The sequence below is a fragment of the Mizuhopecten yessoensis genome, unplaced genomic scaffold, assembly GCF_002113885.1.
Source record: "Mizuhopecten yessoensis strain PY_sf001 unplaced genomic scaffold, ASM211388v2 scaffold11085, whole genome shotgun sequence".
Classification (NCBI taxonomy): Eukaryota; Metazoa; Mollusca; class Bivalvia; order Pectinida; family Pectinidae; genus Mizuhopecten; species Mizuhopecten yessoensis.
This window is the reverse complement of record NW_018408872.1, coordinates 373,683-443,612: the sequence shown is the minus strand read 5'-3', so window position 1 is coordinate 443,612 and position 69,930 is coordinate 373,683. Positions and strand designations below refer to the sequence as shown.

General features: G+C 36.3%; 2 protein-coding genes across 4 annotated transcripts; both read left to right on the top strand.

Moving 5' to 3' along the window:
- Window positions 1-25,095: 25,095 nt before the first annotated feature.
- LOC110465524 (prefoldin subunit 5-like) lies at window positions 25,096-33,203 on the top strand. Its single transcript, XM_021521416.1, has 5 exons — window positions 25,096-25,226; window positions 26,941-27,075; window positions 30,464-30,538; window positions 32,486-32,591; window positions 33,005-33,203. Exons 1-5 carry the CDS (start codon window positions 25,146-25,148, stop codon window positions 33,076-33,078), a joined length of 471 nt encoding a protein of 156 aa, XP_021377091.1. The 5' UTR covers window positions 25,096-25,145; the 3' UTR covers window positions 33,079-33,203.
- Window positions 33,204-40,380: 7,177 nt separating this feature from the next.
- LOC110465511 lies at window positions 40,381-53,941 on the top strand. 3 transcript variants are annotated; one of them, XM_021521397.1, is made up of 3 exons: window positions 40,381-40,479; window positions 43,668-43,747; window positions 50,020-53,941. In XM_021521397.1, exon 3 carries the CDS (start codon window positions 50,038-50,040, stop codon window positions 53,542-53,544), a length of 3,507 nt encoding a protein of 1,168 aa, XP_021377072.1. In that variant the 5' UTR covers window positions 40,381-40,479; window positions 43,668-43,747; window positions 50,020-50,037; the 3' UTR covers window positions 53,545-53,941. The 3 variants fall into 3 exon arrangements, with proteins under 3 accessions (XP_021377072.1, XP_021377071.1, XP_021377073.1); XM_021521396.1 differs by having other exon boundaries at window positions 43,668-43,773; XM_021521398.1 differs by lacking the exon at window positions 43,668-43,747.
- Window positions 53,942-69,930: the final 15,989 nt, after the last annotated feature.

Sequence of the window (69,930 nt, the reverse complement as noted above, 5' to 3'; positions counted from 1 at the left end):
TACCTCAAAATGAATACTCTGCAGATCAAGTTACAATCTAATTAAAATTATATCTTCACATCGCTCCCGTTTACTGATATGTCGCGTTGAAGCGACGTATCAGTAAACGGGAGCGATGTGAAGATATAATTTTAATTAGATTGATTAAGTTACTTCTTTTCATTCTGCTGATCCTGCCTAAAAACAAAAGCTTTTTGATATTGATATGTTCTTTTTTCGAAACCTTGGATTGACTTAACAATAAAATGTTAGGCTCTCTCTAACATCAATAACTCAGTATTTGAAAGTACCCAGAGTTCACAACCGTAAAGCGCAGACGGGTAGACTTTAAATTTTACAATTTTAGCAACAGTTAATGGGTTTAGTGCGCATTGATGTGCCCCAGAACGTATAAGGCCATAGTACCACTTTTTAATTTTTTACACGCTTGTTTTGTTCTTTCAATGGAATTGTGCTTATCATTCAATAAGATACCTACATGAGTAATTTGTGAAACGACAGGCAATATATTATCATAAAGACATACAGTACAGTTAATGTTTATGATTCTTTTATTTGAAAATACGACAACTTTACATTTTGACGCAGAACACAAAAATCGCCATTTCCGACTGCATGATTCACAAATAGTTAATATTTTATTTAGACTTGTATTATTTGTACTAACCAAACATATATCGTCTGCTTGAGTTGGAAAATTTACAGTTTTATCGATTATCATTGCGCCCCTACCGCAGTTTTCAACTTAGTACATTTTGGCTGAGAGAGCCCCGCCTTGTAAGATACCTCGCTCCATCTTTACTGGTGCGGAGGTTAAACCATTAAAAATTATAGAACTGTGTATATCCGTGTACATATAATTTAAATTATTCCACACTTTACCAGTAAGGCCAATATCATACAATTTTACTAGTAGAGCGTCGTGCCAAACGGTATCAAACGCCTTAGCGCTATCTAAAAACGGCACATATATACATCTGAACCATTTTCCATATTATAATATACACATTCCTGCAAATTAAACGCAGTACAAATACTACATAGATTCTTCTGATATGCTGACTGCTGCTTGTTTGGGAAGACATCAGACTCTATTATATTGTTAATTCTCTTTGCAATAGCCATTTCAAACATTTAAAAAAATACTGGCAAGAGGGTTTTTCCCTATAACTATTAGGATCATCTTTCGGCTTTCCGTGACCTTTATATAGAGTTACTATAATTCCCTGCTTCCGGTTTCTATGAATTGATTCTTGTTTAACAACAAGATTGAATAAACTCTGTATATGGTAGATTACAGAGTTTCCTGCATATATACCAGACCTTCATGTCCGCCTGCTTTATTTGACTTCAGGGTTTTGCAAATTAAATTGATTTCACTAGAAGTAAAAATATCATATAAAAACAAGTCTTCATCAGAATGAATACTAGATTTTAATATTTTGATTCTGTTTTCAATCTCGTCGCGAAAATGACAGTCGTCGTGCTTTTTAAATATATTTCTAAAGTGTAGAGATCAACCTTTTATAATATCATGGGGATCTCTGAAAAGTTTCCCTTCTTATTTCAGCTCAGTTTGTTTCATCTTCGAGGCTGATTTGTTCCTTTTGAAAAGCTGCCAGAAAAGGTTCTGGTCAAGTTCGCCCGATCTATCAATTTTGGCAAATTGGCTTTTCATATAGGATTCAAGTGATTTCCTGAGTTGACGTCGAAATTCTTTTTTACAGTTTTTATATTTAGAAAATGTTCGACGATATCGCCTACGCTTTCCGGATCGTATCAACACATATCTCTTCCGTAACATTTCATTATGAAGCATTGTTAGACTTTCATCCCAGTAAGGTTTTTGATAATTTCTATATACATTTTTGGGTATACACTTATCTGCTGCTTCAAGCAAGGCCGAACATATGTCGCTATAGTAACAATCTATATCTTGGAAGGATGGATTTTCATTAGGTACTGTGATACAATCCAGTAAACGTTTTACATAACATTTATAATTACATATTGAACCGTCATTCAACGCTTTTCCCCACTTATATCTGCTGATTTGGGTATACGTACTGAACAAACAATAGGACAATGTTCTGAAACATTTGCATTGTCGTCTAAAACTTTACAGTACAAGGCAAGATCTGTGGACTTTAACTCATTCAGTACATGATCAATTGCAGTTGAGTTATCCGTTGCGGGGTAAAATGTACATACATGACCTATGTATTCGGACTGAACATTTAATGAAATCATGTTAGTTCTAACTAGAAATTATTGGAATGACCGAGAATGATTGTTTTCTGTAAACTGATAGCGGTTGCCTCGGATTTTTACGTTAAGGTCACCTTTTATAAACACTTAACCTTTCTCCGAGTACACATCATATACAGATTCTAAAAGGTCAATATGTCCTTGAAAGACCTCAATAGGCCGTGAAGAAGCAGGCATATATACTGAAAACCAATATGTATATTCTCCACTAGGTGACTGTAATTCAAGCCCGACAATTCTAGGACTGTCTATAATGATTTCTTGTACATTAAGATGCGACTTATATAACAAACACACACCACCTCTTATACTACATTTGTAGCGGTATGGGTCTACTTCATGAACAGGTTTTACAATACATTTATAACCAGAATGATTAAACTATTGAAAAACGACAATTGGTATTCTCTCACCCAATGTTCTGACAATCCACATATATCTATATCGTAAGTGTTGAGACAGTTAAGGAGATAAGGCATCCCGGCCATTATCCCTTCACAATTCCAGCACATGGCATTGACTATGTCACTTTTGGTCATTATGCTCATTCCAAAACACCTGTCGTGGCGTCCATGGCCTCGAGTATGTACCCGGAGGCCAAAAGTCAGGATTGTCAAGAACGGACGAATCAGCGTCTAGAACATTCAACTGTGCGGATGCCGTGTTCTTGTACATGTACCGTTTCTCTAAGTAACGAAGGAATGTTATTTTAACACCGTTGTCTTCTAAGAAGTTTCTCATAGAGCTTTCCGATGATGTGTATTTATTTATTCCATGTATATAGTACCTTTTTACACGTTTTTATTTTACAGGCTTAAAACCGACAAATCTGTCGCTCAGTTTTTGTTCCGACTTCTGAGTAGGGTGATACACTGACAGTAAACCTTGATTTGGCGAGGATTGGGGTTTAGACTTTCACTTCCAGTTTTATCCGACGTATGGTTAACCTCGCTTATGCAACATCAGTTGGAACTGCGATCAGATTCCGACTGAGTTGGTGAGCGGGTTGAGCGACTTTTGTTACATCCGTAGCCCGTTGACTTAATTCTGTATAACGAGATACAGGCCGCTGAAATGTAATGATTGTAAATAGCAGTGTAAACCATATATTATGTATTCGGCAATCCTCGAAACGTCATGGGGTTGCCCACATTTACCAAATATCGAATCCTTTCATTATTTTATACGATAAAAAAGTACGGCGCCAAATTAAAGTCATGTACATTTTCTATAATGTCGCATTTTTAGAGAAATAGAGCTTTCCACGACGATTTACCGTTGCTTATCTAACAATATAACGAGATGTAGAACCTCCTTTTTTCACATTTTTATGTTAAATGATATTTCGGTATGCTCGACTTTGTTGTTTTATAAACGACGAGTCAGACCGCGTAGTATTTGTAAATGTGATAAAGTTGATTGATATAATATTGATATACAAAAACAAACACTTTTTGGAATTGGAGGGTAAATGTTTCCGTGTGAATTCTGTACGGAGGATGGTCAAGGCGATGAGATTTATTTAAAGAGCTCGGCAAGGAGCAGTCCAGCGACTCGCCCAGACTGATTAACTGACCGCCATTTGTAAAGATGTTATCTTGAAGGCAACCGTCAGCACACAATACCTTAAATGTGGACTTTGCAAACACAGGACAGGGTTGATTCGACTGACGCATTGGAAAATTCAACGTCAGTGCCGATCATCACATCACATCTGTTTATATCTTAAGATTTCCTGCATATAGCGGAAAATGTTACATTTAAAATCAGACAAATCGGTTGTTCCGCGTAAAAGAGCAGGCCCCTGAAGAACGCCAAAGAATAATGTTATACCAGGTTAAAACGTATTTAGTGAAAACTTGTTGTAATACAAATTTAATGGTAAACAGTTGAACATCGGATGCAATTCATTCTTCACGAGATTTGAAAACAGCAGTGGTATAGGTATCGAGTGTTCCATCGGCAAACACCTACAATGATAGCTGGAAGTCATTGTATGTTGGAAAATACGCTAAGAAGTGGAGGATGTAGAGAGCTGATTGCAACGCAACGACATAAGAGGTTCTGTGTTATATGTACAGCCAAGGCCAGGAACACCAAAATGCGTACAGTGAGGAACAGCAGACAATACAAAAAGAGGAATAAAATCAAGGCGGGAAAGATGAGAAGAAAGAAGTAGAGGGAGCTCAGACAGCGCTACGACACGAAAAGCGTAAATTTCAATGTCACGATGTAGGGTCAAGGTGAATGTCAATTTAACGATGAACGATCAAGGTAAATGTCAATGTAACGACGTACGATCAAGGTAAATGTCAATGTATCGACATACAGTCAAGGTAAATGTCAATGTAACGACGTACAGTGAAGGTGAATGTCAATGTAACGATGTACGATCAAGGTAAATGTCAATGTAACGACGTACAGTGAAGGTAAATGTCAATGTTACGACGTACAGTGAAGGTGAATGTCAATGTAACGACGTACAGTGAAGGTAAATGTCAATGTTACGACGTACAGTGAAGGCGAATGTCAATGTAACGATGTACGATCAAGGTAAATGTCAATGTTACGATGTACGATCAGGGTAATTGACAATGTAACGATGTATGATCCAGGTAATTGTCAATGCAAGGACGGCCACGGAAAATGTCAATGTAACGATGTACGGTCAAGGTGAATTTCAATGTCATGATGTAGGGTCAAGGTGAATGCCAATTTAACGATGTACGATCAAAGTAAATGTCAATGTAACGACGTACGGTTAAGGTAAATGTCAATGTCACGACGTACAGTCGATGTTTATGTCAATGTTACGACATACAGTCACGGTAAATGTCAATGTAACGATGTATGGTCAATGTTTATGTCAATATAACGATGTACAGTCAAGGTAAATGTTAATGTAACGATGTATGATCAAGGTAACTGTCAATGCAACAGCGTACAGTCAAGGTGAATGTCAATGCAACGACGTACAGTCAAGGTGAATGTCAATGTAACGATGTAATTTTCAGATAAATGTCAATAAGACGACGTACAGTCAAGGTAAATGTCAATATAACAACATGCAGTCAAAGTGAATGTCAATGTTACGATGAACGGTCAAGGTTAATGTCAAGGTAACGACGTACAGTGAACGTGAATGGAAATGTAACGATGTATGATCAGGGATGGTCAGGGTAAATGTCAATGTAACGATGTATGATCCAGGTAAATGTCAATGCAAGGACGTACGGCCACGGAAAATGTCAATGGAACGACGTACAGTCAAGGTAAATGTCAATGTAACGACGTACGTACAAGGTAAATGTCAATTTTACGACATACAGTCAAGGTAAATGTCAATTTAACGATGAACGATCAAGGTAAATGTCAATGTAACGACGCACGGTCGAGGTAAATGTCAATGTAACGACATACGGTCAAGGTGAATGTCAATGATACGATGTAGGGTCAAGGTGAATGTCAATTTAACGATGTACGATCAGGGTAAATGTCAATGTAACGACGTACAGTCAAGGTAAATGTCAATGTAACGACGAACGGTCAAAGTAAATGTCAATGTAACGACATACAGTCAAGGTGAATGTCAATGTCACGATGTACGGGCAAGGTAAATGTCAATGTAACAACATACAGTCAAGGTGAATGACAATGTAACGATTTACGGTCAAGGTAAATGTCAATGTAACGACGTACAGTCTAGATAGATGTCAATGTAACGAAGTTAGGTCAAGATAAATGTCAATGTAACGACATACAGTCAAGGTAAATGTCAATGTAACGACATAAAGTCAAGGTAAATTTCAAATGTACCGACGTACAGTCTATATCAATGTCAATGTTACGAAGTACGGTCAAGATAAATGTCAATGTTATGATTTATGATCAAGTTAAATGTCAATGCAAGGACGTATGGCCACGGAAAATGTCAATGTAACGATGTACGGTCAATGTGAATTTCAATGTCACGATGTAGGGTCAAGGTGAATGTCAATTTAACAATGTACGATCAAGGTAAATGTCAATGTAACGACGTACAGTCAAGGTAAATGTCAATGTAACGACGTACGGTCAAGGTAAATGTCAATGTAACAAAATACAGTCAAGGTGAATGTCAATGTAACGATTTACAGTCAAGGTAAATGTCAATGTAACGACGTACAGTCTAGATAAATGTCAATGTAACGAAGTACGGTCAAGATAAATGTCAATGTAACGACGTACAGTCGATGTTTATGTCAATGTAACGACATACAGTCAAGGTAAATTACAATGTTACGATGTACGGTCAATGTTTATGTCAATGGCACTATGTTCAGTCATGGTAAATGCGAATGTCACGATGTACGGACAAGGTAAATGTCAACATAACGATGTACAGTCAAGGTAAATGTTAATGTAACGATGTATGATCAAGGTAACTGTCAATGCAACAACGTACAGTCAAGGTGAATGTCAATGCAACGACGTACAGTCAAGGTAAATGTCAATGTATCGACGTACGGTCAAGGTAAATGTCAATGTATCGACATACAGTCAAGGTAAATGTCAATGTAACGACGTACAGTCTAGATAAATGTCAATGTAACGACGTACGGTCAAGGTAAATGTCAATGTAACAAAATACCGTCAAGGTGAATGTCAATGTAACGATTTACAGTCAAGGTAAATGTCAATGTAACGATGTATTGTAGGGTCAAGGTGAATGTCAATTTAACGATGTACGATCAAGGTAAATGTCTATGTAACGACGTACAGTCAAGGTAAATGTCAATGTATCGACGTACGGTCAAGGTAAATGTCAATGTAACAAAATGCCGTCAAGGTGAATGTCAATGTAACGATTTACAGTCAAGGTAAATGTCAATGTAACGACGTACAGTGAAGGTAAATGTCAATATAACAACATACAGTCAAGGTGAATGTCAATGAACCGATGAACGGTCAAGGTTAATGTCAAGGTAACGACGTACAGTGAATGTCAATGTAACGATGTATGATCAGGGTAAATGTCAATAAGACGATGTATGATGCAGGTAAATGTCAATGCAAGGACGTACGGCCAAGGAAAATGTCAATGTAACGATGTACGGTCAATGTGAATTTCAATGTCACGATGTAGGGTCAAGGTGAATGTCAATTTAACTATGTACGATCAAGGTAAATGTCAATGTTACGACGTACGGTCAAGGTAAATGTCAATGTAACAAAATACAGTCAAGGTGAATGTCAATGTAACGATGTATGATCCAGGTAAATGCCAATGCAACGACGTACGGTCAAGGTGAATGTCAATGTAACGATGTATGATCCAGGTAAATGTCGATGCAACGACGTACGGTCAAGGTGAATGTCAATGTAACGATGTATGGCCAAGGTAAATGTCAATGTAACGACGTACAGTCAAGGTGAATGTCAATGAGACGAAGTATGATCAAGGTAAATGTCAATGTTACGATGTACAGTCAAAGTGAATGTCAATGCAACGACGTACAGTCAAGGTAAATGTCAATGTAACGTTGTATGATCCAGGTAAATGTCAATGCAACGACGTACGGTCAAGGTGAATGTCAATGTAACGATGTATGATCCAGGTAAATGTCGATGCAACGACGTACGGTCAAGGTGAATGTCAATGTAACGATGTATGGCCAAGGTAAATGTCAATGTAACGACGTACAGTCAAGGTAAATGTCAATGTGACGATGTACGGTCAAGGTAAATGTCAATGTAACGATGTATGGTCCAGGTAAATGTCAATGCAACGACGTACGGTCAAGGTGAATGTCAATGTAACGATGTATGGTCAAGGTAAATGTCAATGTAACGACGTACAGTCAAGGTGAATGTCAATGATACGAAGTATGATCAAGGTAAATGTCAATGTTACGACGTACAGTCAAATTGAATGTCAATGCAACGACGTACAGTCAAGGTAAATGTCAATGTAACGATGTAATATCCAGGTAAATGTCAATAAGACGATGTACAGTCAAGGTAAATGTCAATATAACAACATACAGTCAAGGTGAATGTCAATGAACCGATGTACGGTCAAGGTTAATGTCAAGGTAACGACGTACAGTGAATGTCAATGTAACGATGTGTGATCAGGGGAAATGTCAATGTAACGATGTATGATCCAGGTAAATGTCAATGCAAGGACGTACGGCCACGGAAAATGTCAATGTAACGAGGAACGGTCAAGGTGAATTTCAATGTCACGATGTAGGGTCAAGGTAAATGTCAATTTAACGATGTATGATCAAGGTAAATGTCAATGTTACGACGTACAGAGAAGGTGAATGTCAATGTTACGACGTACAGGCAAGGTAAATGTCAATGTAACGATGTACGGTCAATGTGAATTTCAATGTCACGATGTAGGGTCAAGGTGAATGTCAATTTAACGATGTTGTCACGATGTAGGGTCAAGGTAAATGTGAATTTAACGATGTATGATCAAGGTAAATGTCAATGTTACGACGTACGGTCAAGGTAAATGTCAATGTAACGATGTATGATCCAGGTAAATGTCAATGCAACGACGTACGGTCAAGGTGAATGTCAATGTAACGATGAATGATCCAGGTAAATGTCAATGCAACGACGTACAGTAAAGGTAAATGTCAATGTAATGATGTATGATCCAGGTAAATGTCAATGTTACGACGTACAGTCAAGATGAATGTCAACGTAACGACGTACGGTCAAGGTAAAATGTCAATGTAACGAACTACCGTCAAGATAAATGTCAATGTAACGATGTACGATCAAGGTAAATGTCAATGTAACGACGTACAGTCAAGGTAAATGTTAATGTAACGACGTATGATCCAGGTAAATGTCAATGCAAGGACGTACGGCCACGGAAAATGCCAATGTAACGATGTACGGTCAAAATGAATTTCAATGTCACGATGTAGGGTCAAGGTGAATGTCAATTTAACGATGTACGATCAAGGTAAATGTCAATGTTACGACGTACAGTGAAGGTAAATGTCAATGTAACGACGTACAGTCAAGGTAAAATGTCAATGTAACGATGTATGATCCAGGTAAATTTTAATGTGACGACGTACAGTCAAGGTAAATGTCAATGGAACGATGTATGATCCAGGTAAATGTCAATGCGACGACGTATGGTCCAGGTAAATGTCAATGTAACGATGTACAATGAAGGTAAATGTTAATGTAACGATGTTTGATCAAGGTAAATGTCAATGCAACAACGTACAGTCAAGGTAAATGTCAATGTAACGATGTACGGTCAAGGTAAATGTCAATATAACGATGTACAGTCACGGTAAATGTTAATGTAACGATGTATGATCAAGGTAAATGTCAATGCAACAACGTACAGTCAAGGTAAATGTCAATGTAACGACGTACGGTCAATGCGACGACGTATGGTCCAGGTAAATGGCAATGTAACGATGTACAATGAAGGTAAATGTTAATGGAACGATGTTTGATCAAGGTAAATGTCAATGCAACAACGTACAGTCAAGGTAAATGTCAATGTAACGACATACAGTCAAGGTGAATGTCAATGTAACGATGTATGATCCAGGTAAATGTCAATGTAACGACGTACAGTCAAGGTAAAATGTCAATGTAAAGATGTATGATCCAGGTAAATTTAAATGTTACGACGTACAGTCAAGGTAAATGTCAATGTAACGATGTATGATCCAGGTAAATGTCAATGCGACGACGTATGGTCCAGGTAAATGTCAATGTAACGACGTACAGTGAAGGTAAATGTTAATGTAACGATGTATGATCAAGGTAAATGTCAATGTAACGATGTACGGTCAAGGTAAATGTCAATGATAAGATGTATGATCCAGGTAAATGTCAATGCAACGAAGTACAGTCAAGGTAAATGTTAATGTAACGATATAGGGTCAAGGTGAATGTCAATTTAACGATGTACGATCAGGGTAAATGTCAATGTAACGACGTAAAGTCCAGGTAAATATCAATGTAACGACGTACGGTCAAGGTAAATGTCAATGTAACGAAGTACGGTCAAGGTCAATGTCAATGTTATGATTTATGATCAAGGTAAATGTCAATGCAAGGACGTACGGCCAAGGAAAATGTCAATGTAACGACGTACAGTCAAGGTAAATGTCAATGTAACGACTTACGGTCAAGGTAAATGTCAATGTAACGATGTACGGTCAAGCGAAATGTCAATGATACGATGTATGATCCAGGTAAATGTCAATGCAACGAAGTACAGTCAAGGTAAATATTAATGTAACGATATAGGGTCAAGGTGAATGTCAATTTAACGATGTACGATCAGGGTAAATGTCAATGTAACGACGTACAGTCAAGGTAAATATCAATGTAACGACGTACGGTCAAGGTAAATGTCAATGTAACGAAGTACGGTCAAGGTCAATGTCAATGTTATGATTGATGATCAAGGTAAATGTCAATGCAAGGACGTACGGCCAAGGAAAATGTCAATGTAACGATGTACGGTCAATGTGAATTTCAATGTCACGATGTAGGGTCAAGGTGAATGTCAATTTAACTATGTACGATCAAGGTAAATGTCAATGTTACGACGTACGGTCAAGGTAAATGTCAATGTAACAAAATACAGTCAAGGTGAATGTCAAGGTAACGATTTACGGTCAAGGTAAATGTCAATGTAACAAAATACAGTCAGGGTGAATGTCAATGTAACGATTTACGGTCAAGGTAAATGTCAATGTAACGACGTACAGTTTAGATTAATGTCAATGTAACGAAGTACGGTCAAGATAAATGTCAATGTTACGACGTACAGTCAAGGTAAATGTCAATATAACAACATGCAGTCAAAGTGAATGTCAATGTAACGATGAACGGTCAAGATAAATGTCAATGTAACGACGTACAGTCGATGTTTATATCAATGTAACGACATACAGTCAAGGTAAATGTCAATGTTACGATGTACGGTAAATGTTTATGTCAATGACACTGTTCAGTCAAGGTAAATGCGAATGTAACGATGTACGGTCAAGGTAAATGTCAATATAACGATGTACAGTCACGGTAAATGTTAATGTAACGATGTATGATCAAGGTAAATGTCAATGTAACGATGTATGATCCAGGTAAATTTTAATGTTACGACGTACAGTCAAGGTAAATGTCAATGTAACGATGTAATTTTCAGATAAATGTCAATAAGACGACGTACAGTCAAGGTAAATGTCAATATAACAACATGCAGTCAAAGTGAATGTCAATGTAACGATGAACGATAATGGTAATGTAACGATGTATGATCAGGGTAAATGTCAATGTAACGATGTATGATCCAGGTAAATGTCAATGCAAGGACGTACGGCCACCCAAAATGTCAATGTTACGACTTACGGTCAAGGTAAATGTCAATGTAACGACATACAGTCAAGGTAAATGTCAATATAACGACATAAAGTCAAGGTGAATGTTAATGTAACGATGTACGGTCAAGGTCAATGTCAATGTTATGATTAATGATCAAGGTAAATGTCAATGCAAGGACGTACGGCCACGGAAAATGTCAATGTAACGATGTATGATCCAGGTAAATGGCAATGCAAGGACGTACGGCCACCCAAAATGTCAATGTTACGACTTACGGTCAAGGTAAATGTCAATGTAACGACGTACAGTCTAGATAAATGTCAATGTAATGAAGTACGGTCAAGATAAATGTCAATGTAACGACATACAGTCAAGGTAAATGTCAATATAACGACATAAAGTCAAGGTGAATGTTAATGTAACGATGTACGGTCAAGGTCAATGTCAATGTTATGATTAATGATCAAGGTAAATGTCAATGCAAGGACGTACGGCCACGGAAAATGTCAATGTAACGATGTACGGTCAATGTGAATTTCAATGTCACGATGTAGGGTCAAGGTGAATGTCAATTTAACGATGAACGATCAAGGTAAATGTAAATGTTACGACGTACAGTCAAGGTAAATGTCAATGTAACGACGTACGGTCAAGGTAAATGTCAATGTAACAAAATACAGTCAAGGTGAATGTCAATGTAACGATTTACGGTCAAGGTAAATATTAATGTAACGACGTAAAGTCTAGATAAATGTCAATGTAACGAAGTACGGTCAAGATAAATGTCAATATTACGACGTACAGTCAAGGTAAATGTCAATGTAACGATGTATGATCCAGGTAAATGTCAATGTAACTGATCAAGGTAAATTTCAAATGTAACGACGTACAGTCTATGTCAATGTCGATGTTACGAAGTACGGTCAAGATAAATGTCAATGGAACGACGTACAGTCGATGTTTATGTCAATGTAACGACATACAGTCAAGGTAAATGTCAATGTTACGATGTACGGTCAATGTTTATGTCAATGACACTATGTTCAGTCAAGTTAATGCGAATGTAACGATGTACGGTCAAGGTAAATGTGAATATAACGATGTACAGTCCCGGTAAATGTTAATGTAACGATGTATGATCAAGGTAAATGTCAATGCAAGGACGTACGGCCACGGAAAATGTCAATGTAACGATGTACGGTCAATGTGAATTTCAATGTCACGATGTAGGGTCAAGGTGAATGTCAATTTAACGATGTACGATCAAGGTAAATGTCAATGTAACGACGTACAGTCAAGGTAAATGTCAATGTAACGACGTACGGTCAAGGTAAATGTCAATGTAACAAAATACAGTCAAGGTGAATGTCAATGTAACGATTTACGGTCAAGGTAAATATTAATGTAACGACGTAAAGTCTAGATAAATGTCAATGTAACGAAGTACGGTCAAGATAAATGTCAATATTACGACGTACAGTCAAGGTAAATGTCAATGTAACGATGTATGATCAAGGTAAATTTCAAATGTAACGACGTACAGTCTATGTCAATGTCGATGTTACGAAGTACGGTCAAGATAAATGTCAATGGAACGACGTACAGTCGATGTTTATGTCAATGTAACGACATAGAGTCAAGGTAAATGTCAATGTTACGATGTACGGTCAATGTTTATGTCAATGACACTATGTTCAGTCATGGTAAATGCGAATGAAACGATGTACGGTCAAGGTAAATGTCAATATTACGATGTACAGTCACGGTAAATGTTAATGTAACGATGTATGATCAAGGTAAATGTCAATGCAACAACGTACAGTCAAGGTGAATGTCAATGCAACGACGTACAGTCAAAGTGAATGTCAATGCAACGACGTACAGTCAAGGTAAATGTCAATGTTATGACGTACAGTCAAGGTAAATGTCAATGTTACGACGTACAGTCAAGGTAAATGTCAATGCAACAACGTACAGTCAAGGTAAATGTCAATGTTACGACGTACAGTCAAAGTGAATGTCAATGCAACGACATACAGTCAAGGTGAAGGTCAATGTAACGGTTTACGATCAAGGTAAATGTCAATATAACGATGTACAATGAAGGGAAATGTTAATGTAACGAGGTACGGTCAAGGTGAATTTCAATGTAACGGTTTACGAGCAAGGTAAATGTCAATGCAAGGACGTACGGCCACGGAAAATGTTAATGTAACGATGTTAGATCAAGGTAAATGTCAATATAACGATGTATGATCAGGGAAAATGTCAATGAAACGATGTATGATCCAGGTAAATGATAATGTTACGACGTACAGTCAAAGCAAATGTCAATGTAACGAAGTACGGTCAAGATAAATGTCAATGTAACGGTTTACGATCAAGGTAAATGTCAATGTTACGACGTACAGTGAAGGTGAATGTTAATGTTACGACTGACGGTCAAGATAAATGTCAATGTAACGACGTACAGTCAAGGTAAAATGTCAATGTAACGATGTATGATCCAGGTAAATGTTAATGTTACGACGTACAGTCAAGGTAAATGTCAATGCAACGATGTATGATCCAGGTAAATGTCAATGCAACGACGTACAGTAAAGGTAAATGTCAATGTAACGATGTATGATCCAAGTAAATGTCAATGTTACGACATACAGTCAAGATTAATGTCAATGTAACGACGTACGGTCAAGGTAAATGTCAATGTAACGACGTACAGTCAAGGTAAAATGTCAATGTAACTATGTATGATCCAGGTAAATGTCAATGTAACGATGTATGATCCAGGTAAATGTCAAGGCGACGACGTAGGGTCAAGGTAAATGTCAATGTAACGATGTATGATCCAGGTAAATGTCAATGTAACGATGTATGATCCAGGTAAATGTCAATGTAACGACGTACAGTCAAGGTAAAATGTCAATGTAACGATGTATGATCCAGGTAAATGTCAATGTAACGACGTACAGTCAAGGTAAATGTCAATGTTACGATGTATGATCCAGGTAAATGTCAATATAACGATGTATTGTCAAGTTAAATGTCGATGTAACGATGGATGATCCAGGTAAATGCCAAAGCGACGACGAACGGTCAAGGTAAATGTCCATATAACAACATACGGTCAATGTAAATGTCAATGTAACGACGTAGAGTCAAGGTAAAATGTCAATGTAACGATGCATGATCCAGGTAAATGTCAATGTTACGATGTACGATGAAGGTAAATTTCAATGTAACGATGTATTGTCAAGGTAAATGTCAATGTAACGATATATGATCCAGGTAAATGTCAGTGTAACGATGTATTGTCAAGGTAAAATGTCAATGTAACGATGTATGATCCAGGTAAATGTCAATGTAACGACGTACAATCAAAGTAAAATGTCAATGTAACGATTTATGGTCCAGGTAAATGTCAATGCGACGACGTACAGTCAAGGTAAATGTCAATGTAACGATGTATGATCCAGGTAAATGTCAATGTAACGATGTACGATGAAGGTAAATGCCAATGTGACGATGTATGATCCAGGTAAATGTCAATGTAACGATGTATTGTCAAGTTAAATGTCAATGTAACGATGGATGATCCAGGTAAATGCCAATGCAACGACGTACGGTCAACGTAAATGTCCATCCAACAACATATGGTCAATGAAAATGTCAATGTTACGACGTACAGTGAAGGTGAATGTCAATGTAACGACATACAGTCAAGGTGAATGTCAATTTAGGTAAATGTCAATGTAACTATGTATGATCCAGGTAACTTTCCGTGCAACGACGTACGGCCGCGGTAAATGACAATGTAACGATGTATGATCAAGGTAAATTTCAAATGTAACGACGTACAGTCGATGTTTATATCAATGTAACGACATACAGTCAAAATGTTACGACGTACGGTCAAGGTAAATATCCATTTAACGACGTACAGTGAAGACGACGTACGGTCAAGGTAAACGTCCATATTACAACATACGGTCAAGGTAAATGCCAATGTGACGATGTATGATCCAGGTTAATTTCAATGCAACGACGTACGGCCGCGGTAAATGACAATGTAACGATGAATGATCCAGGTAAATTTAAATGCAACGACGTACGGCCGCGGTAGATGTCAATGTAACGACGTATGAGCAAGGTAAATGTCAATGCAAGGACGTACGGCCAAGGAAAATGTCAATGCAACAACGTACAGTCAAGGTGAATGTCAATTTAGGTAAATGTCAATGTTACAACATACAGTCTAGATAAATGTCAATGTAACGTGTATGATCCAGGTAAAATTCCATGCAACGACGAACGGCCGCGGTAAATGTCAATGTAACAAAATACAGTCAAGGTGAATGTCAATTTAGGTAAATGTCAATGTAACAAAATACAGTCAAGGTGAATGTCAATGATACGAAGTATGATCCAGGTAAATGGCAATGTAACGATGTATTGTCAAGTTAAATGTCAATGTAACGCCGTACAGCCTAGGCTAATGTCAATGTAACGATTTACGGTCAAGATAAATGTTAATGTTACGAAGTACGGTCAAGGTTAATGTCAATGACCTATCAAGGTAAATGTAAAGGTAACAAAGTATGGTCAAGGTAAATGTCAATGCAAGCCCGTACTATCAAGGTAAATGTAAAGGTAACAAAGTATGGTCAAGGTAAATGTTAGGGTCACGATGTAGTGTCAAGGTGAATGTCAATGATACGAAGTATGATCCAGGTAAATGTAAATGTAACGATGTATTGTCAAGGTAAAATGTCAATGTAAAGATGTATGATCCAGGTAACTTTCCGTGCAACGACGTACGGCCGCGGTAAATGACAATGTAACGATGTATGGATGCATGATCCAGGTAAATGTCAGTGTAACGATGTATTGTCAAGGTAAATGTCAATGTTACAACGTACGGTCAAGGTAAATCAAGGTAATGTCAATGTAACGATGAAAGTCAAGGTAAATGTCAATTTAACGATGTACGATCAGGGTAAATGTCAATGTAAAAACATACAGTGTATTGTCAATGTAAAATGTCAATGTAAAGATGTATGATCCAGGTAAATTTCCATGCAACGACGTACGGCCGCGGTAACTGTCAATGTAACGATATATGATCCAGGTAAATGTCAGTGTAACGATGTATTGTCAAGTTACATGTCAATGTAACGTCGTACAGTCTAGGTAAATGTCTATGTAACGAAGTACGGTCAAGATAATTGTCAATGTAACGACGTACTGTCAAGGTAAATGTCAATGAAACGATGTATGATCCAGGTAAATGTTAATGTTACGACGTACAGTCAAGGCAAATGTCAATGCAACAACGTACAGGCAAGGGGAATGTCAATGCAACGACGTACGGCCGCGGTAGATGTCAATGTAACGATGAAAGTCAAGGTAAATGTCAATGCAACAACGTACAGGCAAGGGGAATGTCAATGCAACGACGTACGGCCGCGGTAACTGTCAATGTAACGATATATGATCCAGGTAAATGTAAATGTAACGATGTATTGTCAAGGTAAATGTCAATGCAACAACGTACAGGCAAGGGGAATGTCAATGCAACGACGTACGGCCGCGGTAGATGTCAATGTAACGATGCGTGATCCAGGTAAATGTCATGTCAATGTTACGGCGTGCAGTCAAGGTAAATGTCAATTTAACGATTTACGATGAAGGTAAAAGTCAATGTAACGATGGATGATCCAGGTAAATGCCAGTATGGTCAAGGTAAATATCAATGTGATAAATGTCAATGTTACGAAGTACGGTCAAGGTCAATGTCAATGTAACGTACAGTCAAGGTAAATGTCAATGTAACGATGGATGATCCAGGTAAATGCCAATAGGACGACGTACGGTCAAGGTAAATGTCCATATTACAACATACGGTCAAGGTAAATGTTAATGTAACGACGTACAGTGAAGGTGAATGTCAATGTAACGATGTACGATCAAGGTAGATGTCAATGTAACGACGTATGATCAAGGTAAATGTCAATGCAAGGACGTACTATCAAGGTAAATGTAAAGGTAACAAAGTATGGTCAAGGTAAATGTTAGGGTCACGATGTAGGGTCAAGGTGAATGTCAATTTAACGATGTACGATCAAGGTAAATGTCAATGTAACGACGTACAGTCTAGGCTAATGTCAATGTAACGACGTACGGTCAAGGTAAATGTCAATGTAAAAACATACAGTCTAGATAAATGTCAATGTAACGAACTACAGTCAAGATAAATGTCAATGTAACGATGTAAGATCAAGGTAAATGTCAATGTAACGACATACAGTCAAGGTGAATGTCAATGTAACGATGTACGGTCAAAGTTAAATATTAATTTAACGACGTATGGTCATAGTAAATGTTAAGGTAGCGACGTACAGTCAAGGTAAATGTCAATATAACAACATACAGTCAAGGTGAATGTCAATGTAACGATGTATGGTCAAGGTAAATGTCAATGTTACGACGTACAGTCAAGGTAAATGTCAATGTAACGACGTACAGTCTATGTCAATGTCAATGTTACGAAGTACGGTCAAGGTAAATGCCAATGTAACGATGTACGATCAAGGTTTATGTCGATGACACTACATTCAGTCAAGGTAAAAGTGAATGTAACGATGTACGGTCAAGGTAAATGTCAATGTAACGATGAATGATCCAGGTAAATTTCAATGTAACGACGTACAGTCAAGGCAAATGTCAATGTAACGACGTACAGTCTAGGTGAATGTCAATGTAACGATGTATGATCCAGGTAACGATGTATGATCCAGGTAAATTTCAATGCAACGACGTACGGCCGCGGTAAATGTCACTGTAACGATGTATGATCCAGGTAACGATGTATGATCCAGGTAAATGTCAATGTAACGATGAATGATCCAGGTAAATTTCAATGTAACGACGTACAGTCTAGGTGAATGTCAATGTAACGATGTACGATCAAGGTAATGTCAATGTAACGATGTATGATCCAGGTAAATTTCAATGCAATGACGTACGACCGCGGAAAATGTCAATGTAATGATGTACGGTCAAGGTGAATTTCGATGTCAAGATGTACGGTCAAGGTGAATGTCAATTTAACGATGTACGATCAAGGTAAATGTCAATGTAACGACGTACAGTCAAAGCAAATGTCAATGTAACGACGTACAGTCAAGGCAAATGTCAATGTAACGACGTACGGTCAAGGTAAATGTCAATGTAACGACATACAGTCAAGGTAAATGTCAATGTAACGACGTACAGTCAAAGAAAATGTCAATGTAACGACGTACAGTCAAGGCAAATGTCAATGTTACGACGTACGGTCAAGGTAAATGTCAATGCGACGACGTACAGTCAAGGTAAATGCCAATGTAACGATGTATGATTCAGGTTCATTTCAACGTAACGACGTACAGTCTAGGTAAATGTCAATGTAACGACGTACAGTCAAAGTTTATGTCAATGTAACGACATACAGTCAGGGTAAATGTCAATGTAACGATGTTCGGTCAAGGTTTATGTCAATGACACTACGTTTAGTCATGGTAAATGTGAATGTATGGATGTTCGGTCAAAGTTAAATGTTAATTTAACGACGTATGGTCAAGGTAAATGTTAAGGTAACGACATACAGTCAAGGTTTATGTCAATGTAACGACATAAAGTCAAGGTAAATGCCAATGTAACAATGTACGGTCAAGGTAAATGTTCAGGTAACGACGTACGGTCAATGTTAATCTCAATGTAACGATGTATGGTCAAGGTAAATATCAATGTTACAATGTATTGTCAAGGTAAATGTCTATTTTACGACGAATTGTCAAGGTTAATGTCAATGACACGACGTATGGTCAAGGTAAATGTTAAGGTTACGACGTACAGTCAAGGTAACTTTTCAGGTAACGACGATCGGTCAATGTAAATCTCAATGTAACTATGTATGGTCAAGGTATATCTCAATGTAGCGATGAATGGTCAAGGTAAATGTCAATGTTACGAAGTACGGTCACGGTAAATGTCAATATAACGATGGACGGTCAAGGTAAATGTCAATGACACGACGTATGTTCAAAGTAAATGGCAATGTTACGATGTATGGTCAAGGTACATGTTAAGGTAACAAAGTATGGTCAAGATAAATGTTAAGGTAACGACGTACAGGTAGATATTAAGATAACAATGCATGATCAAGGTAAATGTCAATGTAACGATGTAAGGTCAAGGTAGAATAGAATAGAATATTTTATTAACCTCGAGTCAACTGACTCATGGGTATAATACATATATTACAAGATAAGTACAACATGTTATGCAATACAATACAGAATAACATATGGACATATGTTAAGAGGAGAGTGACTCTTTACAAACATTTGTTGCCAAATGTAAATATTTTCCAAGATTAAAAAGTTCCTTTACATTATTGGTACTTAATAGTTGAGTTAGCTTAAACACACTCGGACTTTAACGATAATATTTTTTTATGTACTTTAACCTTAGATTTTCATAAAATGGACATTTGAGAATAAAATGAAACTCATCTTCAATGTCGCCTAAATTGCATCTAGTACACAGTCGATTATGACGGATTATATTATTCCGCCTCCCGACCTCAATATTTAAACTGTGAGAGGACAGTCTATAGCGAGTAATTTGACGCTTGAATTTTGATTGGATTGGCTTATACAATTACGCAAATAAAACTGTAAGTCGACATTGTCTATCAGGTGTTGATATAATTACCCCTTTGAAGAATTTGAAATATTTGTTAACATACTTTGTCGTGAAACATCGAGCAATCTTTGTTCTATAATCTTTGCCGCAATATTAATAGGTAAGTTTTCCTCAAAGATATACTCCAAACCCATACTAGCTAATTCTTGCCTAATATTAATTAACCAGTCATCATTACCACTTATACGCTCGTCATAGCAAGCTTTTAATATACAGTTATCGCTACATTTCACTTTTAACCAGTATTTAAAAATCCTCAGTTTCCTTTGGACTATATGGGGGAATCTACCAAGTTCACAATAAACCAGATCATTATTAGTGCATTGTCTGACTCCTAGAATTTTTTTACAAAAATTTAAATGAACTTTATTTACATCAGGTGCTTTGTGAAATCCCCAGATTTCTGAGGCATAGCACAAAATACTGTTTACATAAGAGTCAAAAATAGTACACTGAGTTTCAATATTAAAACAATAATTGCGTAACGAAGATGCTAAGGCGAACAGTGCCTTTCTTCCTTGATCAGCCACATGCTTCTGTGTTTTAAGAAATTTTCCATTATAATGAAAAAGCATACCTAGATATTTGAATTCATCCACGATATCAATGTTTGTATCTTTATAAGACCACGTTTCATTATTTCGTAAGTTACCACCATTTCTAAAAACAACTATTTTGGTTTTAGATATGTTGACTTCCAGATCCCATGTGTTACAATAATCCTGTAGGGAGTCCAGCATAGATTGGAGACCTTCTGGTGTTTCTGATAGCAGCACCATGTCATCTGCATACATTATCAAAAATAGGTTTATAAGTTGCAGTTCTACACTTGGACAATTGTCTTTTATGAAATTGATCTCAAAATCATTAACATATAAGGAAAATAAAACTGGTGACAGTACTTCGCCCTGTAAAAGTCCAATCTTGTTGCAAAAACTATCACTTAGGACTCCATTATACTTTACACATGATTTAACATTATTATATAGGTCAATCAAAATTTGAAGGAATTTACCTCTGATACCACAATTGATCATTTTACACCATAACTTGCTTCTATTAACAAAATCAAAAGCTTTTTTAAAGTCTACAAAACAGCAGTACAAACGCTTTTTCTTTTTTAGGGACTTATTTATAAGGGTTGTTAAAACAAAAATGGCGTCAGTGGTTGACATTCCAGGTCTGAAACCAAACTGTGCGTCAGTTAGAATACCATACTTTTTTTCCCAATTTAATATTCTGGTATTTAAAACGCCCGTAAAAACTTTTCCAAAACAACTAACTAACGAAATGCCACGATAATTATTGGTGTCATTTAAGTTGCCCTTTTTGTGAATTGGAACAATACAAGCTTTGCACCATGCTTCTGGGAAATGCCCAGACTTAAAAATCACATTGAACAATTTTTCCATACAAGGCAACAAAATATCTTTTCCTTTAATAAAAATTTCATTGATTATTAAGTCCTCACTGCAACTTTTGTTGTTTTTTAGATTGTTTATGACTTTTAATATTTCATCTTTATCAATATCTTTGTCTAATTCATCGTAGATGGCCTCGTCGATATTAGGTTCGCTGTCATCTTCATCACTATTATTACTCATTGTTAGATTTTTAAAATAAGTATAAAAATCTTCGTTTGATAAACTTGAATTTGCCCATTGGCTTGATTTGCTTTTAAATAGTTTGTGGAACTTCTTGGGGTTCGATTTTTTTAAAATTTCCAGCATGTCACCTTCGTGTCGTTTGTATTGACGTTTCAGCTTTAACTCCATTTTCTTGTAAGAACGTTTCGAAGTGATCAATATGTGATGGTTATCATCAGATTTACAATGATTAAATTCCGACAATGACCGCTTATATTTATTATACAATGTTTTACAATTTTCTGTAATCCATGGTTTATCGGTTTGGTGATTTACATTTTTACGGCTATTTACATTAATAGATGCGTTTACCCTCACATCACAAAATGGCAAAGAACAATCATTTATAATCTTGCATATATCATTTACACAATTGTTAACATCCTCGTGACTAGCAAAAGTCACGTCTAGTTTATCGTTGATCAGTTCAATATTGTCTTGGAGACTCTCTAAGACCAAAGCAGTATTTGTATTATTCCATTTGACAGTTTTACATGGTGTCTTTTCATTATCAAAATCAAGGGATGTTTTGTTACTCGGATTAATACATTTTAAATGCAAGTGAAAAGAGACCGGGGAATGGTCAGAAAAGTATTGAACTGACCAGAGATAAATTTATGTACGCTAGACATATCATATTTATACACATCAACAAGCAAATAATCAATTAGGCTTCTGCCGTTTGAGTTATAAAATGTGAAACTTCCGTGCTCATCATTAGGGTGGCGTCCATTTAGGATACGAAGACCCGATGATTTGCATAAATCGATAAGGTAAATGTCAATGTTACGACGTATGGTCATGGCAAATGCCGATATAACGATATACGATCAAGGTAAATGCCAAAGAAACGACATATGGTCAGGGTAAATGTCAATGTAACGAGGTATGGTCAGGGTAAATGTTAGGGTAACGACGAAGAGTCAAGGTCAATGTCAATGTAACGTCGTACGGTCAAGGTTAATGTTAAGCTAACGACGTACTATCAAGGTAAATGTAAAGGTAACAAAGTATGGTCAAGGTAAATGTTAGGGTTACGAGGTACGGTCAAGGTTAATGTTAAGGTAACGACGTAAGGTTAATCTTAATGTTAGGTTATAACGATGTATGGTCAAGGTAAAGGTAGGATAACGGCGTACGGTCAAGGTATAAATGTTAAGGTTACGACGTAATTACGGTCAAGGTTAACTCACCGTTGTCGACATCATGTCATTAGTCTACGACTGCTATTGGCGCATCCTTTGATGTTACTGATACACACTAAAAGGTTAATGTTAGGTAACGACTTATGGTCTAGGTTCATTTCAGGTAACGGCGTGCAGTCAAGGTTAATGTTAGGTAACGACGCATGGTCAAGGTAAATTTTAAGGCAACGACGTGTGGTCAGGGTAAATACCAATGACACGACATATGGTCAAGTTAAATATCAATGTTATGGCGTACGGTCAAAGTAAATGTTAAGATAACTACGTCTGGTTAAGGTAAATGTTAATGTAACGACGTCTGGTCAAGGTTAATGTTAGGTAACGACCTACGGTAACACTGTAATTGTCGATGTAACAATGTAACTATTGTGTTAACACGGTCGCTGTCAATGTAACACTGTAATTGTCAATGTAACATGGTAACTGTCAACGGAGCACGGTCGCTGTCAATGTAACACTGTAATTGTCAATGAAACATGGTAAATGTCAACGGAGCACGGTCGCTGTCAATGTAACACTGTAATTGTCAATGCAACATGATAACTGTCAACGGAGCACGGTAGCTGTCAAGGCAACACTGTAATTTTCAATGTTACATGGTAACTGTCAACGGAGCACAGTAGATGTCAAGGTTACACTGTAATTTTCAATGTTACATGGTAACTGTTAACTTATAATTAGCACGGTAACTGTAAACGTAACATTGCCATTCTGTTCTGTTCTGTCGTTGGTAGATTCCTCCGATTGGTTTGCGGAGCACCCAGGGATTACACTAATCACTGGTATAAAAGTTGAAGGCACTTCCGAATCAAAGTCACGTGTTCAATATTACACTCGGTAGTTCTACAATGTCAGGTGACACATAGCTTGTGCTAAAACGTTATACAGAAAGAAAAAAATAGTTTAGAAAAACAGTGTATTCACAGGTTGCTGTTTGCCAACTCTCTACTCCTTGTACAGTGTATCTTCCAGATGAACTGTCTGGATATCAACTCAATCTTCTCTATGTCATCATGAGAAAAATATTGAGTTCCGAACCGGATAGCTGAACAGTCAAGTATAATCTGGGTAAAAGTTCCTTGATCACTTAATAGCTCATCACTGGAGTTGTTAGTATATCTTGCGATAATGTTGCTCAGTTATGACTTATATATGTCTCTCTGAGGTTTTGTATGGATGCAATTAATGATAAAATGTTCCCTGGTCTCTGGTTCTGCCTTACATATTTTACAGGTTGGATCAACAGTGTGTTGGTTGGTAACAGCTCTATCCGACTGCAGCGTGTATATATGTTCCAGTGAGCAATTTAGCTTTTATCTCAGCGTGCTGTACATCAATGTTATTAATACAAAATGCGTTATGTGGTTCTAAGTAGAATTCATTAACACCCTTTTTATGAGTAAAATTGGTCAAGTGTTATTTGCCATTAACATATATGGGACATGACAATCAAAATAAATCGTAATACATTGAGGTGAGTACTAATCACAAGGATTGTAACATTTCTAACTGGTTTGTTATGTCATATTTTAATCAGCAAATCGCGTGTTAGTCCCCTTCCCTCACATCATTTACAAATGTCCATTTGCGACCAATCAAAAAAAAAATGCCGTTTGAGTTTCCCTTCCATTTTGAGTACTAACCAGACATCGCCATCACAACCAGGTTGTCCACAAATGTTGAAATTTTATTAACCAAAAGATAATAAAACCTTATAAAAGTTACCTCGTTTTGAATGTCCAACCTTTAACTGTTAATTAACGTATCGCAAAAATAAATAAATAAAAGATAATCAAACAAATAAACTAACAATAATAGAAATCCGGACAAAACGGTCCCTTTCCGTCATCTGGTGGAATATTACACTCTTCCGGAAGTTATCTCCCTTTTCACAAGTTTCAACCGGACGATAAGCATGGCAGGCAAGCAACAACAAATCGACGTTTCCCAGTTACCAGCGCCTCAGCTGAATCAGTTGACACAACAGTTAGATCAGGTACGAACTATTTCTTATGCTGTCATTCATTTGTCCGTCTAACTTTTGAGCTGAGTGGTATTCGCGATTTAGAACTCGCGACCACAGGTCCGGGGACCCTGTCAACATGAGTCAAGATACTGACAAAATCATACAACTACAAGCAGATAGTTTATCTTAGTTTATCTGTTTATAGTAATAGTTGTACCATGCGTCATATTCCCTTCCTATATACTTATATATCACAAGTTATCAAACACGAGAATGATCTTTTCCCAATAAATGAAGCCCTTGGTTACGACAAGAGTACGAATAATTGGCTATAGAAATATTGAAATGAATGGCTCTTAATATTAACAAGAACCCGCTTCTTTTTATCAAATTACAATCGACACTTATGTAAAGGGTCCTTTGTGGTTGATAATATGACAATGCTGTATATCTTGCTAATTAAAATCAAGGAGTAATTAACTACTGAAATATATCTCCTATCCTCTGTCTCTTCTTCCAATGATCCCTTGATACTGGTCACGTTCCATCTGACTGGAGGACAGCATATATTGCTGCTGTATATAAGAAAGGCCCAAAATTCAATCCAGATAATTACCATCCAATATCCCTTGCAGGTATCTGTTGCAAACTATTAGAGCACATCATTGTCAGTAACATCATGAACCATGCACATGCAAATACACATCAGATCCTATGTTATAGGGGGCGAAGTTAACACCTGGATCATAAGCTTCCTAAGTAACAGGACTCAATCGGTAATTGTTGAAGCGGAAAAATCCAACACTGCCCCAGTAGGATCAGGGGTCCCCCCAATATTAGGTTCAGTCCTGGGGCCGAACCTTTTTCTTTACTGGGGGCATTTCATCGTACATTAGGCTCTCTGCAGATGATACCATTATGTATCTCGCAGTAACATCAGATAGAGATGTACAATCCCTGCAAAGAGACCTTGACAGACTTGGTCATTGGGAGAGGAGTGGAAGATGGCGTTACATCCTGACAAATGTCTGGTCCTTTCTATCTCTAGAAAACGAAACCCCATTGTCCACTCGTATACACTTCATGAACACGAACTCCAACATGTGTCAGAATCCAAATACCTGGGTGTCGCCATCAGATCAGATATGAATTGGGTGTCCCACACCAGTAATATAACTAGAATCTAAAGCCAATAATATATATATACTACCATGATCAAGCTTCCTCAGGCGAAATCTAAAGATATCATCTTCTGACATCAGAGAAAAGGCATATAAATCCTTACATGGCTGATTAGCTATTGGTTGGATTTTTGATTTTCTTAATAAGTTTACATAGATAAGACCAGGACTTAAACAATATACTACATGTGGTAGGTATCCAATTCACAAGTTACCATGATAATTTATATTATGATGTCAAAATGGGACTGATTTTCTTTTACAAATGGGCATACAAATGTCACCACAACTTGGAACAATGCCTTACAGTACAAAGAGACATACCTTGATGATAAGGATTTACTGATCATCCCTTTTAAATACATATAAACATATAATATTAAACTGTTTAAATTTTAATATATTTAATAAATATAATATTTGATAAATGGAATGACAACCTGCAATTTAGCCTGTAATGAAAATGTGACATATCAATTTTTACCCCCTTCTCTTTTGCAGCTTTTTCTATTTAATACTTTAAAGATGATTTGTTACAAATAACTTGTTGATTTTGTTTACAGGAGATAGAGTTCTTTTCAAACTCTATGAATCAGCTGAAATTGGCTCAAGGAAAGTTTGTCGAGTCCCAGGAGTGTTTGAACAAAGTCAGCCCTGACAATCTAAGTAAAGACATCTTAGTGCCTCTCACCAGCTCGGTATCCTTTATTGACTCTCAATTGTTATGCTTTTACACTAGAAAGTAACATGTTGTTAATATTTATTTTCAGTTGAAAAAGTTAATACAATGAAAGTACACCAGGTACTTGAAATTGCATTTGATAACCATTGTCTTGCTGGATATTTTTCTTGTTACATACTGAAAGTAAAGTTCATTCATTAACAAACCAGTGTTAAGCTTGAGTTTAATAGAAACTTTCATGACACTTAAAGTTCAGGACACTATATGTACCGTTTTAGGTTATCTTAATATGACAATTGGATAAACTACTAACAGATTTTTTAGTCAATAAGACATCTGACTCTATCAGTTGGCAAATTACTGGAGACAAGAGCAAGTTTCAGAAGAATCTTCCTATCAGCTAGTGTATACCGGTACATCTTACTCATTTAGGCTAGTGTATACCGGTACATCTTACTCATTTAGATTAAACAAACACTTTCAGATTTCAGCAATATTATGAACATCCTTACCAAGCTCCAATTTTCTATTGGACCAAAAAACATTATGTGTGTTTTAATCATCCTCATGAGCTACCCGAGATTTTCAAGTCAGCCCTAGAACATTTGATCACCTATTTGTATCCAAGATTAATTTGTTACAATTATCCAGGTAAAACCCACAGTCACTGATTTAAGTGAACTTTCTTACTGTTTCATTTTGTGAGCCTGACCCCATTCTCGACAGCTTAATAGCCACCTTCATGTGTAGAAATGCTTTGTAAAATTTGATACAAAGCATAATATTGATCTATGAAAAAGATAAAATAAAGTAATTTGCCTATCAGTTACAACAAACATACATAATTTAGTTTTTCTTAAATTTTCATCAATGTTTTACAAACTTAATGTTTGCACAAGTCCCCTTCCAATGATATGGATTACCTTAAGTCATTATAATCAAATGCCAGCTTGCAATGTTTAGTATCTATTTTCTGCAAATGCTTCTAATAGAAGCTTGTAGACCTAGAGCCTTCTTGATTTTGACAACCATTTTGCACCAATGTGTGCAAATTTCATCTCCTTTTCCAACCTACAATGTGTGTTAGAGTCCACACGTATTTGCTCTAGGCTAAAAGTGCAGTTTCAGATATCTGCTGTAGTGTGGCACATCTAGATTGTATCAAATGAAATCTTGCACTGACCATAGATATTATCAGAAATCAACAAACACAATGTAATTGTATATGGCCTTATATGATCATCATTAAAAGGCAGTAGTAAACTTGACAAAGATTGTTCTAAAGAATGTCTTTTATTACCAGTATGTTAAAAGATAAAAACATACGATTTAAAAAAAGAGAAGGAAAGTTTATTTTTTATTTTTCTTTATACTGACTTTTTGTATTATCGAGATTAAAGATAAATACAGGTGATTAAAAAAAAGGAAAAAATGTCTGTTCTTCATCCTAACTGAACTAAGAATGCAAACAATTAAGTTGATAATATATGGATACTCATTTAGAAATATACCAAATTATTAATTTTCCCTTTCAATATCAAATTGTGTATTTAGTAAGAAAAAATGCATATGTGTACTTTTAAAAACTGACTCATAACATGGTATGAATTGGTTGTGACCTCTGGACCAGTTACTAGTCAATCTTTGACAGATAAAAAAATATAGGGTTGATGATTAGACCCCTTATTTATTTAACATTTAAGGATTAGACTAGATGATTAATTTATTGGTATTTTACTGATGTATAGACTGAAATGGTGAAGTGGTATATGTAAAAATGCACTTTGGTTTTTGGTCTATGCAGCAATAGAACAATTTCTTATCCTGTCCAATCCTCATAGTATAACTCTAAAATCAGAATGCATTTTTTTTGTACAAAATGTATGTCATTTTCATTCATATAATTTGCATGCTATGATGTGCCAATCAAGTGAAGTCAGATCTAGAGCTTTCAACAGGCTTATTTTCATGTCCTGTCTGAAAATAAATATGCTAATAAGGCCATGCATAGATCCATGTCATCTATTCTAACATCTAGTATAATGCTCAAATTTCCAATATCAAAAATATCAAAAGATGTGTTTGCAGAAAATTAGTAAAGTGCAACAAAATAAGAAGCTCTTCGTGTATGATGTCATCAAAATATGTTCTTTTATTTTTCGGCCTATCACTTGATAGACTGTAAACACAATCCAATAAAAGGTGTGTTACAAACCTATTCAGTGATTTTGTGATTGCCAACAATAAAAATATATGATCTGTTACAGAGTTAATCTTCTAGCTAGAACATAATTACCATAACACTTGTATAATTAGAACACTTAATCAGCATCTATGTAAATTATGCAAAACAAGTGTTAGGTTGAAGAAAGTATATTTTGTTAAATTTTGTCATCATTCAAGGGTTTCCAGAGGACCCTGAAAATTTGAAATTATGTTGTAATTGTTTGTAAAAGCAACATTGTATCAGTACAATATACAAAAACCAAAGTCTTTCTGGTTTCTTTATCGCTGATTAAAAAATCTATTATGGTAAAATAGAAAAAAGAAAAAATACAGAACCTCTCAGATTTTGACCATCTTTTTATTGATGGGATTTGATCTCATTTGGAATCTTTGTATAGGTGCAGAAATGTTTGTGTTGGCAACTCTTTTGATGTATCAAAATGTTTCTACATACATACTATTGGACTGATCCATCAGTGTTAAGGTAAAGGTACCAAAATGTTATATTATTACCATTGTTTATACTGTGAAGTTCTTGTTTATGGTTTTCAAAAGAAGTATTTCATGAAAAATCATGTTACGCTGCATTTTATAAAATGAAAGTGGTGATAAAATATGAACTGTTAAACTAAATATTAGTTTTTAAAAAAAAGAATGAAAAACAGCAGAGGTTGAACTCGGGACATTTGCACTGCCAAGTCTAAGTTTACCAATGTTGCTATCGGGGAATTATAAATGCAGTGTCAAAATAAGATTCCAATTTATGGGCTAAAGGCCTGTGGAAAAAAAAGATACCTACCTTGACAGGGGAAGTAACTCTGTAACTCTAAAAAGTTCTTTTGGTTATTTCATCTTATACATGTATACATGTATATAAAAGGGAGAACACTCCAAATAAAAAAATACTCCTGAGTGGAGCTCTTCTTTGTTATGACTGATGCAGTGGTACCCTTTACCTTAATACAAAATAAATCAGATATATAGGATGTATTATCTTGTATATATTGTAACACAAATGAAAACGAAAATAAAAAAAAATGTTTTTATTTTTCATTTGATGTTGGTATTTATTGAATGACAATTTAACCAAATAAGATTTTGACACTAGTCTTATTTCTTCTCTTTTGGAGGATTATATAAGGTTTTGAAAAAAGTTATGTCCTTGACAAAATCAACAGATGTATGTTCCTGGGCAGTTGAGTGATGTTCAAAATGTGTTGGTGGACATTGGAACTGGGTACTATGTAGAAATGGTAAGTAAATTATGCATATTCAATGTATGGATGGTTACATGAGTTGGTGGAACTTTGTGTATGGACAATAATATGATAAGATAGAGTTAAGTACTAGGTAGAGAGTTGATCAACAGCATACATTTGATTTTTGCAATAACATCTTGATTAAAAGTAGATTCATAACCTGAGTTTCAGACTACTCTTTTCATAGAAATAATGAATAAACAGTTAAGTTCTACAAGTAGATCTATATTTCATCATTTCAAACTAAGAATTTTATTAATTCATTAATCAGACACTGATGCTTGGCTTACTTTATTAGCTCTCCTTCCTGAAGGGCAAGTGAGCTTATGCCGTGGCGCAGCGTCCGTTGTTGTCATCCATCGTCAACTTTTTCTTTAAAACCTATCTCCTCCTAAACGCCGAAGAGGATTTCAACCAAATTTAGTCTGAAGCATCACTAGGGGAGGGCAATCATTTCTTAAATAAATGTGGTTGGTTCAACCCTAAGGCCAGGGGGGCGGGGCCCTGAAGGGGAACTTAGCTAAATTTGCTTTAAAACGCATCTCCTCCTAAACTCCAGAGAGGATTTCAACCAAATTTAGTCTGAAGCATCACTAGGGGAGGGCAATCATTTCTTAAATAAATGAGGTTGGTTTGACCTCTGAGGCCGGGGGGGGGGGGGCTGAAGGTGAACTTAGCTATATTTGCTTTAAAAACACATCTCCTCCTGAACGCCAGAGAAGATTTTAACCAAAGTTGCTCTGAAACTTCATTGGGGGAGGGCAATCATTTCCTTAATAAATGAGACGGGTTCGACCCCTGGGGCTAGGAAGACCGGGCCCCAAAGAGGAAAATTATCTAAAATTTTGCCTTAAGACGCTTATATCCCCTAATTGCCTGCAAACATTTCTCAATTGAATGAGGTTGATTTGAACCCTAGGCCTGCGGTCCTAAGAAATGGTACAGCTAGATTATCATATTCTATGGTGTAGTTTTTATAAATTGTTAAAAATTGGTTTCTAGGTTTTTAAAAGCTGATAGTTGAATGAAAATTAAAGTATTGTCTAATTACCCCCTGTAATATGACATATAACTTATTTCAAAATCTGTTAACATGGCAACTCAATGGAGGCCCCTGATTAGTTGAAAGTCAGATATTGTGGTCCCAGTTGGGTTAGAACATGGATCTTGTCTGGATTTGAGAAAATTTCATATAAAGATGTACTAATGCATTCAGTTGTAATGACTTAAATATAAAATCAGGTGAGCGATAAAGGTCCAGTGGACCTCTTGTTATTATATATTCAGTCTTAATTGTGGTCATTAGCTCAGAGTTTACAGAATCAACTGTCTTATTTGAAACTTTTTTAATGGAAAATACATGTTATGATAAGGCATGGTAGCATATCCCTGAATGTGCCTTTTATAGCTTACAAGGTATCAGTGCTGATGTTGACTCAACTATTATGCTGTGATATTACGGGTTTAAATGGTAACATGTGGCAGGGTTAAAATCTTCAGTGTGTATAGTAAGTTTTAATTCTAAGGGTTGTATTATTTTAAGCATCACTTAATATCATCATCATAAGCATCATCATCAGCACATCACCTGCCACAAACATAAAAAGTATGAGATGTTATTAATCATAGAATAATTTATTACAGCTTCCAATACGATGGTCCATCATTTTATATAAAAGTTTCAACATTGAACACAAGCCACTATCCTAGCTTTATGCTCCGTCATGTAAGATAGTTATGTATGAGTCATGGTAAATTGTTTACATATGATAATAACAATATGTGGAATTGACAACTAAGTTTCAAAATATTACAATTAGTAAACAACCTTCGACACCAATCTGTATATTTTGATGAAATGTATGAATGATGTTTTTTCATTACTTATGGCTGAGGTTGTATACAGTTACTGGTGCAGTATAGAACTTGTGTGTATTGTAGGAAGTGAGCAAAGGAAAGCAATACTTTAAAAGAAAAGTAGAGTACATTACAAAACAGATGGAAAAGATCCAGCCTGTTTTACAAGAGAAATACAGGATGAAACAAGGTAGATATTTAATAAATATTTTATCCTTTGAGAATATAATATGTTGCTGTATTAGGCTTAAGGAATTTATTTATCATTTGATTTGGTTTACTTACTAGAATGTATTTGTTTCTCATTGAAAGGGAATGAAGAAATTCCCATTATATTTAGATTTCATGAAACTTGCTTCATAACTTGTTTGAGATCCTTTATATCTTGCTGAGTTACAATGTATTTTTTTTGTCAGATTTTCTTTTAGATTTCTTATAAGGAATAAATGTATATGTACCCGCACATGCTTAAAAGATGAAAAAATAGCTAAAAGCTGCTTAAAAGTATTGTTGAACAGAAAAACAATTGCTGCAGGATTTATCATAAGGATTTTTTTGCTAACAAACACAATATCTGTTTGAACCTGTTTCTCTTTCTTACAGCCACTGTGGAGATTCTTCAGAGCAAAATCCAGGCGATGAGTCTACAACAGCAAGGTGCAGCTGCAAAAGCCTGAGACTAGTGACATCCCATCCTTATGTGTCATTCTGTCTGTTGTCTGTCCTCCCTGTCCATTTGCTTTGTGACTCATTTTGTATATAACGAAACTTTATATAAAATATGCCATGTTGTATGCTCAAATGGAGTTCAAGTTTTCATTCTCATAGGATATTCATTTGCTTGGCTGTCATCTTTACAGTCAGTGATGGTAAGGCATATGGTCGATGAAAACAAATAAAGGGCTATGCTTTGAGAGGCTGGTAGGGAATAATTTAAACTGTTTGCCAATGCCATCAGAATTCTGAAAAAATTCGGCTGATGAAAAGACACCATGCTTTCTTGGTAATTTTGTATTGTCTAGGCTTTTAGGAGTCATGAATGTTCAAATTTGACAAGTCTCAGCCATGTACTGGATGTATGTGTACCTTATAGATAAAAGTGTTCAGATGAAGACATTTCTAGCTCACCAGCAATTTACCAGAATGTTGCTGACCTCTTGCATCACCTTTTCAATAGTTCAACTCATAGAAATCTGTCCACTTCAGTATTCTGTGAGTGGAGATACGATTTGTACTTCAGTTCACTTCAGGCTCTGCTGAGGTTACTTACATATACAGTATACATCTGATTAGTCTGTTGTCTCAATTGTGTGACCTTGAAACATTAGGGTGTGTACAAAATATACAAGTGACTATCAGTTTCTTTTCATAGTACCAGTAAAATCAAGTTTAAATGATAAATACACAATAATCAAATACAGTTTTGCACATGGTATGGGCCTTGGTAAGAAAACTGTTGTAAATGTCACATGTAGTCTAATGTCACTTGTAAACCTACATCATGTGTTTAATTAACAAACAAAAAAAGACAAGTTTTATTCACTTGTGTTAATAAACTCAAAATATTTAAAGTCGAATCGTCTTATGTCTTTCTACCATACAAGTCTGATGGCCATGATGCAGTTTACAAGAGAGACGGAAGTTTTGATCGAATCAAAACGGAATTGCATTATTTGGTATACGATATTATTTCGCATTTTACTTGAACATTGTAAGTATAACAGCAGGAAAATCATGGTAATACTAGTACTGCTTTAAAGACTATAGAAAGGGGACTTGTCCGTAGATCATTACCTCGTCAGCCTCTGGTAATGTATAACATGATATTTAGAGTATATCAGATTTAGGTGCTGTAAACATCCGAGTTTGTCAACTTCTAGATGACCGATAAAAGCCAATAAAAAAACCCACCTATTATTGTGCTTATTTACAATGTAGTGTCATACATTGGAGACTTTATACATTATGTAACTTATAATATGGAGAGAGAAAAGAAAACAACAACCATAAACAGATTCCGGATTTTTAGATAATGTAGACATACATGTATCGCAACCAAACGTTTACCAGGTAACTATAGTATTGTTAAAAAAGTAAGGGAAGATATGTTAAGGCTTATCGATAATATCCCAAAAAATATTTGACCGCTAACCCGGGTACATTTATATATAGCTTAACGCGTTTTAGGTACATAGTTCCAGTATTCATGTTACGACAGCTTTGCGAGGACGTATAACCCATATAAAGAAACCAATCAAACAAAAGTACAAAAACGTGGACACGCAGGTGAGCAAACCAGTATGAAATAATTATTGTTTATCAAGTGACGCAAGATAATGTCGTTGGAAGGATAGTAGTTTAATATAAACATTTCAACAACTCATTTCAATAAACTAGTTACAGTCCCTGGCACAGAATCATGATGCTCGTTTATACGCATTGTGGAGCGAAACATGACGGATTAATTTTTAACGGAGGATATACAACATACTTCGATAAAAAAAAACAACCTTTAAAAATTGGTCCGTGCATGCTAGACATTAGTTATTCAAGTTTTGTCAGCACTTCCTTTGTATAATGTATTTTTTCTATCTATCTTTTTGCAAAAGGTTGGTTCATTCAATAAACAAACAAAAAATTGACTCTTATTTCATATACATTGTACATCTGCATGCTACAGTGAAATCCGTTGATGATATTTCATACCTTATTCCTGAGGTTTATTTCACACGAAGAAACACGTGCATTGACTTATGACTGACAGCTTGCCTTCGATCATAAATGGACATGTTTGAGGACGGGTACTTCTAGGGAGACATCGCCGGAAATGGAAAGTAGATAAGAAAGAAAGAAGTCGGGAAAGATAGTAAACAAAGAAGATCATTTGTGTCTCTTCTATGTCCTCTTTAAATGTGTATGGTAGCATAAAACCTTACCCGTAACACTAATCACAGGTATGCTTAAGTTAGCATATATCTTTTAACATAAAGTATTGGTATGATAAGTAAATTCGCATACTTAACTCTTACATATCACAGGTAAAATGTTTAAGCTTTTAATCTTGATAAGTTTAAATATGTTCGTGGCTCAAAAAAATGTGACTAATTTTAGCGTTAGCGTTTACAAAACAACAAAAAACAACGACTCCAATGTTCCATTGTAAATCGTTAACCTTGGAGCGAGCTTGGCCATTTAATTTCAATCAGGGGGGTAGCTGTGCGCAGATATTCATATGAAGCTACATTTACCTGAACAAGTAGAACAAGGATGTAACTGGTGTCCTTATTTTAATTTCTCATGAAATCTCTTGTAAGTGCCATTTATTTTGGTTCTTTTTATAACTTCCGTTCACTATGTCACAAACTGCAAAGAGTGTCATACTTTTTCTAAGCAATTGTAGATATTTTCGTCACTGTTGAACAAACTGATTTAAGACAAATATATCTCAAAACAGAAAACAGGTACAACCGGCAATAATGTTGAGAGTGTCATGTTTAATACACCTGAATGTACACTACTCTAAAGGTTGCCACAGGTTTACGTTGTTCGATCGATACTAATGCCCGAATTTTATGGAAAATAGTTTATGAGCTCAGCTCTGCATTTGCTCGGTATACTTAAACAGGTATTTAATCAATTTTAGTATTAAATGGTCTCGAGAGATAAGCACTGGGTGATAATACCTGTCTCGGAACACAGGGTCTCGAGAAATATTACCGGTCTCTAGAGACAATCTCTCGGGTCATATCATCTGTTTGATAGACAAGCCACCGGGTGATATTGCCTGTCTGGGAAAGACAAGCCATCAGGTGCTATTACCTGTCTGGAAAAGACAAGCCCTCATGTGATATTACCTGTCTGGGAAAGACGAGCCTTCAGGTGATATTACCTGTCTGAGAAAGACAAGCCCTCAGGTGATATTACCTGTCTCGGATAGACAAGCCATCGGGGGATATTACATGTCTGGGAAAGACAAGTCTTCAGGTGATATTACCTGTCTTGGAAAGACAATCCCTCAGATGATATTACCTGTCTCGGATAGACAAGCCATCGGGGGATATTACCTGTAGACAAAACATCATTTAACAACAATATGGGGTTAATAATTACATAATGTCTCTTGTTAAAAGACGAAATATATGGTATATGCCATCGTTTCAGTTTTTTGTTTTTTCTGATTATGCTTTCTGAAACTTAGATAATCAAATATAAGTCCTGCTGTAACAAAGTAGTATATCTGACAAGAATATTAAATAAATACAAAAAAATCTGAAACGTGTTTTCTACTCATTACTCAAGAGTCGATAAAGGTAAGAAAGACGTACACTGTACGTGTCCTGGCATAATTTCATGGGGTCCAGGTGGGCGGTGTCTACCTGGACACGTCTGCATATGATCATTATTGTTGCAAGGACGGTAAAGCCTGACAACAGGAAAATAAAAATTTAAGGTAATAAAATATGAAGTAATAGTTGCGAAACCCAAGAAATGTTCATCCTTGTGTGTCAAAAATTACGTCGGTGAAGTGAAATTTTAGATAATACGCATTATATCAAGCGTATCAAATGTCAACATACAGGAGAAGATCTCAAGGTGATATTTAGATCGACAGGGATTTTTGAGTAAATCAGAGTAAGGGGTAACATCAGGATGACAAGTCAACAGGCCTTGGGGTTGAATTCGGGATGAAAGGTCAGCGGGATCTGCGGAGTCAATTGTAAAATCAGGATGAAAGGTCAACAGGAAACTCGGAATCGGTGGTTTCAACACGATGAAAGGTCAATAGGCCATGGGGTTGACTTCGGGAAGAAATGTCAACAGGAACTTCGGAGTCAATTGTGACATAAGAACTAAAGGTCAACATGCCATGATGTTGACATCGGGATGCAAGGTCAACAGGCCATGATGTTGACCTCGGGATGAAAGATTAACAGAACCTTTTGAGTTAATAGTATCATCAGGATGAAACGTCAACAGGCCATGGTATTGACAAAACAATAAATGAAGAGACACTAGGATTAGATGACAAAAAGACAAAGGAAGAGACACCAAAACTGGAGGACAAAATATCAAAGGAGGAGACACCAGAACTGGAGGACAACATGCTAAAGGAAGCGACACCAGGACTGAAGAACAACATGTCAAAGGATGAGACACCAGGACTGGAGGGCAGAATGTCAAAGGATGAGACACCAGGACTGGAGGACAGAATGTCAAAGGATGAGACACCATGACTGGAGGACAACATGTCAAAGGAAGACACACCATGACTTGAGGACAACATGTCAAAGGCGGAGACACCAGGACCTGAGGACAACATGTCAAAGGAGGAGACACCAGGACCTGAGGACAACATGCTAAGGAGGAGACACCAGGACCTGAGGACAGAAGGTCAAAGGAGGAGACACCAGGACTGGAGGACAGAAGGTCAAAGGAGGAGACACCAGGACTAGGGGACCACATGCTAAAAGAGGAGACACCTGGACTAGGGGACAAAATGTCAAAGAAGGATAAAAAAAGGACAAGAGGAAATGATGAAAAAGGAGACACCAGGACTTGAGGAGAACATGCTAAGGATCAGACACCAGGGCTTGAGGGCAACATGCTAAAAGAGGAGAAACCAGGACTGGAGAACAACATGCTGAAGGAGGCGTCACTAGGACTAGAGGAGAACATATCAAAGGAGGAGACACCATGATTGGAGGACAAAATGGCAAAGAAGGATACACCATGACTGGAGGACAATATGCTGAAGGAGGAGACATCAGGACTGGAGGACACCATGTGGAAGGAGAAGACACCTGTACCAGGGGACAATATGCCAAAGAAGGATTAAAAGGACAAGAGGAAATGATGAAAAGGGAGACACCAGGACTTGAGGGCAACATGATAAAGGAGGGTCACCAGGACTGGAAGACAAAATGTCAAATGAGGAGACACCAGGACAGCAGGACAACTAGATAAAGGAGTAGACACCAGGACGGAAAAGCAACATGATAAAGGAGGAGACACCAGGACTGGAGGACAAAATGTGAAAGGAAGAGAAACCAGTACTGGAGGACAACATATCAAAGAAGGATAAAAAGGGACTAGATGAAATGATAAAAAATAGAGACACAAAGACTAGAGGACAAAATGTCAATTAATGAGACACCAGGACTAGAGGACAGAATGTCAAAGGAGGAGACATTAGACAAAATAAACCACCACAAACACTAGAATACAATATGTACTACAGCGAAGACACCATGATTAATAGACAACCAGAAGACAAAGTGACAAAAGGGGACATGGAGCACCATAGTAACGACATGTTAGAATAAGTTTGATCACGGTGAAGATATATGGTTAACTTATAGGGACAGGATGCTCAAAAACACAAGATACCTGGAGATAGCACAAAAAGATGACACAATACACCATTCATTGACATTAGGATAAAAGCATGAGCTTCAGTAAAAACAAGAAATATCAGAGATAACCCATTGGGAAGGCATTTGGACAAGAAGACACGACACATCATAGCGGAGACGTTGACATGCTGTACGGAGAGGACATGAGTGAAGTTACACCGCAACATCTTGAACACCTTGGACAGTGCATGTTTTAACATTTAATCGAAAACAACGACCCATTTGGACGTGAATACCACTATCATATATGAAATGGTATGTATTCTAAAGTTGTTATCCTCGAATCATAAAGAACATTCCTTTTATGCTTGCTTCTCCGTTGTTTATGTACAAAACATACTGGACATCAATAAGCGCAAACTGCATCTGTGATAATGTGATATTGACCCGATGGCGGAGACAAAGGCGGAAATATGTGTTGGTTTGTCCTCGATAAATGACGCGAATATTATGAAATGCCTTAGTAAATAAAGTTTTTGGGAAAATATCTCAACCAGGGCTACATGCGTGTCTGGGTCTATCAGACGCTTGGTCTAACTTCCAAAGTCCATCGCGATATATTTTTGTGAAATTTTATGAAATATGAAAAAATAATGTGACCCCGTATTTGTCGATAGTAAATACCTATATGATACAATCATTGCTCTATGAGCTCGGGCTGCGATCACATGAAATTGAAATGTTGCAATAATAAAAATGAATAGATTAGCTCTGAACCCAAGAGCACGAATCTGATGTGTGCTTCGTGACGTCATTACAATTTTAGCTGCATGGTGGTGGCGTTCGAGATCGCTGGATGAGGCTGGCTGATCTGATGGCGGTTTCACTTTTTTAAAATCGACCTCAAATTTATAGAACAACCACAAAAATCAGCATTTATAATAACACAAATGAGAAATATACAAATATTAACTTTATGCTTATTGCTATTGCCCTATCACTAGGATTGCAGGCAACAAATCATAACGCGCAACGTTGTGTTATTCGTTGCCACTGCTATCCTGTTTAGAATAGTGTAAGCATTATATCTGAATATATTGTAGTTTATTCTAGAAACACATAATTGTTGACATTAAACTGAAAATGAAACAATCCGCTTGTTCGAATTCCGCCATATCATGCAGGCTTTTCCTTCATACAACATTACGTTGTCGCAGTTTCGATTTGTACCATATTTTCATGTTTATTGAGCCTTCTGGCTTTTTCAGCTACACAAAATGCTACTTTTGGCACATATATTCATAAACCTTACGCAGATACATTACCAAGATTGGCAAAGAGTAAAACTGCTAACAGTTTACCAATACGAGACTGTTGAGTAAACACCAGCAGGGATTACTTTGAATGAGTAAACAGTCCTACGGAATATATAGCCAGAAGAGTTCGTCTGTTTCCTGGTCAGTTTAAACAAGGCTTATTGTTTTCTAGATATTAAAAACAACGTATTTTTCTATCGTTGTTAATAGAAAATTCAATTTTGCAACCGTACCTATGTTTTCAATTTATTTAATATACCAATAAACTACGTATAACGTTGAGTAGAGTATTCTTACGCCAAACCGGAAGTTCAATTTCATATCCGCCATATCATGATGAACACAAGTGACAGAACATTATGCGACGGATCAAATGAGATGTTTAATGCATTCTTGAAGAAGACATAAGGTACGTTGTTATCTGTTTGACTCGTATTTATTATTTGACTAGCACTGCTAGTCATTTGAGCCAATGTGGCATTACACACCTTCTCACTGTTTAGTCAACTTTGACTGGTGTCTACTGTCGAGTACATATTCGTTGAACAAAGTAATAATACTGTGCTTTCTTAATTTTATTCTACATCGGTTTATTTAAACACATTGAATTCTTTAATTATCTAAATTCTTCACCCAAATCGTACAGTGTTTCTACTCTTGCACGCTAGTTTTACTAAAGCAGAGGTTGTTGACATGTGAATGTGTATTGGGTCGCGAACACGGTTCAGTGGGTAAGGACATGTGCTTTGGTGTCCGTAACTTTATCATGCCTTGTCGTGTTGCTTAATACTGTTTTGATGTAGTTACTTTTAAAATAAAATATCAAGCAGAATCTTGATGCTTTCAGTAATACAGCAGTCTACGGAGTATGATATAGCGCTACATTATTGTGTTGTTTACCTCAAAATTATCGTAGCCATTACGAGGCTGTGCTGTAGTATAAAATAAAACCCGGATAACGGACACCACACTCCGGACTTAAAGCGGATCGTGTAGCGTTTATTTATCATTATATTGACTTTTTGTGTCCCTACAAAGGAAAATAGATTTATGTTGGCAATGTTATACGTTTTAACAATTTTATGTAGAGTAATGCTATGGGGCTGGGATTATATATAAGATTATGTTTTCGCAAAACCTTGTGTAACATTTTTTAAAGCATTTTTTGATCGTTGATTTTTTTTAGCTTAAACATTATTTTATTTCATCACTTGCACACTACATTACAATACAGTACAGATACAACGAGGGTCGGAAAACAAGTTATGAATTATTTGTATGCAGTAATATTGAATTAAAGCAAAGTCACATATGAAGGACATTCCTTTTTATTTGTCCCGTAAAATAGGCTGAGCGACAGAACGATTTATCACGTTTCATAATAATCTTTGTCCTCGGTCTCATTTTTATCTCGGCATCATATGCATGGTCCCCATATTGTCGATGGGCGTTCAATTTGTTTGCATTTCAACAACATTAAAACTGTAATAAAGGCCATACATATTTTAAGTAGTGAAAATTAACCGTTAATTCTGATCCACAGGTTTACATATATATAGGGAAATTAAGGTTTCATTATATATAATAATAAAGTTTAATGTTTAATACTATTGGAACTGATCCATTTTACAAATTAGCAGTTTTGCACCATTGGTTGGATTAATATCTTAAATTCATGTATAGAAATATAATATATATATATATGTATTGATACTTATAATACAGTCAAAGAGACATATTCATAAGAGCCGAGGGTCACTCCAAATTTCAGTACTTCCCAAGGCCGTTTCTTGGGTACAGATGTTGAAAACAGGTAAATAAACCCCAATCATTTTCCCTTGACGCACATTTTATTGAATTGAGCGTTCATACCATACGTATACTTAGTTGTAATGTTTACGTTAAATGTACCAATGTGAGTGTTCCTGTATTTTACTTAAAACATATAACAGTAGGTCCATATTGTTTGATACATTACTGATTAGAGTGGTATTCCATTTAGTAAAGAGGTATGGCGGAAAACTGCCCATATTTCCCTAAGTCGGCATTTATGAAAACGAGAAAAAAGAATAAGGAGTAAAACATTTCGTGTATCAAAAATGCATACAAAAGATACAAAACCAATTGAATATGAATTTTTAAACTGCTGAGAAATTAGGTATTGCTAATATGATACTGCAAATATATAGCCATATACACTATATCTATGAAAGTGATGGGGTTTCCCGGACTTAAAATATACTTTCAACACTTTCCCATCTGAGGACCAACTTTTGAATAAACTTTTTGTGACCGTGATGCAATATGCAAAAACAAATCGTATTACGGAAAAGTGGTCCTCCTTTGGGAAAGTGCTCAAAATAATGAAAAACAGGGGTGATCAAGTTTCTCTAAACTGGGACCGGTGTTTCTCGGATTAAATAAGTTTGTAATTGTCAAGTTTGTAATTGTCAATTATTCATTTTTTTCGACCTGATTTAAATTCATGACATCGAAGTAGATCGTCATAAACAATTCACCAAAATTACGAAGTCGAAATAACCGATTACTTTCGAACGTATAGTTGAACATACAACATTCAGATGGCAGCTTATTTTATTTTATTCCATCTTCCATACACATTTATGATGGAATAATTAATTTGTAAGACTCTATTGAGTTTGAAGCAGATCTGACCTTTGGGGGATTTATATTCGGGAAAATGACACAGAAATCTACGCTGATATAATCTGAAATCATACACTTAACAATGTCAAGATAATGGGATGTCGTCAAGTCAGTTCATACCCCGTCGGTGTGTTTTTATATAATTTGTTGTATATATATCGTTTCGATGTTTCATCGGGGAAAGTTTAATCCCCTCACCGCCATCTTTGGTAGTTTTTGTACAACACTGAGATCAAAGTATGCCACCATTCTATACGACAAGTTTGGAGTAGGCTACCAAATTACCTCTTTTTTCATAATTTATTTACATTGTCATATGCTTATTTGTTCTTGTTTACATAACCCAATACCACACAATCTGTAATGTTTTAAGTCTGATGTTAAGATATCCCACCAGCTATTAACTTTAAATTTGGCATTACACATACACATGTACATGTAATCATCACACAATCTTAACTATGACGGATCTATACAGTGAGGGGGGTCCTAGCGTGCTTCAGTCCCATCCCCACCCAAACCCCATACCCTCAAGCTTAACAAAAAAAATCTGGGTTTTTTTTTGCGTTAAAACATGAAAATCCCCCTCCCCCAAAACAGCGTATTATTTATTTTCCCATTTTATTTTTACATTATTTGTATATAAAGTAAAAGTTTGATATTACCTATTTCCAAACTGAAAAATATTTTCTGCTTTGTGCGACAGCACATGGATGTGATATTATCTGTAAATGTATATAACAGAACGTTTGTGTTGTCGATGACTATACGTATGTAACCGGAGAGACAGAATTATTCTAATGCTCTTGCTATTAGGCTCACCCTATTGTTACCTAAACACGAGCTTTCACAGAGTAAAACATAAAATTTCATTATTGTGCTCATTCAGGTTTGTACTATTGAAGTAAAAGCTGAATATTTTACTTCCAGGTGATGACGTCCCAGTGATTCAGGAACTGGACAGGTTTAACAGACGCGGAGTTTCACCGACCCACACCGTTAAATAAACGGTGGGTTGCCATCTCCAAAATACAATGTTAGTTAATAGCCCATTCTTGCAATACAAACTAAATTGATACAGTCATATCATTTCAAACTCTTTAAGGAGTGTTCTCATTTCCCCTCTGTCATTGTGTCTACTCATCGTCATTAAAAAAAATCGCAAGTTTCTCTTGAAGCAATAAATGCTATAATTTCTTAACAAAAAGGCTTGTGACTAGCTATATAACCTTTATCGTCCCCTTGATTTCATGTTTTCTCAAAGATGGCTTCGTCTTGTATTCCATGCGTAAAAGCTACTGCTTGATCAATAATGTTTGTACATGTACACAGTACTTCGAATTGAGGTAAATAAAAGGAAAAATATGAGACTTTCGTGGACTAAGCCATAATATATTAATTTGAAAAGAAAATAATCACTAAAATCTGTCTCGGTACAATATGTCTGGATTATGACAACGGTCAATTACGTCACTTTGGGCTTTATAGTTTTGAAGTGCCCAAGTGGGGAAGGGCACTGGTTCTGTCCCCAGGCCGGGGCATGTAGCTTACAAACGGCAGTTGTTTTTTCCTGTTCACCGTACAGTACTTGGAGCAATTGCGATAGATGGTTTAGCTCTTGTCGGTATAAATATTACAAGGTGGAATACTGGGCTTGGTGACTTCGGCATGGTATTTCTGTGAGGTAGCGCTCTTTAGTCGGTATCAGACCGGACATGCTTTATTATCTTGGTCATAAGACTACAAATCTACAATGTAATAAAGAAATTAAAACTCTTTAAAGGGTAATCACGTGAAGAGCCATACTATTTTTAATGAATGTATGTGTTGTATGCACTTCCACTTATGTTACCTTGCTATCCCCATATTCATAGTCCGTTCCAAATGTCCAGTTTGACCACTTGAATTGTTCGGGAAAGCCCTGTTAAAAATAGCGCCTGGCGGTTTTGAAACGAGGCAGTAAACACAGGTGGTCTGAACGAGATCCAAATGGGCCCCCAGAGATCAACTGCAACGTCTTACCGCACTATGAAACCTAGACTGGCCACCGTCTCTAGAATATTGAATTATTAAGAAAAAAGTTTAATTCAAACATTTTTTATCACTTGGATGTCTGATTCTAAGTTCTAAACTAGGGGGAGATAAGCTAGTAGTAAATTGCAGCTGAGATATTCTTCATAAAAACTTAGGGGCTGGTAGTCAGTCTATATGAAACTAAGTAATATGATTTCTAAGTCCGTGTTGAAACTTATTAAATCAGTAATTATTTGTCATCAGAATTTAATTGCACACATGCCAATATTCGGAAATTAAATGAAGAAATATTTGTTGGCAACTCGGCAGTATTTATAGACATCGGGAAATATAGATCTATTACCGGAATGTGACCGGTACAAATGGAACGGGGCTAAACACCTTCCCTCAACCTAGGGACAAACCTTTCTGTAAAAAGGAATATTCACGAGACGAATATCCCTTTTCAATTATTTTCATAAAGTGCATATGCATTGATAAGTATAAAAAAGAGAAACGGTTCTGATTTTGTTTTACATTGAACAACTCAATTTCTTTGGCCATTTTTTTTTCTTGGCCACTTTTTTTCTAGACCATGCATTATATATATTCATGTATACTCTCTTTCCCACTTTCACTGTCTTCATACGCTAACACTTAGTAAGTTTTATTTGCCAAAACCACTACGTGTACATGTAGAATATGTGTCAGATATGGAACGCGTTGAGATACTTGATAATTATATGTTTTCAAAACTTAACATAGATTAAAGCGTACTTGCAAATGGACCCTTTTTATGTTAAGATAACTTTTCTCTAATCAGTTATTTTTGTCCGAAACAGAAGCTATAGTTATCGTCAGCTCGCGCCATTTTTACAAGTAAACAAATGACTTCCCCCCCCCCCCCCCCCCCCCCGTTTTCAATACGTATTCCGATTCTGTCTGAAGTCGAAAATTAATTATTCATGGAGAAAAAGTTGTTGCATGATCATACATTCTAAGTCAACATGATGTGAAAACATGAACTGTTGAAACATTACGATTTAAAAAATATTTTTGTTATGCGATCCTATATACTATAAATAGGTGCGATCCTATATACTATAAATAGGTTCTCCTTCCTCGGTTATTCATCCTGAATCGTCATTTTGACATATTTAAATCTTGCATGTAAATAAAAAAAAAATCGTTTACTTCAGCAATATAATTACATGATACCATTTTACTGAACCCGGGAATATTATAAATTATGTAAATCTAATAGCGCACGTATCTCATTTGACCCCGAGTACCAACAGAGGTGAGAACAGAATACGCCGTAGCTATCTCAACAGTTATCCCCTGGAGGGCCTCATGGCAAAATCAAACTAACCAGTCACCTATCCCTTCCTTTCGCATAAACTACTGTATATAGAAACACAAAGTAAACTCTCTCCGATGCATGTCCATTAACATAACAAAATAAGTTCATCTGTGTTCCAACTCAGACAAAGATACTAGCGTGCTTAATAGTTTTAGATATTTATTCATAACATAAACAGCATTTCTGTCGAATCCATTTCAGCTTTAACCGGCTATCCGGAAAAATATATGCACCGTACTTACTGCTAGGGCAGTATTTTCTCCTTTGAATAATTCCCACCTGCAATAATGATTTCGTAACGTAATCCTTGCGCTATCTTTAAACCATTTGACAACTATTCGCCGTAGCTGACGCGGTAACGGTTTCCTCACATGGCTAGACATTTTGTTTAGAATGAAATAATGTGCTCTACGCATGCGCTAGTAGAAGAAAATCCCTGAACAAAACGTTGGTCAGACAGGTAGAAATCCAGATGATTATCTTAAAATTATTCATTTTTATGAATATTTATCAGCCAAATCCGATCGTTATTTTCCATAAGGAAACTCACTTGATATGTTTATGTAGTATTTGAAAATATATATATATATATATATATATATACACTTCACCGTGATACACCATTGCAGAAATTGGTATCTTAATCAGCCCAAAGTTGACGAATACATGCCTTTCATGGATTAGTCAATAACAAGTAACAATACAAGAATAGTGGTAATTCTAATTGTTACTCGATGTCATTTTTTTTCTTCTAAATTTTGCAGGAAAATATAACATGTACTCGAAAAAAGGCATGAATGATTAGATACGTTTCACATTTGAAATGACCTTATGGGCACCCCTGGTCATTATCCGTAATTATATATTTATTGCATCAAGACAGAATTTCTAATGTATTTCCTTTTGCATTTACATTGTAGCTAACTAGCTATGTGCTAATTGTCACATATTTCCAAACGAAAGTGTAGAATATTTTTTCTGTGGTTTCCTCATTTCGAAATAAAGCCAATTGATATTTAATTATACCCTATTTGGAGCCACCCCAAAACATTTTCGATCGTGAGTTTGCAGAAACGATTTCGTATGTAACAACACAGGACGCTGTTACTCGGAGTAGGAAAAAAAACAACCCGGAAATCAAGGAACCTAGATAGGCCTTATATACACCGATATTTGATAAATGTGTAAAACGGTTGCAAAGACTGGCAGTTAAATGATCAATTAGTCACACGAATGATGCTTTTAGGCTTCAAAATTCTTACAATATACATTGTATATCAAAAATAGAATATCACTAACCTTTCAATGCGCATTTACATAACATGAAGGGAAAGTACAGATACTTAGGATCAAGGTTTCAAGGTCACTTTGTTGATGTTTTGAAATGTCTCTTAATATAAAGTATTGTATGGGAAGTCGCCACATTGAATACATATGTTCAATTAACACCAAGAAGAAACGCGCACTCTTTAGTTACGCTGTAAGCGTATGTACAATAGTTATATAATTATGTACCGAAATGACTCGATTCAGCTTTATTAAATACTTGGTCATAGATGTGCGAGAGTCTATCCGCCTTGGTGAACACCGGAAAGATACGGAAACCCATGAAGGAAGAAAATTCGGCAGATCAGAAAGGAAGCAGCCGGAGTCCCAGATAAATAAATCGGCAGTCACAGACCATGCCACACAGAAAAATCATGTGATTGACTGGTATAACTTCCAAGTATTGGACAGAGCGAGCAATCTGTTCAAGCGGCAAATAAAGTAAGCCATCTGGATACGCCGCAGTGGGCCAGTTCTAAATCGAGATGAGGGGCCTCATAGACTCTTGCACATCTATGACTAAGTATTAAACAAAGCGTAGCTAAATCGAGTCATTTCGGTACATATAAAAAATCTACTGTACAAACGCTTACAGCGTAGCTGAATCGACATCGATTTGTGGACAACTCGTACACATTTTACACCTTTGTGTGCATACGCTTCACTGGTCATTTGTCTGATGACGGTGACCAAGTACATACCATACTACTCATCGAAACGTCACGTAGAAACACTTGGTTGTGTAACAAGAAAAGTTTCATAACATAAAGCAATGATTGATTTCTTAACGTGATTTGTAATCTGTTGTATTTTCCCCTTTTAAACTTCAACAGTTAACAATATTTTGCCGTTTCTGTTTTCAATAAAGTGCGTTACAATGTAATGAATATAACCCAACCGACTACAGATGTTGATTAAGATATAAGAAATAAACCTGAATACTGCAGAGTTTGAAAGTCAACTCAAGGTAAAAAAAACATCCTTTCGTAAACGCCGGTAACATTTATTTTAAACATCAGTTGTTCATAGTTTTCGAGTACGTTAATAAAATGTGTGAGAGTTGCATTCAGGTTTGTCTCCGTTAATGCAAAAAAAGGATGATGGTTTATCACGTTTTGGCCTATGTCTCTGTTAATGATGTAATATTTTGACAGGTTTATTTTTGGCCCCGTTATTTAGTCTTTTCCTGTTTATGATATAAAAAGTATGGTAGTTATCAAATCACTTCTTGCCGTTTTCTGCTAATGATATAAAACGTTTTCCTTTTAGGGGGGGGGGTCGTTATTTGTTAAATATATTAAAATACGATAGTTCTTACCGTTTGGTGTTAATGATATAAAACGAGTTGGTATCACTTGTTGTATTTGTTAGGTGATATAAAACATGTTATTTCTATGACTCGTGGTCTCTATAACATGATGTGAAGTGTGGTAGTTATATCACGGTCGAGCGGGGTTGAATTGTGAAGGTAGCTCGAGGGCGTGTGTCCTCCATAAAATGATTACATCAGTTATTTCGCTGATGATATCTGTTTAGGGATGAAGTAGTGAAATGGTAAACAAATATATAAATTAACTAGTAGTTCCTTTACCTGTAGACATTACGAAGTGATTTAAAAAATTGATCAATCGATGATGGTTTCGGTAAGCAATAGAAGTTTAATACTATTTTTAGCGTTCGAATCAACGCTTCTATAAGTATAAGATTTAGGTTTAGAATATAGCTGACTTGTTATAAATAGATGCTTTAAAAAAACAAACATGCCGGTTCAGTTAAGACTAATATATCATCATTATGCAATAAGAATGCCCAGCAATACATAACATTCAATAGTTGCATTTTTATCCCTAAAAATATATTCAGAGGGGATATAGTCATCACGTGGGGTTTCCATCCGTCCGCCCGTCTATCTGTGGTGCTTGTGCGGATGATAACTTGAGAATACTTGATCGAACAAAGTTCCAACTTAGTGTGTGGGCTGCTCTAGTGAGGGCGTGGTGCGCCAGAAGCCAAGGTCAACGATGCTAAAAGTAGAATTCTGCTTGTCCCGACGATAACACTATTAGAGTTAATTAACTTATGAGTTCAAACTTGGTCTATGTGGCGCCCTTGTGACTGAGAATAAGCCGATTGATTTAATGGGCGGACAGTCAGTGATTTAAGGGGTGGGAAGACGGGACAAGATCATAACTGCTAACAATTGAATTTTTCTTCTCTGAATGATAAAATGACTGATAATTTTCATAAAAAGTTCGACGTTGCTGAATGTGTTGCCCTAGCATATATATCCACTGGTCTATTAAACGGATGATTGTATAATGTCTGCATTTCATGTGCAAAGAATGGTTGTCATGGCCACATAGAGCTATTCTAAACAAACATTGTTCGTATTTGTGCACAAGTTTCCTACTTATAACAGCAAAGCCTCCACATTCTTTGTTCGTGGAATATGCTGCCCCTGTTGGCTCTCTCGTTTTAAATCTCACGTGGAAATGAAGTGTTCTCAGCTGTTCAAATAAATAACTAAGGATGTTCTATTTACGTTAGCTTGACGTCGGTTCTTTCATGTTCTAATTTCAGAAAACTGATCATCGAGTAATGGCATTGAGTGACACACGAATGCAGATTGAAACCAGGGAACCGGGAATGGAAAGCAATATTGGTATCAAGAACGATTATGAAATTCCGAAGATCCAGACTGATGGTGATAATTATTCTAAAGAATCGGTACCGGAAATAGCGATAGATGGCGAGATTGTTTCTAGCGAACCAGAAATGGAAATACAGATTGGCGCCGTGTTTTCACTTGCAGCACTCGATGACAACAAACAAAATGAGTCATTGGAATCTGAGTCCTTGGGATCGCAGACTTCATTCACGGGATCCACTGTGTCGGCAAAGGAAGATGACAGTCTCAACGGTAGCCAGTCAGACGTCACATGTGCACCGCATGAAGAAAACAACGTCGACAATAATTTATACATCAACAGTAGTATTGCTAATGAAAGTAGCGATGTCACCACAGACCAATATGGTGGGGACATATCTCATGTTCATTCTGAAACTTCTTTTTGTTCTGTGTCACCTAAACATAAAGTTGATGTGTCCGGTGAGGTTGACTTGAGTGCAAGAATTGTGAACAAAAAGAAGAAAGATGCCCAGGTCGCTAAAAAAATTAAACATGTTTCGAGGTCAAAGAAAACAAAAGACTATCCTGGATACGAAGACATAAAGAAATACAGCTACTGTTATGTGAAGTTGTCTGACGTTTTGAAGCATAGTGTTATAAAGCAAGAAGTAGTGAAAATGGAAAAGAAAAACGAGACGATGGAAGTCGAGGAAGACAGGGAAATGACAACGCAAGAACTGAAAAATCAACAAAAGCCTCGGCCGCGAAAAAAGAAGCCTGTAAAAATTACGATGAGAAAGTGGAAAAAGAAAAAGTCTGTTATAAAACAAAAGGACGAAACTGAAACTGTGGTAGTGGATGATCCTCTAAAATCGGACACAATTACAGAAAACTTACAGAACAGACCTAACAGAAAAAGAAAATTCAACCATAATCTGTTCACAGATGCTGTTGTGTTTGATAGCCGAGGCATTTGTAACTATGCTGATTACGAGATCAAGGCGCTGGAAGAGGAGGAATCTAGGCGAGGCCAAACTACGATATATGGATTCCGAGGAAGTCGCCCCCAGGTGGCCAGGACTAAAAAGAAACTATGTCGCGTCAAAAGAGAGGATATGCCGTTTATAAGCGTTAAACTTGACAATGAGCAAATCGATAAGCTTGATAAATCGAAATTTGCTGTTTCGAAATCTGTTGCTGTTGTTAGATCTATCAAATGTTATACGAATCATCAACTTCAAAAAATCAACAATGGCAGTTTCCGTATTTTGAAAAGTTGGTCGAAGGAAAAACGCTCAAGACCTGTCAAGAAAAATAGAAAGGAAAAATCCAAAGCCACAAGTAGTTCGAAAGTAACTGCAGCCGTAATGATGGAGGATGGGTCTATGTCAGCAACGAGGAAAAAGAAGGAAAACATGTCAGTGACGGGGTTTTCTGGTACGACAATTCCACTACACCAGCAGAAGATGACACATGATACCAAAAATGTTGATATGAGTACTCTGTTATTGTCCAAGAAACCTCATGCAACACATCCAAATTCGGTAGTTCTACCGGTAAATGCACAAGTTAAACAAAGTAGCGTGTCATCCTTTGACGACAACAAGGGTACTTTGGTCTCAAACGAAGCTCGAGTTAGTCTTACCGGAAGATATAGGAAGCCAAGTAAAAAGTACATTTCCTTCATTACAAATTTTGAACGGAATGGATCTACAGCAAAAATCCCAACAAAAACAGGAGTCAAATTAGAACAACCGTTTATTGAAATGGACATTGCCGGAGATGCTGAAGGTACAGTTCGACATCAGCATCTAAATGGAGCCATAGACAATACTAAAAAGTCAAACAATTCCGTTGAGGTGAAAGATCGGATGTACAAACACGAACCAAATCAAGCAACGCTGTCCGTTCAAACCTATGGCGATTCCGCGACCTGTACAACCCCAAACGTTACAACAGAAAGTGCTAACATTTCGAAACCAGTAAAAAGCAGTCCGACGTTTGTAATGAAGTCGCAATCCGTGAGTAATGCTTCAGTACTTTTCCCTCCAAATCTGTTGAAAAGTACTGTAAATGAACTTGCTAGGGTACAAAATACGAAGAAGTTTTTCCAGTTACGCGTTGGTGACAAAATGGTGTTAATACCAGCAGATGGTGGAAATATTGTTCCGAAGGCATATGTGATAGATGTAGCAAGTCATCTTGCGGTCACGAAGACATCTGCTGAAAAAAATACACGCACTCCGGACTTTTCCTCGAAAAAGTCCTCTGAAGTGTCATCAAAGCACGTTAATACTGAAACGACAGAGAGTGATTTGGATAGAAAGAGTGATTCATTGGGACGAGCCCTTGCATCAGCAGGTAGTCTTGATTCTATGTTTCCACATTCGGCCAATCAACAGGTCACTTCAATTGAATCTACTGGAGGCTGTAGTGGTGGAAAGCTGACGATAAATACCGGGAATGTGTTGAAACAAGCGTTACTATCACCTCCGCCATTATCTCCTCATGTGGAATCTGTGAGTTCTCTGATTTTCAACTCCAGACACATTCCCCCAGTATTGAGTCCCACAGGACTAGCGAATCCAGAGGGTGTTTATGATGACACAAAACCGCCCGTTCTTCGACAGGAGTATGCCTCTTGTGATGGTGATAACCCGAATCCCAGTCAAATGAAAAGTATTCTTCCAAAAGTGATAAAAGGATCTACATCGGACGGAGAACCTGCGAGAGCTGGTTTACCTGCATATACAGGTGGAACTTCACCTTCACTTATCGTCATTCCTCATGAAACAAGGACCGATAGATTAGTCGTCAAGAAAGAACCTGATCATCTCAGGAATTTTGTAGTTGGTGCCAGTACGAAAGATACTGCACAAAGAAATAAATCAAACACACCGTCTACACTTTTGGACTCGCAGGAAACACGTTCTAAAACTCAATTAACACATAACAATGTAACTGTGTCGGAAAACTGCTTGAGTTCTTCAGATACAGGCAGTAGAAGTGATAACACAAGGACAACGACTGAAATAGTATCAAGTGAAGACGCAGATTTGCGACCCATAGTAAAGTTAAACGCAACATGTTTTTCGTCAAAGGAGACCAATCAAACATCCTCCTACAACTCTGCAATGGCTTTAAAGGTAGACCAAAACCGATCTGTTACCTCACAATCTGCACAAGAAGATAAAAACAAGACTGTAACGACGTCGGGCACATTGTTTGTTGCAGGCGTAGACAACGAAGCAAATCCTCAACCCGAAGAAGCTTCCAGTTATCGGGAACCAACCGATACGGATCGGGAACGAACCATGTTTGGCATCGAAACGGTTACACACGTTCCAGCCAATGAAACTCTGGTTCAGGAAAGAATTAGAAAACTTCGGGAAAGGTTAAGGGAAACGCAAGCTGATTTGGACACCGCCAAGAAGACAATTAGAATTAAGAAGGAGTACAATGAAGATGACTATTAGAACCTTTAATCGTACTTTTTATTTTTCCATCTCACTCCCATCACACATTTTGGATGCAACGTTCAGATGAATTGCTTAAAAAAAACAAGTTGATTAATTGATTTTTTTTTGTTGGTGCCAGATTTGTAGAACGGCAATATATATAAAAACCTTTAGTGTCCAATATCCTGAAATGGTGCTGTATCATTGTTTCTCCCTTTTTGCACATGTTTGGAAATAATGATTTTGATGTCATTTATTCAAACCGTTATTATCAAGAGATCAATTAAAATGTGATCGATAAATGCTGTAGTCAAACACCTTGATACGTGACTAATACATAGGAAAATTATTTTCCCTGTTTTTATAGCATATATCGTTCAGCTGTGTTCATACGAATGTATTACTTGTAAATATGTTATTGTGTATTTGTTTTTTGTTTGTGTACTTTATATAACGTTAAGATCCGTTCACTTACCTGACAACATAGCAATGCAAACCACTCATACTGCAAATCACTTAGTTTTAGCGAACACGGTTTTTGCGTGTAATGCTTTCAACTGCCTCTGCATTTTTTTGAATTGGAGAAATGTACAAAAGACGAATCATTTGTCAAGGCCTTTTGCGGGATTATCATTTGAGGTGGACTTGCCAGAAGAAGAAAACGTCCAGTGTTTGCGAAAAATAGACGTTTTTTTTAGTAAAGTGATTTATGTTGCTATGTTGTAAGTCAAGGAATTATCAGGTCATATTTTTCAGAAAGATCTGTATTTTGATCCTTCTTTTCTTGATGCACAATAAACACAAGTTTCGAGTCAAATACCGTAAAAATGTAAACGGCTTTACGTAAAGAAATTTCGTGTTAATTTTGCGTTCACTTGACCAACGCATATATAACAACACGCCATGTGCAAAATATGTTTTGAGTAAAATTGCTAAAAAAAATGTCATACTATAAATATTGTAAATATTGCCATGAATCAAGCCCAGAGCATGGCCGCTTTTACAGCATATGTCATATTGTTTCTAGTTCTAGCTAAGTTATATAACATTCTTCGGTTAAATATCTTATGCAAGTTTTGTGAAGGATAGATACAATATATCATAGGGAAACAGTTTGTTTTGAACTCCATAGGCAATATTTTTCTAACATTTTCGTTATTAGCTGCTTTTGGTTCCATTTTCTAAAGTGAAACATTTTATACTAGTTGTAACCGTTTAAAGACGCTTAACGAATGATGATTATCTGGCGACGTTTCGTGTATACGTCTCCCGTCCACCCATCCATGTCTCTGTCAATCCGATATATTTATTTTAGAATCGAGATCGAGAAGAATAAATTCAATCCAATACAGTGACAGTTGGGGGACTGGGGGTTTAAGGTCAAGGTCATTAAAAACGGCCTTTCAGTTGTATTTGGAAAATTCAAACACTTCAATAGTCAAGGTCTTAATTCTCGATGTTGCTGTAAAACTGATGTAAAATATATCTTTGTATATCATGATGAAAGCAACCCATTATCATTTCATGAAAAAGAAGCAATTTAAAATATATTAACTCGAATCCCACAATCGTTGTTGGAAGATTACGATACGTTCAAAAGACCCAATTTCGGCGATAGGATTTTTTGCATGCACCATACGCAGGTACTCTTAGCATGTTGAATGCAATACTTTTATTGACAATTTTCCTTAAGTGTTTTTGAATCATATGCTGTAAAAATAATGATTCTCCTTTAAACATGCATGAGCAATCATCCAGTTTGCTGTTTTCCCAAAGGTATAACCGATTGTAACGTATGGTGCGGAAGGTTAAAAAGACAAGTTTGTGGGTTGTGTAGTGGTTAAGGGACACATTTAAAAAAAAAAACGGTTTGGCCCACCTAGAGTGCGGTTCCCCGATCGCACGTTAAAAGATAATGGTACACTAGCTTCCATCCGGGAAAGCAAGAGTGATTAAGATTATATCATGTTTTCATATTTTATTTTCTTGAGCTAGTTCTCAAATGAGTCTGAATTCTTAAAATGTTTCATCAAGGAGATCTAACCGATGTATTAGCATTTTTTAAGAAGGTGTGCATTTGTATTTAGTATTTGAGGTTCAAAACACAGTTATCATTTTGTGCGTATATGTATTCATATGGCTCATCTAGACATTTTATGAGTAAATGTTTGTATGCATTTATCAAGTGTAACAAAACGTTAAGCGACTACTTTGTAAGTCATAAGGTGTACCAATGACATTTAAGGTAATTGTAGTTGATTTATTATGATAGCTTACATGTACTGACTTTAATCAGCTGACAAGGTACAGTAATAAGGTGCTCTTGAATACATATGCATAAGTATACGTATGCCCGACATATTTCGTCGGGTACGGATGAGTTCATCATTATTCATTTCCTACTTGTAATCGTCATGATCACGTAGCAGTCTTGCAATTATATGTCATTCCACATTCAATTGAATTAATTAAGGAAAATATATTAGTAAAAAAACTAAATATTTACATTTGGGTTGCAGTAACTAGTACAGGGTGTGTAATCGTTGTAGCAAACATGATTGTTTTCTAAAAGTATGAGCTGACTGCCATAGGGGTGTTGATGTCTGCTTCGGTACATTTCCTGTTCATATTTTGAGGTTATAAATGTTATTAATTAAATCGCGGTTTATGTTGTTTGTTTCGAATTATTTTATCGCGTAATTATTTCCAAATTAGCTTTGATAGTGTCTTCGGATCCTTGGATGCCATATGTCGTACCTATGAATACACACTTTTCCAAATTAAAAAAAATGTAATTTAATTATTCCTCTACTACGAAGTTTGGGAGGAGGAATGGTTATCCAAGAATCAGCTTGTATTTTTGTCTGTCCATGGATGGCAATTGTCCAGAAAACTCCTCCTGATAAATAAAGCCGATGATTACCAATTGTTTACATTTATAATTACTGTAGATTCTTAAATGTTGCGCCACATATTTATATTTTCAAATCCGACTTTTCCTCATTGTTATTGTCCATTATGTCCTTGATGTCATTTCACGCCGAATCCAAACAATGAATTTGAACTATCTGACCGATTGCATTGGAACTGTTTGGACTGATGTAAAAGGCACATAATAGTCACACGGGGAAATGTTAATAACGGGATTCAAGATGCCACCATGAACAATGATTAGCTGAGTCTGTTCCATTGAAAACTGGAGCTTAAATGGGCTTACTTTATTAAAGCATAACAGGTTTCCATATATCGAAGAACAACATTTCAAGATCGGAATTTAAAATGCTATAATTAAAGTTCTTCGACCGACCCGAACGTTGCCTTCCGCTACTCTGCGTATTCGCTTGCCTGTTTCTTTTGTTGCCTTGGCATGAAAGGACATTGCAATGCTTCTTGTTATTTGAGACGGTGGTGTTCGTTCTATTTGACACAAAAATAAAATAAATTCACATTTTTATGACAGGGACATGTAAGACGTAAACTTTGACATGATGGACGTGCACTTCAAAATGTTTGACCAAAAATTAGGAATGGGCAATATTGAAGGGAGGAAACTCATATTGTAAAATATATATGTAAAGCCTTATAACCGCAGAAATACGATTGTACGTAGTTCTCACTAATATTTACATTTGCACGGCATTGCCACTAGATAAAATATTTCAAAGCTGTGTCGTTTATGGGACTTTTAATAAATGCCATGCACCACGAGACACAATTCTTATCGTATTGATACAATACAGACCGGAATTACGATATCCAATGTTAACAAACATAACGGCTGCTGAAATATAAGAAGGCATTGCGAGACTTGACAACTTGTGACTGTAAATGAGTAAAAAAAAATCGAGAAAATATTAAAAAACACTTTTGTTACAACAACAAATTAAGACAGATATCAATATCGTACAAAATGCATATAGGTTGAAATGAAATGAAACATTTTTAACACTCATACAATTTATCAGAAATATCGTCTGTTGCATTGCACTTATCTTACCATGTTTTCCTTGAATTTTGTTCGTCTTTTTAGGCAATGGATTCTCATCTAGCGGGAATGAAACTTTTAGATATTAACTTAGCATACATTGCTTTTGAACCAACTGACACGAATGATTGGTTTGATTTGTATGTGTTTTACGTCCTATTAACAGCTATGGTCATTTAAGGACGTGTCGGGTTTTAATGGTGGAGGAAAGCCGTAGAAAAACCAACGACCTACGGCCAGTACCTGGCGACTGCCCCGCGTAGGTCCTGAACCCGCGACCATGTGGTGGCAAAATGTCCGACGCCTTAACCACTTGGCCACCGCGGCCCCCTCAAAACGAATGAATAGTATCATGTTTGAATGATGAAAACGCGCGTTATGATGTTATCTTGCAAAGCTGCATCATTCAAATATATCACAAATGCCATAAAAAATCTGTTCAATGCTTACAGCTAAACAGTGCAAGTTAAAAAGCTCTCAATTGAGATTAACAAAAAACAACCTGGTTTTGAGGTATTCCCCATCTTTTCTGACTATCGTTTTTAAGGAAGTGCCGACATTTTAGTTTGTTCTTGCTTGGTTACGAGTATGGGTTTCGCTGGGTATAAAAAGCTCATTACCTGTCAAACCTAGACGTGTTTTCTTCATAGTTAAAAGTAGCTTTATTTGGAAGTGAAGGTAATTCAACCAACAAAACGTATTGCCTCCCTTCGCTAGTTGCTTTTCTGAATACTACACAAAATACATTATGTAGTTTACCGTTAATAGCGTTATTAAAACAATATAAATTATTAAGGGGTCTAGTGGGACATGGGCCTCTAGTTTTGACTAAGATGTCGCATTACAATTGGCAAATGATGTTCATCCATAGAGGTGAACGATTCAGTCTATGCTCAACTACCACGCTCATCAATCATTGAGGAATGAGATGGTGCCTGCTCGGTAAACAAATTACAAAAAATGAATCGATTTAACTAGAGCAAAATACGTACCACGGAAAGATGTACTATGATACCTTTGAACAAGTACAAGGTTGCAACGAGAAAAGGGCCGCATGTTCAAGGAAGTATTGGGTCGATACAAACAAATATCAGGTCATCAAACCTAGATCCAGGGTAGCGACATCGAAGCAACAAAGCACTCTAACGAGCGTAATGAAAACGTCGACCTTGTTATCACACAAATAATAACATGCTCCAAAACGAGATAATAATTGTGACTATAAAACATGGCAATAATAGTTATCAATATTGAATCATGATTTGTTCTTTGGTGTTGACGCCGTGGTATGTATTGTTTCATTCTTTTACGGAGGAAATAACATTGTTGTGATAATAGTTCACAGGTGTGGCAGTCTATAATTACCTACTGCCACCTTGACTTTATTGTAACATTAAACTGAACACGTATTAATCGATAATTCAATTTCACTTGCCTCTCATGTGACCGATTTTGATTTTGACAATTGTTATTGCCAATGAAAATCATTATACTTATCCCTGATTAGGATGAAATGTCGTTTTGCCCTATATCCCATATCGCCATATCTTTTATTTTTGTTGGATGAGGAAAATACAATTAGTTTAAATTCAGATTCCATGCATTATGTTTGTGCATAGATGCTACCCATTACTGGGTCATAACTTGCAAATACCATTTTCAAGTAAAAATGTGTATAGCAGACTTAGGTTTACATATGAAGTCATTGATACAAGACGAGTTGTAAACGTAACTAAATGGGTATAGAACGAATTAAGGAAGAGCGGTTGTGAAGATTATTGGGTCTGTATATCATAACAGATCTGCTATTAAGATATATTGTTTTAACACTTGATGTCTTTGTCAACTTCTTTGAGAAATAGTGTTTCTGTAGTTAGTATTCCGACTTAATTCTATTTTCGTAGCATAGCAAGCTACAAGTTGTAGCTTGGAAGTTGTTCTGGTCTTTCTCGAGTGCCCGAATTTGGTTATGCTTTAAGCAACGCCAGCACGTTGTACGATGGTGTCAGTCTTTGTTCCTTACATCTTTGTTTCAGTGTTTTAATGTTTAGACTTTCTAATATTTGTCGAATGCTACCAGTTTATCGTGAATGATCTCGAAGAAGAATCTCATTTAATGTCTCTTTACTTTTTCATATAGGATTTATGATGACGATGTATTCCAGTGTAAATCCTATTGATGATATGTCTGTGTTCTTTATGTTTAGTTAACAGCAGCGGTGAAGTAACTTGCAGTATCTCGAAAAGCCTAGAGTGAGATTCGCCTCACTACAGATGTTATGTGATTGTTCTAATTAAAGTCGAGATAGTGAATCCTGAAATTTGGATTTGTGAAGACATCTTGGATGATATGAACTTTAGTTTGTAAAATTGGACGATATGTTCTTTTAAGATTATGTGTTACAATTACTGATGTTGAATCGCTTTCCGTAGTGTTTGGACCTTGTTTCGAAGTGAGGTCTTGTTGTTAGATTTGGTTTTCACGTTACGTATTGATCAATCTGTTAAGGGCAGGTTGTCTGGAAATAAGAGTTCCTGGGTCTTGAATGAATTTGGCGAGTCATTGCATGCATATGACAGACAAGATAATGCTGGATCTGGTTCCTCAACATCGTCAGTGTAGCAATTGCAGCAGATCTAATTTCAACTACCAGTTCAGTAGTTTAACATATGCGACCCAGTGTACCAGAGGAATAACACAACAAATAGCACAAGAATTCACGTTCACCTCGTTTAGTTGGTCATTTATTTTTAAAGGTTGTGAAAGCAGCGTTTAACGAATGGTTTTGTTTTTTGTTTTTTTAACTTTACAGAGATATACAATTTTATTAAACTTACCTAAGTGTACTACTCTCAGCTAGATTTTAACACAGGATAAACATTGATTCATTGCCACACGAGTTTGTATTTTTGCACGTTAAAACAAGTGATTTCGATTATAAGATAACGTTCAAACTTCAAAGAATACAGATTTAATATAAGTTATCGGAAATACTCAATTGAAAGCGAAGTAATTTTGAAACTTAACGGCACACAACTCTTTCGTACAGAAAATGTTTTTACTGCCATTGTGTATTTTATTTTGCACTTTACAACAGTAAAACTTATCTCATTTCGATGCGAGATACTATCGGGACACTTAAAAAACGTTGTCAGGGGTCAAACTCTAGCAGCTCCCACGCTGGGAGGCAAATCCAAGCTTAACAAACAGGAGGTCAGCACGCTGTCAAACTTTATAGTCAAGCATTACTTAAAATAACAATTAGGAATATATATGATGAACACGAAATAAAACAACGCATAGATAATTACAGCAATGTGTAAGGAAAAAATTCCATGATACCGACATGTTATTCTAAAATGTAAAATTGTGATCTTTGGCTTTTCCTATGCTATTTTCAAAGCTGGATTATGATATATCTCATGACCATATGTAATGCATTCAATGTAAGGATGAATAAGGTATACATTTTTAAATGTCCCAGAGTTAAATCTTGAAAATTTGTTTATTCTCCAACTCATTTTTGTTTTATTGTATTCCAGTTAGAAACACATAATACTGATTTGACGTTGAGAATCGATAATATCACTGTCCGTTGTCCTGAAATTAACTATTTACACAGTTTTAAGTAGTTCCGACGCTGTCCGTCATTCCCTCTAAATAGCATGGACAACCGGTACTTGGATTAATTTCTTGGCCATCCTCCCATATGTATAACAAGTATCGGGTCTGTAAGTGCACGATTGATAGCACCATTACCAGCTATTGCTTTATTTTTTATTCATTCGCTTTTCACTTTGCAAAAGTTCCATTTGGGGCGATGTTTTTTTGTTTGTTTTTTATCCCTAGAGGGATTATGAACGATATCATCAAGATATGCATGACTGCAGTTAATATCTGACTTTTCGAAATAGTGCTGCTTCAATGCATGCTGATCTATTAATATTGCATGCATAAGACACGGAAAAAATCTTAATTGATATGTTCCAGATTCCGACAATCTTGAATTGCATGTCAATGAATAAACAGACCCTTAATTTGTTCGCTACTCAGAATTCAGAATTATCTTATTTGTAAGCTGAAACATAATCCTTACTTTGTGTGCCATTTGTTCATACCAATCTTAATTTGCTTTCAAAGGATCAGACACAGTTTATACCTTGGATTTAAACAAATTTTCATTTGTATGTATAGGATCGTAATTTATTTATTCACATGCAAGGATTTACAAAATACAAATTTGTATGAACATGATTCAAACAAATGAACAAGGAATATAGTATTTTGAAGTTGTTCAGCAAATCATTATACGCCAAACAAACAACCTATGTGTGGGGTAGATTTTCGTTTTATTTATAACATTAGCACTAAGCACGGAATATTGTTTCGAAGTGCTAAGCTTACTTAACCAAAATCACATCAATATATTCGTTTAAAATTTTATTCAGAAAATATATACATTGAAAAAAAGAAATATTGCCACATTTTCATACAAAGTCTTTATTTTGAAAATGAATTTCTGTTATGTTTATATATTTTTGTCTTTCAACTTAAATAAAACATTTGCTGAATTTTATTTGGTCACTAGGGCTGAATAACAGAACCCCTTTAGAGGAATTACGTTACAACATAAAACATATAAAATTACATGCCATGTGAAAATATAAACGGAAAATTCATAAAATAAATAATGTTTTGCACGCTGTGCCTTGAGATTATAATGGCTATATACTTTTCATTTAAACTTCCGTATAATAATTATAACAAAGAAACCATCTAAAGAGTATGTAGTTCCACTAGACATCAGATGTATATTTTTCTTACACAATAAATCACGTGATGGTGATTTTCCTAACTAATACATAAACAGAAAGGCTTGGTTTGTTTGCTTTCAGGTTTGATCCTAGACTACAATCCTGCTAGATAATGATGTCATAAACTAAACGTCACGTATCATTTGATCACGATTATAAATCAAAATGTTTCAACGTGCAATATAAGTGTGAAAAACACCACGCAAACGCAGTTCTTTGAGAAATAATGGTTTGATGGAGGAAACGGATTTCCAAATCCACATAAACTTTACTATGGTGCTTGATCAACAAACCAGTCTATTGCTACAGATGCGACAGTGTTCCCTCTATTCACGTTCTCCCCAAGAGTCCAGTGTGTCTCTTTCATCTCGCCATTTGTTGTAAGGATGGTAATTCGCCAGTATGGAACAAATGCAGCGCTGTTTCCGAACTCTATTAAACGGAAGAACTGAGCGGCCACATTACCATCAGTGTCTACGTCTGTGTTGTCCACTGTCATTATGAGGCGTTTTAAAGAGTCGATGTTTACAAGACATCGAAGTCTAGATCCTGCACGAATCGCTTGTTCTAAATTACTCTTAGATCCCGTTAAAGCCACCCCGTTTTCATCTGTTCTGAGAACAAGAATCCATTGTCTTGTTTCAATAATCCAAGAAGCAGCCGAGACTAGCTTGTCCTGTTGTACCCTGGTCGATGAGCCTAAGTTGTATATGTCAGCTAAGAACGTTCCATTTGTTGAAAGTCGGATCAACTTGAAATGTGCCGTATTCGATGGAAAAGTAATAGGAGTTTGTGTTTCAATCTGGCTGACCAGCTGAGCCAAAACCATATCGCCTTCTATCATGATGGCATCTGCTTCCATTGCAACACTGTCGAAAACAATCCGCACTCTTCTTCCGAGCAGAAGGAACTTAACTAATGTCTGTAAAGAGCCAAACTCAGGGTTTCCGGCAGCTGTATGTGAGTACGAGAACATCCAACAATGATCAACAAACCAGTCGTTGGCAGCTGTAGAAGTAGTTTGTTTTCGCAAACTGTAATCGCCAATATACCAACGTGTTGCAGGATACGTTCCACCGGTCGAGTAAAGTCTGATCCACCAGTATAAGGGATCAAAGAACCGAAAATCTAAACCGGATCCACCATAACCGCCTGCTTTCCAAAACATTTGACCAACTACCTTGCAATTACCTGAACTAAGTTGCATCTCGACACGAGAAGGACAGTAAGAATACATCTCCTGCGTCCCAGCAACTGTGCTCAGACGTATCTCAAATCCGTGTTTGACTGCAGTGGTCAAATTGACTAAATCACCACAAGTGGAAGGGCTTGTTTTCGTGTTGCAATACACTGGATTCGGTAAAGATTCCTTGTGTTTCCTAAGGGAAAAAAGGTATCAACAACAAGTTTCTTTATTTTATATATTTATCTAGGTTAGTTAAGAGATTGTAGAGAGAGCTAATTGCATAGCATTATCTATGTATACTACTACTGAAGCTGAAGGAAACGTAAAGACAGTATATTTAACTATATGATAAAATATAATATGATTAAATATACAAAAAAAAATATTTTTCGAAATCCATTGAAGGACACTGAGAGTAAAACATTTGATTAGTCGTCGAAATGAAAGAAGAGATATCAAAATAACAAAAGTTAATGACTTTATATTACCACGGCAATCGCATTTGCCATATCAAATTTTCAACATATCATTTTGAGAAAAAGTAATAAAAGAAACCAGACATCAGGCCTAGTCTATTTTAATCCTCTCTCATAATTAAATTTTCGCTCACAATCGCATTCTTTATTTGGTTGAAAACAAACATAACATATCTCAAAGTTAGTTCATAACATATTACAGCATTTAATGCATGTGTTACAGCGTTGCAATCAGGATCTAAACAGCAATATATATGAAGAGTAGGAAACATTCCTATGTTAATACATGTTTATGTGGGTTTTCCCGATGTGTGTTATATCAGTAAATGTATCCTGTGCTTTCTTACCGAACAAACCACGTAGACGCCCTAGAGTATTGCACTTCTGGAAGATTTGATTTGATACCAAGGTAAGGTTTACTGACATAAGTCATACCAGATGAGCATATTCTCGTAAACTGCCAATGCATGTTAGGTTCAAACACATCCCAGCTCGCTTTAGATAGCACGAAAATGGTGGAGCCACACACCACGCTTCCTTTCCAGATCAAGTCATCCGCCTCTAGGAACAAGTTGGGTTTCTGGTGAATCCTCATGTAAGAGCCTTGTTTAATGGCAGAAACAAGCTGTGATACGTCGCCAAACAATACTGTACCGTCAGAATCGACTTCAAACACCTTCTCCCACACTTCTGGACAAGGATCTGTTTGTAGTAAAACAATATAGTATGTCTAAACGTGCAAAGATACGTACATAACAAACAATTAAGATTTTTTAAATTATTTATATATGATTATAACATTGAAATGTGATGTTGCTTATATTTTCCAAGAAGAAATGAAACGAAATTCCGATTGCGCATTATAAACATAAATAGTTCTAAAGCTTCTTCGAACACTCAAATAATATGAAGTTATTATTGAAATGCAGTTGCTAACTAAACAAATAGAAATATATTTCCGTCATACATACTTTGTTCCTTACGAATAGTGCTTCCCTGTGTAACATACGCGTTGTAAGGAGCTGACCCTTGAGACTGAATGACTATTGAACACTCGCCTGTAGCTTTGTTAAAGGAAGCAACTCGATTTTCTCCTGAATGAGGCTGCATCAGTGCTAAGCACTGTAAAGTGCTATTGACAACAACACTTGTCATAGGGTTGGTATCAAACGAGCAGTCCGTCGATCCTCCATTTATCCATCGTTGCTCTATCAGGACTGATGAGCATAGGCCTGTATCTGGAGCATACGATAAAGCTTTATTGAGGTTTTGTACATATGCCACCTTAGTGTGACCTGCATCATCTGTTTAAAACAGTTTCCATATAAAATTAAAAATAAATACCCTAATGGATGTCAACCATTGATCCAGATATTGTTGTATTATTTAGCATAATCATTACAATACGAAGACAAAGGCATCTTGTAAACAATAGTGTACCGATGTAGAGTGCCAAAGAAAGTAAATAGTATGTATGCACCATATGATCCTTTAGGATCCATCTGCGATACAAATCCAATGTCTGAAGTGTTCCGAAACATTTTTACATGTAACTTAGGATAAAACAGATATTTTATATTTTAAATGGTGTTGCAAGTTAACCACGTGCACCCGCCAGCATAAAGTTTAGCTATAAGGTTATATCTAACCACGGTGACTGATAGTCCACCAGTAGAGTCAACAACCTTGTCACGTAAAATGGTCACTAGAAATACAAAGAAGGGACAAGAAACAGCGGGTCCAGCACACTGCAGCACGGCTAGTTACTCGTACTCGAAAGAGAGAGCACATCACACCTGTGCTTTATTCATTGCACTAGCTACCTGAATGAAACAGGTCGCAGTACAAAATGTTGGTGCACACATACAAGGCACTGAATGGAACAGCTCATCAGTACCTACAGGAGCTTGTTACTCTGTATCAGCCGTCACGATCACTGCGGTCGGAGAGAGAATCATTGTTGTGTGTCCCGAAATCTCGTACTGTGACCTATGGACACCGGTGCTTTGGGAGTGGAATAGATAAGTAAACACAGTTACAACTGACTAATGTTTTCTCTCCTGTGGCGAAACAAGGTCCAACACATGTGTTCAAAATTCTAGAGCTATTACGATGTGTTCGTACCGCGGGAATTGGTGAACTGATAGGATGACGAGAAGTATATATACTGTCTTGAAATAGGTAACAATCTGATATATAATTCAAAATCCGTATTTGAATATAATACTATGAAAACATTGATACCAAAGTAAAGACGCATTTGAGAAATTTATTAGCACCAAAGAGTAAACTTAGGAAATAATATTAATGACGGTCGCTGAACCATTAGCTTTGTGTACTATATGTTTTATCCTTTTATTTTTACCTGTAAAACATAGGTACACACACTTCGGTTGTTGACTTGACTGGTAGAACGTATACTTCAGATAATGGTTCAAAAGAAGTAACAAAATGACAATATGGATGTTATTTTGTTTATGCTAATAAGATGGTCATTAATGCTAAATTTTGGTTGGGTAAGAACCCCACACACGTCACAGGTACATGATTTAAGCCATCAATATTTGGCGTCCAACGTAACATTTAACATGGAAATATCACGGGAATATTTAAGTCATGAAAAATTCAAATCTCATCAACAAAGCAATAATCAGTTAGTTAAAATTGGTAAATGGTTGATTGCACTCAAGCCTAATTGAAAGGACGGATTTTAAATGCCTTAGAAACTCGTTCAGCCATTATTGGTTGTCTTACATCTATATGAAACTTCATCCAAGACCAAATTACGCAGGTCAATCATATTAGAGCAAGCATTTTGCGTTAAATATAAATAAGTATATTCTTCTAGAAATGTTCGCGCAATAACTCATTTAGCACGTCAATACACATTAAAGTGAAGTTTCCTTTAACTTCCAAATAAATTAAATCCACTGGCCTACTTAGGATCTCTCACATATATTTAGAGAAAGCAAGGTACGGTGCGAAAGCTGTCGTGTGCATGTTAACTGTCATGAGGATGCCAGAAATGTTCCTCTCTGTTTAGCAATTAGCGTATGTAAATAAGCAGCTTTAAACATTATATATTCAATTGTGAGCTAAAAATATCTATATAAAAATGCATCTTTTTATATCTGAGCAATAGTTGCCTTGGAAAGTCTGAAGAACATAATTTTGTAAGGGAATTAACATAGAATCAGTGAATACGAAGGAAGACAATATAGGGCAAGTGCCCCTCGTCTGGCTAACTTGATTTTGTTTTCCTTTGAAAATGAATTTATTAAAGAGCTTTTCAGGACCGGTAAGAAACACTTTATCAAGTATCTCAATTTCACTTTCAGACATCAATCATATATATCCTCCTGAACTTGAAATACAGTAAATGTTGCTGACTCATCTACATCAGCCGTTTACATTGATCGTTACTCAGTTTAAAGCTGTGATAAATTAAAAATAGAGATCGAAAGGGATGAACTTTGGAAAGGTTTTTAACAAGTTTTATGATCGTTATCAATATGTCATTAGGGTTTGTTTTTACATATCCTATATGAATAATGACTTTTGTATCATTTTCATAAATATGCCACATTGGTTCCATGTCACTGTCCTGGTTCTCGCGTTAAAAACGTGAAATTAATTGAAATAGACCTAAATGTACATGAAAGTTGTTGTTGATTAAGCAGAAAATGGCTAATTGCCCCTTCCGTCTTAGTCTCAATACTCATATCAGGAATGTTGTATCGCATGATATGTAAATGTCTAAAATGTTTTTTAACGTTGATGAACACATATAACTAATACTATGGTTTAAAAAACTTTAGACAGAAGTAAAAGTTTAGGACTGTGAAGAAAACAATTAGGAATGGTATAAAGACTTTTTTGTAATATATAATAAAACGCGTTGCTGTAAACGTTTTAATTTACGAAATCTTGAATATCGACAAACATATTTAGACATTTTATTTCCTATTTAATAAATACACCAATAACCTTTTTGACATCATATTTTTTCATCACATGGACCTCTCATAATGCGAAACTTTGTTTTATAATATAGTATGCAAGACAATGATTGATACCTAAAAATATAATATCACGTCATGCGGTGGAGAACTTACCTGTGAAAAACACTATGGTAACTAGTGACACTGCTAGCCAAAGCCACCTGTCAGCCATCACGGTTCTTGCGAGAAGTAAGCACTCAATGTGTTCACTTAAATTTGATTCTAAACCACGCATGTATCATTTCTGATTCATCCATTTTGCACACTCTATTTGAACATGAATAAATAATTAGCAAACAATAAATACATAAGTTGTGTGTAGCATTGGCAAAGTAAACAATAGCCCGGCACACCTTTAAGTGTTTTCCATTTAGAGAGACTTAAAACGTCGATTATATTGACAAGCATATAGAAAGCATGGTACAAAATGTATTAGGATTTTACAAATAAAAAATATTGTATTGTTTTAGTTTTAATATGTAAGTAGATTCGCTTATAAAACAAGGAGATGTTGATACTTTGCTCGGTCATATTTGCCGAACCATCGCATCTTTTTTTGTTCTGAACCCAATTAGAACTTGTTTTCGAACAGGCTTTTTATTTTCTAACAATAACAAGATCCAATGATTTTCACAACCAGCAGGTCGTTTGACAGAATACTTGATAGACAGGAAACATATATTATGATGCTTTTTTACAATGTTATTGACAAACTGTAACCACACAAGAGATCGTCTTTTGTGTGATTAATGCTTAAACGTTCGGAAAAAATTGACATTCGATATGTGGCTTTAATGTGGCTCAATTAATTGATTCAAATAATAATAATTCGAGTTTCCAACCAACCAATATATTTCTGGACTCCCCAGGGATCATACAGCCGGTGCCATTTCGGCGCTCACCGCTAGCATTCTACAATTCTATCCTCGTACTCATTTATAGCTGAGTACACTGGAACAGGCGGAATAAAGTATCTTACTCAAAGATACAACACAGTGCCGTGCCGCGACTCGAACTCGCAACCCTTCGGTCACGAGCCCTGTGTCCTACCACTAGACTACCGTGCCTCCTGAAGGCTTTAAATGAAGGCTTGCTCGTCAGCAATCAATATCTACCACGGTAATCATATTTTGAGGAAGTCTTTAAATACCGAATTAGCTGTAACATGAAAATACCGAGGGTTGGGCAAATGGACGTTTCTAGGAAACTATGGTCGATATAGATCAAAACACGTCTTAGAGTTCGTCATTAGTTACACTACTGCAGTATACAATGCCACATTGCGACCGTAGCCCAGATTTAACGGCTCTAAGAATTTTAATACTTGCATTTCATTGTCACTTACTAGTATTAAAGGTCACCGGGTTAAGTCCCTTTCCACTCATAAATGCCTAGAATAAAGATGTATGGCAAGGGTAGTGCTGCAACTGATGAATAGGAAATGAGAGTTCTGCATAAATCCATCCCTCCCTCTATATTTATAGTAAATCCCTCCCTGACGGGATGGATCAGTGAGGGACCAGTGAGGGATGAGGGACTGACCCCTTAACCTTGTGAGGGACTGACCCCATGACCTTTCATAGGAATTCTCTCTCAAAATAGATTGAATACCCCATAGGGAACATGGAGGGACTGCCTTGCGTCAAGTCTATTTTTAGAAAAACCAGTTCGGTCCGCTTCTATATTGCGGTATCGTAGTATTTTAAGCCCGGTGTGGGTTTTCCCAATTTGTGTATATTATACACCTTTACTTACAAAAGCGTTATCAGTTGAAGTTTAACTCTCCAGGTGTGTAGACGTATGTACATACACGCTCGCTACTGAAAATATACACAGCAGATAGCTTTTGAGAAAAATAGTGAAAACCAGTCAAGCGTCTCATTACCTGTAGAGCGCCATTATCTCGCTATCAGTCGAGGTGTATACATCTATATCAGCTGT

Coding starts and splice junctions, on each gene's coding strand:
- LOC110465524 (XM_021521416.1), top strand. CDS start 25,146: ATGGCAGGCAAGCAACAACAAATCGACGTTTCCCAGTTACCAGCGCCT. Junction 25,227..26,940: donor TGACACAACAGTTAGATCAG/GTACGAACTATT, acceptor TTTTGTTTACAG/GAGATAGAGTTCTTTTCAAA. Junction 32,592..33,004: donor GAAATACAGGATGAAACAAG/GTAGATATTTAA, acceptor TCTTTCTTACAG/CCACTGTGGAGATTCTTCAG.
- LOC110465511 (XM_021521398.1), top strand. CDS start 50,038: ATGGCATTGAGTGACACACGAATGCAGATTGAAACCAGGGAACCGGGA.